Source organism: Plecotus auritus, assembly GCF_963455305.1.
Source record: "Plecotus auritus genome assembly, chromosome: 8".
NCBI classification, from domain to species: domain Eukaryota; kingdom Metazoa; phylum Chordata; class Mammalia; order Chiroptera; family Vespertilionidae; genus Plecotus; species Plecotus auritus.
The window spans coordinates 74,552,433-74,624,521 of NC_137782.1; the positions used below are offsets into that span (position 1 = coordinate 74,552,433).

General features: G+C 40.7%; 1 pseudogene across 1 annotated transcript; it reads left to right on the plus strand.

Annotated features, from left to right (window-relative positions):
* Positions 1-27,222: 27,222 nt before the first annotated feature.
* On the plus strand, positions 27,223-33,748 carry LOC308256595 (etoposide-induced protein 2.4 homolog; annotated as a pseudogene). The gene is made up of 2 exons: positions 27,223-27,295; positions 32,750-33,748. The product of its transcript is annotated as an etoposide-induced protein 2.4 homolog (transcript).
* The last annotated feature ends 38,341 nt before the right edge of the window (positions 33,749-72,089 follow it).

Sequence of the window (72,089 nt, forward strand, 5' to 3'; positions counted from 1 at the left end):
AAGCAAACTTAATTACACATACTACATGTACACACCCCATGTGGAAATAATAAATGTACTTATGATGGAAATGTTTGCTTGATTTATTGTGCTAGGAGTTTTTACAAGAAATGGAAACAATTCTTAGAAGTGAGATTAAATGTTTAGCTTAGTTTCTTTTTCTTCTTCTTTTTAGTATTTATTATTAACACATATTTTAAAATGTAACTACCACACAATAAGGCATGTGGTCCTTGACTTGTGGAAGTATTTCATGAGTTTGAAAGGGGGAAATTAGTCCCAAGAAAACATGTGCAATATCTGAATATGACACAGGTGAAAGCTGAGATTGGAAACCCTTCTTTAAAAATGTTGAGATCTGTAAGAAATAGCCTTCAACTTCTCCACTATGAGATAGGATTTCTTTTCAAGTTAGAACTTTGAATAGAAGTTGGCGACGGTATGGCTGGTTGTTTTCTGAAATGGGTAGTCAAATGGTCTCAAATTTTTGTAATGAAATAAGTAAAAGTCCAAACATTGATGTACACAATGTTAAACAAGAAGAATTGAAACTATAAATACATTTGTGAAGAACTTGCTCACCCATGAATTTTGTGAATTCTATTTTAAATTACCACAAAATCCTGTTAAGGTATGAATGTTGTATCAGTTACCTAGTCCTGCATCACAAACCATCACAGAATTTTGTGGTTAAAAACCATAAATGTTTAGCATTGCTCTTGAATGGGTAAGAGTTTGGGCTGCCCTCACCTGGGCTTTTTTATGCCTGCACAGTCAGCTATGTGTTGGGAAGGCAATTCTTTGGCTGGGCTTTCTTACTGTGGGATGGTGGACTAGAGCCTGGGTGGTCATGGATAGACTTAGCTTTGCTTTACAATGTCTCATCCTTCATTTGGCTAGCCCATGCTTGTTCATATGGTGGTTTATGGTTCCAAGAGAGTGAGCAACTCTTCCTTCTTCTGCTATGCTGCCTCCCTCAAACACACACACACACACACACAAACTCACATATGGTGACTGAAAATTAAGGAACCTCGAATAAGCAAATTTTTACCAAAAAATGGGATAAATGGATAATTTAGAATTAAAACTCATCTTTAGGCAATTTTAACAAATTTCTAACAAAATTTTCTTAGAAAAATCAGAAAAAAATTTAATAAAATTAAGAGAGATTTGAACAATTTGTTTAACAAACATGACCATTTCATAACTATGTGTGGAAAACAGCACCCAACAATTATAAAATACACATTCCTTTCAAACTACATGGGAAATGTACAAAGATTGGTCTTATACAGGGCCATTAAGAAAGTTTCAATAATTTCAGAAAGTTGGGGTTAGGTTTATGGTTAGATTTAGGGTTAAGGTAAGGGTTAAGTTTAGACTGGAAGTTAGAAATAGGTCTCTGCTTATCTTTAATTTGAGGGTTAACTTTAGATGTAGGGTTAATATTTGTGTTAGCTTTCATTTGGATTAGTGTTGGATTTAAGATCAGGGTTATTATTTTGCTAGCTTTATGGTTAGTAATAGCTTTAGTGTTAGAATTAGGACTAGAACTAATAATAGGTTTATGTGAGAATTAGTGTTGGGATTAGGATTAGATTTAAATTAGGACTAGTTTAGTGTTTGGCTTAGAGTTGGGGTTATAGTAGAGTTAAAGGTAGTATTTATGTTAAGATTAGGATAGATAAATAAACCAATGATACAAAACTGAAAATACATTTGATTTACAAAAAGTGACACTATAGAATAGTAAGAAAGTAATTCTCTTTTTAATAGAAGATATTTGGGAAAGGAAGGAAGGAAAGGGGGGAGATATGGAGGTTGGAAAGTAGTACTAATGAAGGTTTAGAAGATTAGATGGATTGAATCATAGAGAGTATAGTAGAGGTTACTTAGTGATAGGGTTCTCCATTCCTTTTTGACAACTTCTGATGCCTTTGAAAATTCAGTTTTCAAATTTAAAAACAGTATGGAGATAGGCTACATTGTTATGAAGGGCAAGCAAACCAGGCTTTGGAATCAGACAGTCCTAATTCTATCAGTCTTTAGCTATATGCTATTGCCTTAATCTCTGAACTACTTATCTATAATAATCTATAATAATAAAAGCATAAGATGCTAATTAGACTGGATGACCTTCTGGACAAAGCCAGGGCTGCGAGGGAAGCCGGGATCCCGGGTACCGGAGAGAAGCCGGTGCCAGCAGCCGGGGAAGGAAGGTTTACACTTGCATGAATTTTGTGCATCAGGCCTCTAGTATAAAATAGAGCTGGTGCTCGGCCAGCATTGCTCAGTGATTGAGCATCAACCTATGAATCAGGAGGTCACGGTTCAATCCCTGGTCAGTGCACATGCCTAGGTTGCGGATTCAATCCCCAGTGTGGGGCATACAGGAGGCAGCTGATCAGTGATTCTCTCATCATTGATGTTTCTATCTCTCTCTCCCTCTGAAATTAATAAAAATATATTTAAAAATATTTCTAGCCAAAACCGGTTTGGCTCAGTGGATAGAGCGTCGGCCTGCTGACTGAAAGGTCCCAGGTTCGATTCCGGTCAAGGGCATGTGACTTGGTTGTGGGCACATCCCCAGTAGGAGGTGTGCAGGAGGCAGCTGATCGACGTTTCTCTCTCATCGATGTTTCTGACTATCTATCCCTCTTCCTTCTGCTCTGTAAAAAAAAAATCAATAAAATATATTTAAAAAAATATATATTTCTATACCTTCCAGTGCCAAGCATGGGACCCTCATACATGTTCTGAGTTTGATTATCTCTGGAAGTAATGTGTTCCCATGAGGCAATTTTTAAGATGCTATGAACATTTGGAGGGCTAAGAGTATCCCTCTGAGCAGTTTCATTTTCATGTGTGACCAATAATGTCTCTTTGGAGTTAACTGTATTCAGTCCCTTATCACATACAATTTCAACTGTGCTTACATGTCTGTGAAAATAAAACTTTGGTATTATTTTATTAGAAAAAGTAATGTATTTATGTAGTAAAAATACAAGTAGTTTGCAGAAGCTGTACAGTAAAACAACTGTCCTTCTCATCTCTAAGCTCTTATTTCTTAGTTCTGCTTGAAGGCTGCCACTCTTACAGATTTCTTAGTGACAATGATAATTTGACTCTGGATGTAAATTTTCTGTTCAGTTGCAAACTTATGTTTTATTTCTCTATTTATTCATATGATCAAGGAAGACCTTAAAATATCCTTCCCATCCATAAGGATTTCTGGCATCCCAGAAAAAAATACTCCCCTCCAAGGCATCGGCCCAGTTTTAGACATTTGAAAATGAGTCTTTTTAGCCCTTTAATTAGACTCAATCTCCTTCTGTTGCTCAGTTCTGCCCCACTACTCCCCAAACCCCCAGAAGAGAGCTTTTGCGATTGATGAGAGCAAACCCCATTAAAATGAGCTCATTCATGAAAAAAAGTTCCTTATACCATATGTATAAACAAAGAAATATGAACAGATTAGCTTGACCTGCTTATATATAATTTAGAAGGTCTAGGTAAAAACAAACAAACAGCCGAAACCGGTTTGGCTCAGTGGATAGAGCGTCGGCCTGTGGACTGAAAGGTCCCAGGTTCGATTCCGGTCAAGGGCACGTACCTTGGTTGTGGGCACATCCCCAGTAGGAGGTGTGCAGGAGGCAGCTGATCGATGTTTCTCTCTCATCGATGTTTCTAGCTCTCTATCCCTCTCCTCTCTCTTCCTCTCTGTAAAAAATTAATAAAACATATATATAAAAAAACAAAACAAACAAACAAACAAAAAAAGACTGAGGAACTAGGGACAAGTGTAAAACTAAGTCTAGATCAGGGTTACTTTAAAGTAACCCGTGATGGAAAATTTTTACTGAATTGGGATCTCTGGACCAGGTTCAAGAAAAACACAATAAAACACCCTATGGCTTGTATGGATGCACATACCTCTTCCTACACATACTACTCAGAGAGATTCCATGACCAAATTCTGAAAGAACTGCCATCCCAGGCCACATACACTCTCTGCTTGGTATATAAGTGAAAATGATGAATTTATAAACATCTGTTTTCTGAATCTATAGGAAGGTGGGCTCTAATCACAAACTGGTCCAAATTATTCTGCTCTGGTTTTTAAACAATTCAGTTGGCCAGGAATGGATGAGTTGAATAACCATCAATTTTATTGAGCCAGAAAATTTATTTCTCCAATAAATTTGAGCAAGTCATACTTTCTCATTTGTAACATGAAGAGGTTGAATGAGACAATCCTTAAGGTCCTTTCAAGCTCTAAAATACTGTTATTAACATTACATCAAGTAACTGGACAACATCCATATCCCTTAATGGGTATACTGAATTTATAACCAAATATAACTCAAATTAAGAAGTTAAGAAGAATTCACTTCTGATATATGTGGAGGACACCTACCAGATTATTTTTAAATATGTTTTATTGATTTCAGAGAGAGAAAAAACATTGGTTTGCTGCCTTCTGCATGCACCCCGACCGGGATTAGGGATCAAGCCTGAAACCTGAGTGTGTACCCTGACCAGGAACCAAACCAGTGACCTTGTGGTACACAGGATGATGCTCAACCAACTGAGCCATGCTGGCCAGGGTCACCTATCAGATTACTGAATGTGCATTTGCTAAAACAGTTCATCTTAAAGGGTGATCTACAGATCAGCATTGTCAAAACACTGGGTAGCAAATATTTACTTCACACTCACTAAAACAGAAACTTTGGGATTGAGACCCAGGAATATGTATTCTAACAAGTTATCAAGTGACTTTTATGCACACTAAGACTTGAAAAGGAATGTCCTAAAATGTAGTAAAAACATCAACTTTGTACTGAATCCTGGATTTGATCACCAGCTCTGCCTCCTACTAGCCAGAATCCCTGATACGTTTTTTAACCCCTCTTAGTTTCTATTTCTTCACCTACTAAGAGAAATATTAATAAATTATCTCTCAGGGTTTTGGGGGGATAAAATAAAATAACATGTGTTAAACAACTTATAATCAAGAAAACTTAGCTCCCTTCCCCTGCTAAGAAGCATTTAAAAATATAAATTGGTGCAACCAGTATGGAAAACAGTATGGAGATTCCTCAAAAAATTAAAATTAGAACTACCATATGACCCAGCAATCTTGATTCTTCATATATATAAAAAGAAAATTGAAATCAGTATCTTGAAGATATCAATATTCATGTTCAATGCAGCATTATTTATAATAGCCAAGATAAGGACACAACCTAAGTGTCCACCAACAGATAAATGGATAAAGAAAATAACACACACACACACACACACACACACACACACACAATGGCTTATTATGCAGCCATAAAAAAAGAGTGAAATCTTGTCATTTGTGACAACATGGATGGACCTTGAGGGCATTATGCTAAGTTAAATAAACCAGACAAAGAGAAATTACTGTATGATGTCACTTACATGTGGAAACTAAAAAATAAACAAGTGAAAAAAAGCGCTCATAGAAATAGAACAAATTGGTGGTTGCCAGAGGTAAAGGGTGAGGATGGGTGAAATTGGTGAAGGGGGCAAAAGCTAGAAATTCCTGTTATAAAATAAGTCATGGGGATGTAATGTACAGCATGGTAACTATCACTGGTAATACTGTATTGCATATTTGAAAGAGCCTTGGAGACTAGCTCTTAAAAGTTCTCATCACAAGAAAACAAATTATAACTATGTGTGATGATGGATGTTAATTAGACTGACTTATTGTGGTGATCATTTTGCAATATAAACAAATATCTAATCATTACGTTGTACACCTGAAACTAATATAATGTTATCTTTCAATTACACCCCAATAAAAAAAGAAACAATTTCACTGAGTAGTAATTGTAACGAGGAATTCACAAGTATTCTTCTTGGAATGTGGATTTTACAAATTTTAGGGATACAAAGATCAAGAGCTTTTGGAGGGTAAAAACCACCCACCCAATGAGAATATGCATTCTAGGTGGCTTCACCACGTAGGCCTTGTGGGCATGCCCTTTAAAGGCATCTCTGAGACTGTTGTCTCCTGCGGAGTGGTTTAGAGACCATGTTCTAAAGTGGGATATATATTAGCACACTGCATTTGACAGAAAAGTTGCAATGGACAATAGGAAGCATATGTAAATCACTGCTCATTATGCTGGCTGCCAGTTTCTGTCAGCAGAAAGTAGGCATGAGAGAGTACTTTCAGCAACTGAAGAGTCAACAAAATATGCAGGAAAATGGCCCAGGAAGAAGAGAAGAGATTTTTAGGGGACTTTCTCATTTCAGAAAAACATGTGAGAATGTGCTGAAGATTTGTGGATGATTTGGAAGCATTTCAATGTAATGGATCACTTGGGAATAACAATTCTAATAGGTAGATGCTTGCCAACAGAGAAAATAAAAATTCACCCCATAGATGAAAGGGGAGGATGAGAGAATTTTTGTAATGCAGCTTAGAACACATCTAGAAAAAATCATGTTAGCTATCAATATGCTAAGATATGAATAATATCTTAGAATTGATAGAACAAAAATACTATAGCCTAAGAGACCTTCCTGGCAGAATAGGAGAAATATAGACTGCATCCACATCCTCGTTTCAAGTATATGTTAGACCTCCTACTAAATTTATGTTCACTCTCCCACTGATGGAATAGAAACATGGCATATACTTGATGGGATCCAATAGTAGGAGGGATGAATTTGTAGTGGTTACATTGATTGCAAGTCTACTAAACTGTAGGCATTTTAAATATATTCTTCAATTTCTCACATGTCTGCAATGTAAGGTTATAGTCCTGATTTTACAGAAGAAAACAATTATATTTCACTTGATGCCAGTCAAAGGTCGATTAAAGAAGAGCCTTGTCTATGAGACTGCTTGGTCTGCTGTTACCCAAGCTCCTTGCATTTTTCAGTAAGTAGCTTGCACAAGCCACCTTCTGGCAAGAGGCTTTATTCTCATCCAGTTGAACCCTGGAGACTGGAAGGATTGTAGATGCTGGTAGTGTTCTGAGTATGGAAAATTAAACAACAACAACAAAAAAGAGCTGAGCCATTTGATTTGTCTTCCAAATAGATTTCTGCTTGCTGAGGCCTGAAAGGAAATTTCTTTTTCATCATCATTGAATGCAGCTATTTGTTAAGATGTGTTTATTAGACTTACATAAGATCTCTTGCCCAAGTAACTCAACTCAAGTGAAGGGGAAACAATCTTTATGATCTTTGGCTCTACCAACTTAACATCACGGTGAAAGGGCTCATCAACATGTCTTTTAATTTCCACAGATGAGGAGGAAGTGGAATTAAAATGGATTTTAAAATCAGATACCTTATTTTCCCCCAATTACAGGTCTGCCTATGTCAAAGTATAATTTTCACAAACTTAAGAACACTGATCTGAAACAAAAATATAGTGAGCATGAGTCAAAATGTATTTAATTCACTAATGAAGGAACCAGCACAATTTTTTTGAAAGACAGATAAAGAATGAATGCTGAAATAATATTGCTAGGTTAGATGCAAAACTGATTAGTGTCCGACAGGTAAAAAGACTGAAATTTGGGGGTATTTATTTAGTTATTTATTTTAATGACACAAACCATTTACATTTCTATCAAACAAAGCTCTGAGTAAACAAATAACTTAAAGTCTAGTCCCTAATTTGTAGGAAACAGTAATTCAAATAAAGGCCAACAAACTTTTCTGTAAAGTGTCAGACAGAAACTATGTGAGACTTTGTGGGCCAAACGGGTGTCTGTTGCATCTACTCAGCACTATTATTGTAGTATAAGAGCAATCATAAATAATACATAAGCAAAAAGCAGGACCGTGTTCCAATAAAACTTTCTTTATAAAAACATTCCACAAGCCAGGTTTGGCTGACAGGCCATAGTTTGCCAACCCCTGCCTTAGAGAACAACCTTGGGTGGACCCATTAGACAAGGCTCCGGCAGGACTTTGAAAGTATAAGCAGTGGTCCTTTGTATTATCTCCAAAGATACTGGAACCTTATTCAAGTTATGGATTTTCTTGGCTCTCATTTCTTGGCTCTTTCATTTCCTCATTCATTGAATGGGAATAGTTTTCAGGAATACTTGGTGAATATTGTAAGTACTCAGTGGGCTAGTAGTCAAAAGATATTTATTCCTTCCAAACTCCATTGCATTTTTATTGTCCCTCACAAAAGCTATTTCAGAACACAAAGTTGTTTGCTAAAGTTGAAGGCAGAGACTAACTGACTTAAACAGCAAGAGGCTCAGGGAGTAAAGAACAACTTGTCCACAACTATTTTTCTTTCTTAGCCCAAAATAAGCCCTCCCTCTACTGTTCAATTTGGTGGGGTCTTCTTTGGTCTAGCTAGCTAGCCAGTACAAACATGGAGTCAGTTATGGCTTGACCTCCTCTTCTAATATAACTAGAACTATAAGAACAGCTCAGAGGATGATCCGTGGGGGCCATCTTAGATGCTGCCAACCATATGGGGGATTAAAAACTTTTAAAAAAGAAATACATGGGACTATCCCCAAACACAATCAATTAGATATATCTTTAAAATTTTTAAAAATAAAGTCACTGTAGAACACACTGCGCTTGTACTAGAATGACATCCATCTTGTATATGTTCACTGACATAAAAAAGAAAGCATAACTACTACTGGTCTGCATGAGGTGAGTAGAGAAATTGAAAGCCAGCCTTAGGAATATGATATTGCTTGACATCCAAGTGAATGATCACTGGACTTATCTCATTAACTGGATATAGAACAAAAATATTAAATAAATACATTTAGAATAAAAATAATTAAACCAAAATAAAAAGTCATATTCATGAGGCTTTTTTGGAATAAGCTGGACCTTCAGTACAGAATTTGAGGAGCCTTCTGTAGTGAATGATTAAGTAACTGCCTTGCCAGATGAACCACTTCCAGGGCAAATGAGTAGGTTAGTTGTGGGGAGGATGAGACAGGAAGTCAGGGACTTTGGTCTTAGTTCTACCTCTGATATTTCCTAAGAGAAACTGGAGATCACTCAACCTGCCTAGATTTGTTTCCTAATATACAAAAAAAAAAAAAAAAATGCAACTGGAAGGTTCCTTTGAAGTCAAAGGGCATTACTTTGTGAAGCGATTCATTCTATTTTTAGACAAACTAAACCATGAGTAATTTTTCCCCATGATTTCTACACTTCTATGAAGAACCTACCATCAGCAGCTACAATAGTATCCATCACTAACATATAAAAACAGTATCTCCACTTGGGTTATTTGAGAAAGTGCTCAGATCCCTCATTTGGGACACATATTTCAAGGTTGTCCTCTTATAGACCTTTTCTATCTTGTGGAGCTTCTTAAGTGACTCCAGACAATGTGGTATGGTCTTTACTGACCAACAGAAGAAATAGAGTGATGGCCATCTTCATAGTAATACTTTTCCCCTCAAAAATAGGGTTCTAATAAAATGAAAACAGCTTTTTTAAGTGCTTTGTTAAAAAATATTTCTATGCTTAATATTGCTCCACAAATTTATTATTCCAGTTTTTCAGATACTATGATCACTAAACTTCAGGAATAAATTAAGTTTGATTTGGTGGAGGGAGCTAGAGATCTTTGTCCTCACACTATGAATAAAAATTACTTTGAGAAGCACAATAAACTTACATAGAACTGTATGCTCTGAACTTCAACTTAAACACTATCATTTACATTTGGTTCAAGTGGATTATGTAGAATAGTCTGTTGTTTCTATGGTATTAGCTCTAAAGACCGTAAAATATCACACATAGCCTAAACATCTGCCAGCAAAGACTCCTGAATGGTTGATACAGAATCATCCTATAGAAAGGTAGCCCTAGATGTGAATTTTTTTTGAGGCCAACACAGACTCCTCAATGGTCAATACATGCAGAATAACCTATGAATGCATAATAGTAATTATTGAAATAATAATAGCAGTTACCATCCATTGATAACTTTTTTTGTGCCCAGTACTGTGCTAAGTACTTTCTGTGTATCATCTCATTTACTCATCATGAAAATTCATTTGCTATCTCTTAAGTAGGTTGTGGTATCCCCATTTTACAGATAAGAGAGTTGAGGCTTTGAAAGATAAATCAGCTTTGCCAAGGTGAGGCAATTAAGTAATGGCTGGAGCTCGGATTTAAATCCACTGTGGCTGAGCTCAGCAGGGAGTCCTAGCTTGAATCTTAGTGATACCTACCATAGAATTCAGGACTCCTAGCCATATCTGAGGGGGCATCCATGATGAATGGATGTGCATGAAATATTCAGAAGGAAAATATGGTCACATGAAGTTTTATGCAAGCACAAGAAGCCAGCATCAGAGTTTTTAGACAACTGTCTGCCATCCATGAACTGTTTTCAATTATCTTCAAACCTGAGTAACTATGTTGTGTAGGAAGCTATAATCCCCAAGGCACTAGAGCATGAGGTAATCTTGTTCCTAGTCTATGTAGCCAAGGAGATGTAGTGTTTTCTTCATGTGAAGAAAACACATGAAGCAAAGCACTAGAGTTATGCTGGAGCTGAGCTCTAGAGAGCTACATTTCCAGAAGAGAGAGAACAGAAGAGGGCTTCAACACACTATCATTATGCCACTGGTGGGATATAGGATGGACTCTCCAGAAAATATGGAATGGTGAACAACAGAAAAATGCTGGACTCTCCTCACTGCTGTGAATGCCTGTGAGATACTCTCTGAGGAACTCCTGTAGTACTTGTATGGAACTTGAAGGACTTGGGAAGAGCTAAAGAAATGCATCTTCAATTATCATCTAGAACCTGGTTCTCATATCTATTGATGACGTTTAAGATTACATTAGATTTTCTTTTTAACCACTGTATTTTGATTCTTATTAAATAATATTGACTCTGACATCTTTTGATAAGTACTTTTACTAAATGTTTATATTATTTTTAATATAAACAGTAAGATGCCTCATCTTAGAGCCAAATTTAGTCAAGCTCAACCAATAATAGCCAAACCTCATAGAAAAAAAAAAAGACCCCCACAGATTAGACAGTAAGAAAAGTAAATTTTTTTCTCACCAAAAATTCTAATAGGCAAAGATCAATGTCAGAGACCTGAAGTATTCTTAGGAATTTTTATTTAGGTTGACACTGAGCCATTTAACACTATATACAGTTCAACTCACTATGTTCATGCAAAGAAAATATCACTTGTTCCAGTTTTCACTAAATATCCCAAAAGTACATGCACAACCTTGTCAAATGCCTTTAAATAAATCAAGATACTTTGTTTTAAAAAGAAGCCCCCTCCACAAAAAAATAATAAAAGTGTTTAAAATGACTCATTCTTTCTTCACTGGATTTCAATAGCAGCATGGGAAGAATTTATATTTCATCAAGAATTACCTCCTGCTGGACAAAATGGCGGCAGAATAGATGGATGTGTCCTGAGCCTTGTCCTGGAGCAGATAGAATGAGCAGCTGAAACAAATAACATCCACCCCAAATTGGAGAAGGAGACTCAGCTGGTGAGACAATTTGCAGCCGGAAAGGGCAGAGGGCCCCTGGAGAAAGCCCAGGGAACTGCGACCACGCAAGCAAAAGACACGTGAGCAGCCCACTCCTGTCCAAGAAGCAGCAGCCCCATGATCAGCCCACCCCAGGCCGAAGAGCAGCAGTCTCACGTGGCCTGCCCCTGTCCAAGGAGCAGCAGCTGTGTGAGTGGCACACTCCCTCATCGGTGGAATAGCAACCATGCGAGCAGCCCACCCCCTGTCTGTGGAGCAGCAGCTGCACGAACAACCTGCCCCCATCCAAGGAACAGCAGCCACAAGAGCAGCCTGCCCTTATCTGAGGAGCAGCAGCTGTCTGAGCAGCCCGGCCCAGTCTGAGGAGCAGCAGCCACACAAGCAGACCACCCATGTCTGAGGAGCGGCAGCCATGTGCAGCCCATACCGGTCCAAGGAGCAGTAGCCACACGCAGCCCACACCCATCTGATGAGCAGCAGCTAGGTGAGCAGCCTGCCCCCGTCTGAGGAGCAGCAGCCACACAAGCAGCCCATCTCCCGTCCAAGGATGAGCAGCTGCACGAGCAGCCTGCCTTTGTATGAGGAGCAGCAGCCCTGTGAGCAACCTGCCCCAGTCCAAGGAGCAGCAGCCTCATGAGCAGCTTGCCCCATCCGAGGAGCAGCAGCCATGCACAACCTGCCCCCATCCGAGGAGCAGCAGCTGCACGCAGCCCACCCCCATCTGAGGAGCAGCAGCCTCGTGATCAGCCAACCCCCATCCAAAGATCAACAGCTGTGCGAGTAGCCTCCCCCTACCAGCTAGAAGAACCACCACTGCTGCGAACAGCACCCACAAGAGGAGCCGTTGTCAACTGAGGAGCAGCTGCTGCCATGACCACCTAAGGAGCAACTGCAGCCCGAGGAGCCACTGCCACCCAAGGAGCAGCCCCTGCACGACTCAACACCTAGATCCATTGGTGAGAGCAAAAATGGGTAGACAAAGAAACCCCCAAAGGAAAGAAAAGGCAGAATCACCAGAAAAGCAGCTTAGTGAAACAGAGGCATGCAATAGTCAGAAAAAGAATTCAGAATAAAGGTCATACAGTTCATAAACCGGATGGATGAAAAAATCAACAACTTATGTGATACTCAAAAAGAAATGAAGAGTGATATAGCTGCAATAAAAAACACCATGAAAAGTTTCAACAGTAGACTAGGAGAAGCAGAGGACCAAATTAGCAAATTAGAAGACAGGGAAGCAAAACACACCCAAACTGAACTGTAATTGGAGAAAAAAAAGTTAAAAGACAGGAGTAGAGCCTAAGGGAGCTATGGGACAACATGAAATGAAGCAACATATGAATAATAGGGGTGCCAGAACAACAGGAAGAGGAACAAGGGTTAGAAAACCTATTTGAAGATATAATGTCAGAAAACTTCCCTGATGTGGGGAAGGAAAAAGTCACACAAGCACAGATAGTTCCAAAGAAGATGAACCTGAAAAGACCCACACCAAGACACATCATAATTACGATGGCAAATATTCAGGACAAAGAGAATCTTAAAAGCTGCAAGAGAGAGACAGAAAGTTATGTAAAAGGGATCTCCCATTAGATTATCAAATGATTTCTCAACAGAAACACATCAGGCCAGAAAAGAATGGAAGGAACTTTACAAAGTAATGCAAAGCAAGGGACTGAATCCAAGAATACTCGATCCAGCAAGGCTATCATTCAAAATTGAAGGGGAAATAAGGAGCTTCACAGACAAAACAAACAAACAAACAGAAACAAAACAAACAAACAACAACTAAGGAAGTTTATCACTACCAAGCCAGCAATGTAAGAAATGCTACAGGGAATGCTGTAAAAAGAAGAAATAAAAAGGTAAGAAGAAACACAAGCACAAAAAATAAAAATAGCTACAAACAAGTTCCTATCAATAATAACTTTAAATGTAAACGGACTAAAGCCTCCAAACAAAAGACATTGAGTGGCTGAATGGATAAAAAAAAAAACATGACCCATATATATGCTGTCTACAGAACAAGAGACCTCAGAACAAGCGACTCACAGAGACTGAAAGTGAAGGGTTAGAAAAATATCTTTCAGGCAAATGGAAATGAAAAAGAAAGCTGGTGTAGCAATACTTATATCTAACAAAATAGCCCACAAAGTGAAGGCCATAACAAGAGATAAGGAAGGCCACTTCATAATACTAAAGGGATTGATACAACAAGAGGATATAACCCTGATAAACATATATGCACCCAATGCAGGAGCATCCAAATACATAAAAAACAAAACAAAACAAAACACACACACACACACACACACACACACACATCAAAAAAAAAAAAAAAAAAAACCTCCTGGAAGATATTAAGAGAGAGATCAACAACAACACAATTATAGTAGGGGTCTTTAATACACCACTGAAATCACTGGATAAATCCTCTAGACAAAAATCAGCAAAGAAATAGCAATCCTAAATGACTCACTAGAGCAGATGGACTTAATTGACATCTTCAGAACATTTCACCCCAAAGCCATGGAATATACATTCTTCTCAAGTGCACATGGGACATATTCAAAAATAGACCACACATTGGGCCACAGGCAAAGTCTCCCAAATTCCAGAAGATGGAAATCATATCAAGCATCTTCTCAGACCACAATGGCATAATATTAGAAATAAACTACAATAAAAACAATCCAAAAAATTCAAACACTTGGAAGCTGAATAGCATGCTATTAAACAATGATTGGGTTGCCAAAGAGATCAAAGAAGAAATTAAAAATGTTCTGGAAACTAATGACAATAAAAACACAACAATCCAAAATCTATGGGACACAATGAAAGCAGTCCTGAGAGGGAAGTTTATAGCTCTACAGGCCTACCTCAAAAAACAAGAAAAAATGGTAGTAAATCATCTAACTCTACAACTTAAAGAATTAGAAAGAGAGCAACAAGAAAAGCCCAGAGTGAGCAGAAAGAAGGAGATAATAAAGATCAGGGCAGAAATAAATGACATAGAGACCAAAAAAAATAAATAAATAAAAAAGATCAATGAAACCAAGAGCTGGCTCTTTGAAAGGATAAACAAGATTGATGAACCTCTAGCCAGGATCACCAAGAAGCAAAGAGAGAGGACCCAAATAAACAAAATCAGAAATTAAAGAGATGAAATAACAACAGACCCCACAGAAATACAAAGGATTGTTAAAAAAATACTATGAACAACTCTACTCCAACAAACTAGACAACAAGGAGGAAATGGACATACTCTTAGAAAAACACAACCTTCCAAAACTCAATCAGGAAGAATCTAAAAATCTCAATAGGCCGATAATAGGAAGAAATTGCAGCAGTCATCAAAAAGCTTTGCACGAACAAAAGCCCGGGGCCAGAAGGCTTCACAGGGGAGTTTTACCAAACATTCAAGGAAGAATTAAAACCTATCCTCCTAAGAATATTCCAGAAAATTCAAGAGGAAGGAATACTTCCAAGCTCATTCTACGAAGCCAGCATCACCCTAATACCAAAACCAGATAAAGATAACACAATGAAAGAGAATTACATGCCAATATCCCTTATGAACATAGATGCCAAAATCCTCAACAAAATTCTAGCAAATTGGATCCAGCAGTACATCAGAAAGATCATACACCATGACCAAGTAGGACTTATCCCAGGGATGCAAGGATGGCACAATATCCGCAAATCAATAAACGTGATACATCACATAAACAAATTGAGAGATAAAAATCACATAGTTATATCAATTGATGCAGAAAAAGCATTTGACAAAATTCAACACCCTTTCTTGATAAAAACTCTCAGCAAGGTGGGAATAGAAGGATCATACCTCAACATAATAAAAGCTATATATGACAAACCCACAGCCAACATCATACTCAATGGGCAAAAACTAAAACCATTTCCCCTAAGAGCAGGAACAAGACAGGGATGCCCACTCTCACCACTCCTGTTCGACATAGTACTGGAAGTACTAGCCATTGTGATCAGACAAGAAGAAGAAATAAAAGGCATCCAAATTGGAAAAGAAGAAGTAAAACTGTCCTTATTCACAGATGACATGATACTGTACATAGAAAACCCTAAAGACTCCATCAAAAAATTATTAGACTTAATAAATGAATTTGGCAATGTAGCAGAATACAAAATTTATGCCAAGAAATCTATGACATTTCTATACAATGAACTTATAGAAAGAGATATTACAAAAGCAATCCCATTTACCATCGCACCAAAAAAATTAAGATACCTAGGAATAAACTTAACTAAGGAGGTAAAAGACCTATGTATATGCAGAAAACTACAGGACACTGAAAAAAGAGATAGAGGAAGACATAAACAGATGGAAGAACATACCATGTTCATGGATTGGTAGAATCAACATCATTAAAATGTCCATGCTATCCAAAGCAATCTACAGATTCAATGCACTCCCCATTAAAATACCAACGGCATATTTCACAGACCTAGAACGAACTCTCCAAAAAATTCATCTGGAATAAAAAAAGACCCCGAATAGCTGCAGCAATCCTGAGAAAGAAGAACAAAGTAGGTAGGATCTCAACACCAGATATCAAGCTGTATTACAAAGCCACTGTTCTTAAAACAGCCTGGTACTGGCATAAGAACAGACATATAGACCAATGGAATAGAATAGACAACCCAGAAATCGACCCAAACCACTATCCTCAATTAATATTTGACAAAGAAGGCATGAACATACAATGGAGTCAAGACAGTCTCTTCAATAAATGATGTTGGGAAAATTGGACAGATACATGCAAAAAAATGAAACTAGACCACCAAATTACATCATACACAAAAATAAACTCAAAATGGATAAAGGACTTAAACATAAGATGAGAAACCATAAAAATATTAAAGGAATCCACAAGCAGCAAAATCTCAGACATATGCCAAAGCAATTTCTTCACCAATACTGCTGCTAGGGCAATGGAAATTAAAGAGAAAATAAACAAATGGTATTACACCAAAATAAAAAGCTTTTGCACAGCAAAAGAAACCATCAACAAAACAATAAGAAAGCCTACTGCATGGGAGAACATATTTGCTAATGCTATCACTGATAAAGGTTTAATCTCCAACATTTACAGGGAACTCATACAACTTAACAAAAGGAAGATAAACAACCCAATCAAAAAATGGGCAATGGACCCAAATAGATGCTTTTCAAAAGAAGATATAAGGAAGGCCAAGAGACATATGAAAACATGCTCAAAGTCACTAATTATCCGAGAGATGCAAATCAAAACAACAATGAGGTACCATCTCACACCTGTCAGAATGGCTATCATCAACCAATCAACAAATGACAAGTGCTGGCAAGGATGTGGAGAAAAAGGAACCTTCGTACAGTGCTGGTGGGAATGCAGACTGTTGCAGCCACTGTGGAGAACAGTATGGAGTTTCCTCAAAAAACTAAAAATGGAACACCCATTTGACCCAGTGATCCCACTTCTAGGAATATGTCCCAAGTAACTAGAAATACCAATCAGAAAGGATATATACACCCCTATGTTCATAGCAGCACAATTCACCTTAGCTAAGATTTGGAAACAGCCTAGGTGCTCATCAGCAGATGAGTGGATTAAAATTTGTGGTACATCTACACAATGGAATACTACGCTGCTATAAAAAAGACACAATTCTTACCATTTGCAACAGCATGGACGGAACTGGAGAGCATTATGCTAAGTGAAATAAGCCAGTCAGAGAAAGATAAATATCACATGATCTCACTCATTTATGGAATATAATGAACAACATAAACTGATGAACAAAAACAGATCCAGAGACAGAGAAGCATCGATCAGACCAGGGGTGGGCAAACTTTTTGACTCGAGGGCCACTATGGGTTCTTAAACTGGACCGGAGGGCCGGAACAAAAGCATGGAGGAGTGTTTGTGTGAACTAATATAAATTCAAAGTAAAGGAGCGGAGGGGAGAGCGAGAGAACCAGATAGAACAGCCGGATCCGGCCCGTGGGCTGTAGTTTGCCCAAGGCTGGATCAGACCATCAAACCTCAGAAGGAAGGTAGGGGATGGTGGGGGTGAGAGGGAGAGATCAACCAAAGGACTTGTATGCATGCATATAAACCTAACCAATGGACACAGACATCAGGGAGGTGAGGGCATTAGTGGGGGTGTGGGAGGGCAATGGAGGGGGGGATAAGGACACACACGTAATACCTTAATCAATAAGTAAATTTTAAAAAAAGAATTATTTCCTCTCTCTCTCTCTCTCTCTCTCTCTCTCTCTCTCTCTCTCTCTTCCTCTCTCTGAAAAAAATCAGATGAAAATATGATTTTTTTTAAAAAAAAGACTGTAAGTTCCAAGTAGTGTGTAAGTTCCTTTAGGAACTTACAGTCTTTTTTTTAAAAAAAATATATTTTATTGATTTTTTACAGAGAGGAAGGGAGAGGGATAGAGAGCCAGAAACATCGATGAGAGAGAAACATGGATCAGCTGCCTCCTGTACGCCCCCTACTGGGGATGTGCCCGCAACCAAGGTACATGCCCTTGACCGGAATCGAACCCGGGACCCTTCAGTCCGCAGGCTGACGCTCTATCCACTGAGCCAAACCAGTCAGGGCAGGAACTTACAGTCTTATAGAGAAGTTGGTATGGACAAAACTGCATAAAACATTAGGTAGAAAAGTGGAGACCCTGTGCTCTGAGGATTAAGATGGTAAAGAGAATTTTTTCTGCATGAGTCATCAGAGAAAGTTTCCTCTCTGAGGTTATAATTAAATTGTGAACATGAATGAAAGTGTGTGTTAATTTGGGTTTCCCCAGAAGTAGCCCCTGAATTTATATATCTGGGGTCAAGTGCAAGTAGCCTATTTGGGAGATAAAAGAAGAGAGGGAAATCTATAAAGTTTAGATAATAAGAATGTTTGCACAGTGCATAACATATCCCAATGGGAAGCCCTGAGAAGCACTGTTGAGCAAGCAGCTTAGACCAATTCTCTCTGAAGGATAAGGAAGCTGTGTTGTTCGTTTGTTTTTGTTTTTAATATTTTTTTATTGATTTCAGAGAGGAAGGGAGAGAGAGATAGAAATATCAATGATGGGAGAGAATCATTGATTGGCTGCCTCCTGAAACTTCAGCATATGCCCATGACTGGGAAATCAAACCACGACCTCCTGTTTCATAGATCTATGCCAGGGGTGGGCAAACTTTTTGACTCGAGGGCCACAATGGGTTCTTAAACTGGACCGGAGGGCCGGAACAAAAGCATGGATGGAGTGTTGGGTGAACTAATATAAATTCAAAGTAAACATCATTACATAAAAGGGTATGGTCTTTTTTTTTATTTCAATAGTTTTATTCATTTCAAACATTTTAACAAGAAGAATGTAAACACTAATTATTATAATTTGAAACTTCAAAAAATGGAGGAATCATAGCACAATAACATACCTTATATTGAAGATGGCAAAGGCAAAATAAAATTGCCTAACAAAGAAAAGGTACAAAAGCCTTTCAAATTAAACTTAAATATAACAAAATAATTTAAAACTAAAACAAATAGAAAAGAACAAAATGTGTAAACAGTAAATGCAGTTAGTGGCCATGGTAGCGTTACTGATACCACATCCGTATCAGCAAAAAAATGCAGCCGCAGCATGGCTAGTGTGACATGTCCTCTGTGTGTCTTTTTCCCTGCTGCACGCGTCCGCAGTGGGGAAAAAAACTGCAGTGGATACAAGCCCTAAAAGCTGAAAGTCTTTGTTGTTTTATTAACAAGTCATTGTGATGTACAAAATGTGGGAACAGGAAAAAATTGTGTTTGAGTAGAGCTCTTAATCTTACCTCAGAAAGGCTCTGATATTGTGCTCTCCAGGGGCGTGTCTCCCTACATCACCACGATATGTCGGGGGACGAGTCCCCGGGCATTACAAGGAGCCTCTGGAAGATTGAGAGGTTGTTCCTTCTGCTGAATGGGCGGATATAAATCCGCCCACTCAGAAGAAGGAGCTGCGGCCGTGTTTCCCGACGTTGCCATGTTAACACTGCTGCTGGTGAAGGAGCGGAGGGGAGAGCAAGAGAACCCTCCGCTCTTTCGGCTCTGCGGGCCGGATAGAACAGCCGAACGGGCCGGATCCGGCCCGCGGGCCATAGTTTGCCCACAGCTGGTCTATGCTCAACCATGGAGCCACTGGGCAGGAAACTGGTTTTTGTGCGCCATTCCCGACATCCATAGGTTAAGGTAGCTTCAGAAGGAGGTATTAATTCTTTGAAAGTTTCTGCCTGCCTGTGCTTGGCCAGAGAAAGCCCTCAGGTAAAGAGAGGCAAGTGCTAACAGTTGGAAGATGAGCCACTGAGCATAAAATGGCAAGGATTATGAGGTGGATCTCCATAGTATGTGTGATTGTGGTGTGTATGTGTGTGAGCGTGCACACTGAAATAACAATATACAAATGGAAAAGAACTTCCAAGCTGAGAGAAAAATAGTTTACCAGGAGCAAAGTATGCATGAAAGGATATAAGAGAAATTAGGTGATGAGGGTGCATTAAAAGAACATTTCCAACGAGTAAAATTTGTCTAACAGTTTCCTATTTCTACAATGAGATTAAGAATTACAGATCTCATAGCAGTACTGGCAAAATGCTGGCTATTCCTGCTTAAAATGAAACAATTAAGCTAGAACTGGTAAGCCACATCTCCCATCCATACTCCCCATCCTGTACAGAATTCCGGCTGTGAAAGGGACAAGAAAAAATGTCCAGTTCACTGGCTGGCTGGCATTTTGCTTCTCTCTTGGAACTCATCTGAAAAGGTCAGAATACAGTAGGTAAAGAGGCAATATGATTATGTCCAATTACATATGGATTCCTAATGCCCTCTGCTACTCATATCTTTTTTTCACTTAAGCCACAGTATGGTTAAAATTTAGAGTTTAGTATAGAGTCTAGATCTCATAAGCCATTTGCTATGTGATAGCAATTAGAAAGTGTTACTCTTCTAAAACATTAAATCCATATTACAAGCCTTTTACTACTTGAAGAATACTTAGTCTAATGTACTCAAATAAGTTCTGCAATTAAAAATCTTTTATATTTATGTGTGTGCTTTCAAAAGATCTTCAAAACTAAATTGTCCATATATGACAGACATAATTTGTAATACACTGATGGAAATAGACTCTGAGAGTATTCAAATCCCCTTACAGTGCTTTCATAGTAAGCTTTTAGTTTAGAACAACCCATCTACACTAATAAAAGAGAAACATGCAAATTAACCATCACTCCACTACACCCACCAGTCAATCAGGAGCGAGTATGAAAATTAACCCAACAAAGATGGTGGTGGCCACGGAGCTGGAGTGAGCAGGAGGCTTGGGTTGCCCCTGGTGATGGAAGAAGCCAAGCTTCCCGCCTGCCCTGGCCAGCCATGGCCTCTGCTCAAGGCTACAAAATTTCAATTATAGAAGATAAATAAATCCCAGATACCTGCTTCAAGCCAGCCCTGGCCTCCACTCAAGGAGGCGCTGAAAAAAGAAAAAGAAAAAAAGGAGGGACTGGGAACTTGGGTCACTGGGGGGTGTGGCCAGCCTGAAAATGGCCATCAGCCCCTCACCCAGGCTGGCCAGGCACCCTAGTGGGGACTCCCACCCTGAAGGGGCTGTGGCCAGCCTGCAAACAGCCCTCAGCCCCTCACCCAGGCTGGCCAGGCACCCTAGCAGGACCCCCACCCTGATCTGGGACACCCTTCAGGGCAAACCAGCTGGCCCCCACCCATTCACCAAGCCTCTATCTATACTAATAAAAGTTTAATATGCTAATTAGACTGGGAGACCTTCCAGGAGACCTTCCAGATGTTCTTCTGGACAATGCCATGGTGGCAGGGTCGAGGTAGAGGCAGTTAGAGGCCAAGAGGGGAGGGCAGTTGTGGGTGATCAGGCCAGGATGGGACAGCAGTTGTGGGTGATCAGGCTGATGGGGGGTGGGGCCATTGGGGGTAAGCAGACCAGCAGGGGGGCAGTTGGGGGTGAGCAGGCCGGCGGGGGGGGGGGGGCAGTTGGAGGCAAGCACACTGGTACAGGAGGGCAGTTGGGGGTGATCAGGCTGGTGAGGGGGGCATTTGGGGGTGAGCAGGCCAGTGGCAGGGGGCAGTTGGGGTCGAGCAGGCCAGCAGGCAGAGTGGTTAGGGGCAATCAGGCAGGCAGGCAGGCAGGTGAGCATTTAGGAGCCAGCAATCCTGGATTGTGAGAGGGAGGTCTGACTGCCGGTTTAGGCCCGATCCCTGTAAACCGTCAGTAGGATATCCTTCGAGGGGTCTCTGATAAGAGAGGGAGCAGGCTGGGCTGAGGGACACCCTCCTGCCCCGGGCCACTAGTCTATATATATAAAAGTCTAAGCAACCATTACAACTGGATAACCTGCCAACCAGCCAACCAGCTGGTAGCTATGACGCGCACTGACCACCAGGGGCAGACGATCAATGCAGGAGCTTCCCCCTGGTGGTCAGTGGACTCCCACAGCCAACCTCCCACGGCCGGCCAACCTCTTGCAGTCCCTCCCCCTGGCCAGCCCAGCCCCATCAGGACTTGGTGAGACGGCCCCGATGGGCCCTGATAGCCGGGCAGGCCAAGGGGCCCCACCCATGCACGAATTCGTGCATGGGGCCTCTAGTAATGTATATAGCAATTAGTCAGCTCTTTGCGAGGATTGGAGCTCAGGATGACAGAAGGCCCTACTGATGCAGTGACTCAGAAGTGTGTACAGTGGAGGAAGCATGTGGTACTAGCACCTAGGAACACAGCAACTAGCAATTTTTAAAATTCCATCATCTTCTAGAAATAATAGTGTTTTTTTTTTTTTAAAAAATCATCCTTAAGATGATAGCACTGATAGACTTAAAGCTGATTCTTGGCAGTGAATCACATTTTATCTCCCTACATACAACATTTGTTTTATCCATGCTCTTCTGAGACTTCTCATCATTGACATTGTCATTTCTCATTGGCATCTGCAACTTACCTTCAGTGGGCAGTTGATTGGTCTTTCTAAAAATATAAATCTAACCATGGTACAGCCATCTCCTACCTCAAGCCCCTCAGTGCCCTCCTTTTAGCAAAGTTATCTATATTTTAACAAAAATATTTGTCTTAAATTATTATTTTTAAACTACAATCCCAATGCATGAAGATTTGTGCAAGAATAGGCCTTCCTTCCCCTGACTGCCGGCATGCGGCGGGCTTGCTCTGAGTGCTGCTTCCTCCTCGCCCTTCTTCTCTGGAGAGTTCCTCTGTGCAGCGCTGGCGCTCCCAGGGAGGTGCAGAGGGGAAGAGGTGTGGGGAGCGAGGCAGGTGGGGAGGACTGGAAAGGTTGGGTGCGCTCATGCATTTCAGTTTCCCATTGTGAAAGTGGGATGCAACTGGCCATTTTCCTCATCCTCTTCCTTCTCCACCTTCCGCCTCCTGCCTGCCCGCCCTCCCTCCACATCCATCACCTCTCCCCTCTTGATTTGGCGAGATAGGGAAGAGGGAGATCTGATAATTTGGGTTATTGTGTAGGTGGCCTCTTTAATCTATTCAAAACAAAGTTGAGTTGCCTGCCACTGCCACCACGGCCGTCACCATCGCCCCTTGGCTGGCCCAGGGCTCCCAGGGCATGCTAACTGTGCACCTAATGAGCTCCCATGCACGACTGTGCCTGTGGGGCTGCTCTAACACTAGGGTTTTGTTTACCAGAGCAGCGGGGCAGGGGTGGGGTAGAGGGAGACACCAGACACAGGGAGCCACATCCTTAGGCACCAGAGGGTTGCCTCTGAGGCTGAGGGCAAGGATGGTTGACAGTTGTGGAGCGCAGCAGGGAGGTCCTGAGGAGGCACGCTGCCCAGAGGCCCAAAGCGGCTGGGGGGGCGGGGCCGACACCATCTTTGTTGGGTCAATTTGCATGCTCACTCCTGATTGGCTGTAGGTGTTGCAAAGTGACAGTCAATTTACATATTTCTCTTTTATTAGTACTAGAGGTACAGTGCACGAAATTTGTGCATGAGGGGGGTGTCCCTCAGCCCAGCCTGCACCCTTTCCAATCTGGGACCCCTTGAGGGATGTCCGACTGCCCGTTTAGGCCTGATCCCATTGTGGGATCAGGCCTAAACGGGCAGTCGGACATCCCTCTCACAATCCAGGACTACTGCTCCCAACCGCTCACCTGCCTGCCTGCCTGATTGTCCTAACCACTTCTGCCTGCCAGCCTGATCATGCCCTAACCACTCCCCTGCCAGCCTGATCGATGCCTAACTGCTCCCCTGCCAGCCCAATTGCCCCTAACTTCCTTCCCCTGCTAGCCTGGTCACCCCTAACTGCCCAGCCCTGCCAGCCTGGTCACCCCTAACTGCCCTCCCCAGTTGACCTGGTCGCTTCCAACTGCCCTCCCCTGCAGGCCTGGTCCCCCCCAACTGCCTTCCCCTGCTGGCCTGGTCTCCCCCAACTGCCCTTCTCTGCTGGCCCAGTCATCTCTAACTGCCCTCCCCTGCTGGCCTGGCCGCCCCCAACTGCCCTCCCCTGCAGGCCTGGTCCCCCCCAACTGCCCTCCCCTGTAGGTCTGCCCCCCCCCCCCAACTGCCCTCCTCTGCTGGCCTGATCACCCACAACTGCCCTCCCCTGCAGGCCTGGTGCCCCCCAACTGCCTTCCCCTGCTGGCCTGGTCTCCCCCAACTGCCCTCCTCTGCTGGCCCAGTCATCCCTAACTGCCCTCCCCTGCTGACCTGGTTCCTCCCAACTGTCCCCTGCAGGCCTGGTCACCCCTAACTGCCCTCCCCTGCAGGCCATCTTGTGGTGGCCATATTGTGTCCACATTGGGGCAGCCATCTTTGACCAGATGGGGGTGGCCATCTTGTGTGTTGGAGTGACAATTTGCATTTAATATTTTATTAGATAGGATAGATATAAAGCAGAATGAGTAATATATCAAACACAGGAACTTCTTTATTATACTATACTTCTTGAATTTTATTTATTTTCAGAATTAAATTTTTATTTACTTATTTTCCCTTTATTTTATTCTTATTTTTCCACTTCATCATTTATCTCCATATACCCTCTTCCATCTCCACCTACCCACCCTTCTCCCCATAGTCACCACATTGTTGTATACTTATTCACTTTTAAAGATTACACATTATTTTGGGATCATTTTCTTTCTGCTTTTAAATTTTGCAAGTATATTCTTTTTTTAAAAATGATTGTGTATTAGACAGAATAGGTTTGTTCAACTACAGTAACAAACAAACCCTTATATCTCAGAGGCTTAATACAAAAGTTGATCTCTGGCCCTACCTGGTTTGGCTCACTGGATAGTGTCAGGCTGCGGACTGAAGGGTCCTGGGTTCAATTCCAGTCAAGGGCACATGGCCGAGTTGTGGGCTCAATCCCCAGTATGGGGTGTACAGGAGTCAGCTGATCAATGATTCTCTTTCATCATTGATGTTTCTATATCTCTTTCCTTCTCCCTTCCTCTCTGAAATCAATATAAATATATATATATATTTAAAATAAGTTGACCGTTGACTCATACAAAGTTCTCTGCTGATCTAGTGGCATTTTCCAAGTGCTGATGAAGGATTTCAGAATACTGGCTGACACATTATAGCAATGCCACCTACACATGTGGCCCTTCAGAGTCACTGTGGAGAGATTTGAAAGATGAACTAGAGCTATTCTCTGTCTCAGCCCTAAAGTGACTCATATCCCAGACTATTGGTTAGAATAAGTCCCTTCATCTATAGTAAAGGAGCCAAGGAAGTGTTGCTTTAGGTGTTTCTAGAAAGGCAAAAACAAGATATGAAATATTTTTCAGTAGGAATTTCTGTTACAGATTATGGTAGTAGATGGTAAATTAATTTCTTAGTGCCATGCAATAGCAAAAGAAAAATATAACAACTTATGTGAGCACCCCACTTAATCTGGGAAAATTTATCAGTGCATAAATGACAAAGTATGGAAAATGCATTCTTATGAAACCCAAACATCATAGCTTGGAATACATAGTTCTTCAAGGTCTGACCTTCCCAACATCTCCAGGATTATCTACAGACATCCCTTGATATGAATCTTGCTTCTTAGCTTGTATCATTGCAATTCATGATCATGTATCCTGTGCCAGTTATTCTCTATGCTTTGTTCTATCTTCCCTTTAAGTCTCCTCTTAAGCATTACCCATTCTATGATACTCCCAGACACAGCCAGTGCACTCATATCCCTCCATTAACATTTATCCCACTATGGGCCATTATTTGTAGACATCCTTGATTTCTCAGTAGAGCATGAGTTTTTTGAGGAAAGTGTCCAAGTGTTTTTCATCCCTATAATGCCAGAATCCACTAGATTTCAAGATTTATTTCTTAATAAGTACTGAAGGAAAGCTTGGTTCTGTTGGTCAAGACTTATCCTTACTTATATTTTAATAAATTTTTTGAAAGGGTCTCAAAGAATGGCTTAACTCTACTAAGTATACTGTCCTTTGGCTTAAGTAACTTTGAAAAGCCACCAATCTATCAGCTCTTATCTTAGTTCCTCCCTAATGCCATCCTGGTCCTTGTGACTGTTCCAGCTCCATGCCCACCTAGCACACAGCCCTGTCCCAACTTGCTCTGCACTGTGGGGCTTGTGCTGATCCTATGATGTTCCAGTGAAAATGTTAATGGGGTCCTTATTTTTCAAAATGTTGTCCAGAGCTATGGTGAATTTGCTTTGATTATGACCTAATGGCATGATCCAGCATTTCTTAAACTTATTGGCTGCACAGTGAGAAATCAAACAATATGAGCACAGCAACCACATTTGTTTCCTTCCAAGAGTCTCTGCAGATGTGTAGGAGAGCAAGGAAAGACTAAAAGCAATGAGGACAATTCTCTTGAGAAATATTCACAGAACTCAATTCACTGCATTGCATACCAACTCTTTACAAGGCTATACCTTGGATAAAGCAAGATTGTTCCCTCTGGACTCACAATCAGAGTATGTGCTGGTGACACAAAGGAGTGAACAGACCAGTATACCGAAGGAAGCCACAGGACAAACTCTCCTCCAAGAGAGACACCAATACTGAGGTGTGAGCATGCAAAGGAAAAAACAAAATTTACTGACTCACCCTCTCATGTTCTATAATAGCTACTGACGAGTTGGTTTTTAAGTGAACCCCAACTTAAAAAAATAGTCAAGTACTGAGCAAGACACAATTCGTGATTCTTGGCATAGTTTGTATTATTGACTCCCTGGGTATGGGACAGTATTGAAAAGGGAAGTATCTATAAACAGAATGAATAATGTGTAATAATATATTCTATGTTTATTTTTACATCAGATGTTTGGAATGTTGGCACTAGTAAGAAACTAATTTAATTTTTATTTCCTTTGAACCCGTGATGTTGTAACCCCTCCAACCCCCACCCTCACCCCCGCCAAATGAGCCATATTCTGAGTCATGAAGATTAGCTGGTGCCATAGTTATACCAAGGTTGTGTTTTTAAATACATCTCTCTTAATTAACAGAATCTTTGATGTTTACTGGCATTTTCAATTTATTTTATGGAAAGGCCAATAATAATGATAATAATAATAAGGTACCCATTTGAAATTGACCACCTAATCTACTTCTAAAAGTTTTTATCTTTGGATTGATTTGCACTTCTCAACCAATTATGGAGGTGGGCAGATATTATACCCATTTTGCAGATGAGGACATTGAAACTGGGACCTTGGAGCCTTGCCCAAGTAGGTAAAAATGACTCCCAGACCAAGTCTCTGAAGATGCCTCCAATCATCAGTAACCATAATGGTTCAGTTCCTATAACACAGGCTTTCTCAAGTTGGGCACTATTGACACGGGGCCAGATAATTCTTGGTTGTGGGACCTGTCCTGTGCCTTGTAGGATGTTTAGCATCATTCCTGGCCACTACCCCTAGGTGCCAATTTCAGCCCCCCTCCCCTGCTTTGTGATAAGCAAAAAAGTATCCCCTGGAGGACAAAATCACCTGTGGTTGAGAAACACTACAGTAAGAGAATCAGGCTTCATGACAAATGGATTCTTCTGTTTATGTGGTTTCCTTTCTCCTGGCTTTGTGCTACAGAGGCCTTCATTCTTTGAATCATTGTAAAAGGCTATGGTAAATTGGCCTTTCACTATGACTTGATGGCATGATCAAGTAGCAGTTTTCAGCTATGGACCTCACAGTCAGAATGCAAGCTACATGAGGGCAGGGACCACATCTGTTTCCTTCAATATGTTTTTTGTTTTTGTCTTTTTCAGTAAATAGAAAATGGACCACTGGTGTCACCATGGACCAAACAAATTATACACTTTACACTCATTATATGACTTAATTTTCTAACCATGTATTATTATGTATTAACAGGCCCATTTTACAGATTAGGCAAAGTTTAGAGAAACAACGATTCTAAGTGGGTCAGCCTGCATTTAGGACCCAGGTCAATCTGAGTGGAGAGTTATCTATATGTGATCTTTTGTGCCAGTGTTGTTTAAATTGTATTTTCACGCCCTTATTAGATCATGAAATAAAGTTTGTGTTTGTGTTAAAACTAGCATCTTTCTTTCTGATGATATAGAATAAAATGAAATTGAAAGGAATAGAAAATATCAAATAGTTGAATGTTAACTGTAATTGAAAAGTTTCAAAAATAAAAAAATATATAAATTAAACAATACTTAGAAAAGAAAACATCAAAGTGAATTACATGTGTTAAGGTTAAGATATTGTTTGATAAAACTTTTGTTTCACTGTGTATGTGTGTGTGTTTTAGTAGTTCATAATGCAAAACATACTTTTTCCATTTTCCCTGTGGGTCAGAAACATTTTAAAAACACTGCCATACTATCTATTATTTGTCTTCTAGTGGCTAGAAAATGTTAGCTTGGCATTTTCAAATTAACTCATTTTCTAAAATTGGAAGTTTATTCTCCCACTAGCCCAGCCAATTTATCATTTTGTCTATCTGGAATACCTGTGCTGATATGGAATCTGGGGAAAGTTAAGAAAGAACCTTAAAAAGTGGATGCCAGGGATACTTACTGTGCAGGAACTGGAAAGACTGGTGTTGCACACACACCCATTTGGACTTTCCACTGGGGGATTCTAGGTTTCCAGCATTCTGAACTTTCACTGATGTGACATGTTTTGAAAGATACATTTCCCTTATATCCCAGGCTCCAGTCTTATATCTTAAAAAAAAAAAAAAAACATGATCAGTGATCCTATCACTAGAATTTAACAGGGAGTCAAATGGTAAAGGAGAAAACATGGTTTGTAGAGTGTGGAAGGATGGGTTTTGAGCTGAATGATAATCACTTAATAACCAACATAATTTCTTATACATTCTTCTAGAATACATGGGTATTTTCTTTTCTTTTTAATATGGTTTTTAACACTGTTACCATTTTACCTTTTTCTATTATTTTGGAAATTTTTCTATATCAACATACCCAACTACTTCCTTTCTTCAACTATTGAATATCATTCCACTATACAGTTTAACAATCTAAAAATAAACATTTAGCAGTAGCTGCTACTGCTTCTTCCTCTTCTCCTTCATCTCCTTTCCTTCTTCTTTCTCCTCTTCCTCCTTCTTCTCTTCTTTACTGTCTCTCACCATTATCATGTTTTTGTATTTATGGAAGTATATCTAAAAGTTTTTAGAGAATTTTTGTGGGAATAAGTGAACCTGTTTTAATTTTCATAGATGTTGCTAAATTACCCTTCAAGATCACAGCAATTCATTTTACACTTCATATTGGAACACATATTTTTTTTTAAATATATTTTATTGATATTTTACAGAGAGGAAGGGAGAGGGATAGAGAGCTAGAAACATCGATGAGAGAGAAACATCGATCAGCTGCCTCCTGCACACCCCCCACTGGGGATGTGCCCGCAACCAAGGTACATGCCCTTGACCGGAATCGAACCCGGGACCCTTCAGTCCGCAGGCCGACGCTCTATCCACTGAGCCAAACCGGTTTCGGCTGGAACACATATTTTTGCAATAGACAATCAACATTGTAGAATAAATACCTTCACATTTTTTGCCATTTTTAATGTAGAAAATTATATCTTAATATATTTTGCATCTTTCAATTATGTATAATTATTTCATTTGTTGTAAAACCTTTATATTTCTTTTCCATTTTAAGCCTTCGCTTCACTTTTTTTATTCTTTTGGTATTTTTCATATTGATTAATAAAACCTCCTTATACATTGAGGGCATTACCTCTCTGTAACATGCATTAAAAATATTTTTCCTGTTTATTAACTCTCTTGTGACTTAGTTCTTTAGATTTTAAAATATTAATTAGAAAATTATATAAATTTCCCACTACAAATTATATTACCAGTTACCAATGTTCTCTTTCTAGAACCTTATTTTTAATTACATTCGAGTTGTGTGAAAATTGATTGGAATAAAGAGAAAGAGAAACACATTCATTTTTAAAAAGACAAACCAGTTTTTCTGGTGCTTTTTATTAAACACTCCAATACTTTTTTTGCTGATCTCAAATGATTTCTTGACACATATTCAATTCCCATGTGCCTTTTTTGCATAATTTCTAGACTTTATCATTTTCTATTTATCAAAACATTATTTCCAGAATGTCATTAAAAAAAAAAATAGTTGGCTATTCCTTTCACAATTATTTAAATTTGTTCATGCCAATTTGAATCCACAAATGGAAGTTGATTAGGTGCTGGGGAGAATTTTTTCTGAAGGTCTTATTCCAAGCAATCTTTTGAAAATTTAACTACTATAGAAAGTTACTGATTTTTCTTTGAAGTTTTTCACTTCTTTGTAGTTTTCTCTTTATGTATAATGCAAGGGTGTGCAAAATATGTTTATGATTGTAATACAAGGAAATAATATGGTAATCAATAAATAATGATACAAGAATAAATTGTTTTGTGTACCCACACTTGTAAACCTATTTGCCCACCCCTGTATTGTATTTGAACTGGAAGGTTGTTGGGTGGTTTACATCATTGTCATTCAGTTCTTTAATACATAATTTTTAAGATACTACTCTATATGGGCACTATTTTAAATGCTGGCCATATAGCAATGAACAATTCATATGGATCTTCACAGTAATATTGAAGTGGGTTGAGATAGACCCCATTTTTCAAAATAACAGAATTCAGATGTTATGATGAAAATAACCAGGGCCAGAGGATAGAGAACAATTGAGGAGCAATTGAGAACAATTGACTGTCCGAGGGTAAATGGAGTCACCGTGTTCCTGTTCTTCTGCACTGTCCAGGGCTGAATTGCCACATACCATGTCTTGACAGATATTTACTGAAGGAATGAATCCGTCGAAGATGGCCAGAGATTCTGGCCTTGGCCCTGGGAAACAGTTTATGTTGCCTTTCAAGTTCTATTATGAGGAGCTGTCTAGACAAGTTCTATGGTAGATTTTTACTTTGAGGAGGAAAGAGATTTTCCTTCAGTTTTTATTCATTACTTAATGCACAAGCGATTTTGCAATGACTGATTTCAACATTTCTCCCTGAGCTTCTAAACCACTCTGGTCCTGAGCAAGCCTGAGCAAGTTTCCAGAAACAGGGTTTTTCCTTCCAGCCCTACCTCCCAATCTGCCAGAGGAAGCTTTGCATATCCACACCTGTGTGGGGAACAGAATGGAAGTGAGAAGTGAAAACTAGCCCAGAGGACGCAGATGATGTAGATTCTGAATAGTCAAAAGATTTCCTGCAGAGAGATTGCAAAAGCTCACACTGAAAAAAAAAAAAAAAGCTCACATTTTGATATTGTCTCTGAGGCTGGATTTGCTGTGGATTATACATGAGCCCCATCTTGTGCTTCCTCCAAAATATTCCCACTGTATAATTTCAAACACACTTATGAAACTTCCTTTTTATTGATTAGTTGAGTAACAAAATACACAGCAAAAAAAAAAATCAGAATAAATTAAGTGATGACTGAGTCTTTGACCAGTTTCTTCTTTTTCTATTCTTATGTATTTGCTTTAAATGCTATTGGCTTTTTTTTTTTTTTTTTGCTATAGTTTCTTATACTTATTGACCTCGAATAGCATTATAATCATTAATACTTGATATGAATTTTTCTCTTTGATCTGCTCTACTTGTCAATCAACAGTCTTTTAAACTCTATATTCTTTCTTTTCACTCTTGACATGTGCTATTGTTCTCCACTCTGAATGCCTCCCCTGCTGTTCTCAAAAGCTGCTCAGAATCACTAAGAGGGTATATTGCAGTATCAAGTACCATGGCTTCAGGCTCTGCCACAGCTGCCCACTTTCTAAAAGCTCCCTTTATTCTTTGCAACTGCACTCTCCAATTCAGACTGACAAATATCAGTTCCTTCCCCCTTACCTTTCATGTAAAAAACAAAACTAAACAAAACACAAAAACCTGAAAGTGTAATAAATCCCTCCCTCTGCAGAGTGTACATTAATACACCTTGTAATTGCCTTTCCCTGTTGGTTTTAGTTCTTTACTCTTTATTCTTTTCTTCAGTACTCCAGCTTCCTCCGAATTATTCGCAGCCTTGAAATCCAAGTTGCAAATGCAGAAAACATGCCCACCCATTTAGGACAAACCTGCTCCCATAACGAGGCCAGAGTGTAGCATCTGCTGGTACTGCTCACTAAAAGCACTCATCACTTGATTCATGAGAAAGAAGCAGGTCTTAGATTCAAGTCTAATGAGCTATGAGCTTGAGAGGACATTAGGGGGTTGGGGGAAGTGCGCTGTATAGTAGTAGATTATATATGTGGTATATTGTTCTACCAGCCACTGTGTTTACCCACATGGAGAAATATTGAAAGACTCTGCCAACCATTGCCTCTGGGCAGCTCTCACTTGGTGTGTAACTCTGTGCTGTTTCTCTACTGCTCTGTTTGCCAATTATAAATAAGAATAGCTATATTACACTGTATACAATGAACACTTGAGAAGAGTGGCCGTGGGTAGGTCATTCAAAGCAAATGTAAAGATTACCCCATCTCGAGAGCAGAGTTTTGTGGATGATGTGCTGCTCTCCCATACTGCCGGCAGTAATGGAATAAAGGCTCATATGTGATTCAACCATCTCTGCTTAACTGGCTCAAGTAGTGACAGGCAGCATGGACCCATTGATTGTCCAGTTACATATTCTGGCGACCACAAAAGGACGTAAGCAAGAGATTCCTCTGGGGGAATTAAAGACTCCACCTGAGAAATTTGTACCATCTCAAAGCTCGATGCTCTAATTCAGCGAAAGAAAGAGGAGCAGCATCGAAGAAGGGCAAGTAGTGTCCTGGCGCAAAGGAGAGCCCAGAGCATAGAGAGGAAGCAAGAGAGTGCGCCACGTATCGTTAGTAGAATTTTCCAGTGCTGCGCTTGGAATGGTGGAGTATTCTGGTTCAGTCTCCTCTTGTTTTATCGAGTATTTATTCCTGTACTTCAGTCAGTAACTGCCCAAATTACTGGTGATCCACTTCTACATGGAGATGTTGGGTCGTGGCTGGAATTCTTCCTCACGTCAATTTTCAGTGCTCTTTGGGTGCTCCCCCTGTTTGTGCTTAGCAAAGTTGTGAATGCCATTTGGTTCCAAGATATAGCTGACCTGGCATTCGAGGTATTAGCGAGGAAGCCTCACCCATTCCCTAGTGTTAGCAAAATCATTGCTGAAATGCTCTTCAACCTTCTGCTTCAGGCTCTTTTCTTCATCCAGGGGATGTTTGTGAGTCTCTTTCCCATCCACCTTGTTGGTCAGCTGGTTAGTCTCCTGCATATGTCCCTTCTCTACTCACTATACTGCTTTGAATATGGTTGGTTCAATAAAGGCATTTAAATGCACCAGCGATTGTCAAACATTGAGAAGAATTGGCCTTACTACTTTGGATTTGGTTTACCTCTGGCCTTCCTCACAGCAATGCAGTCCTCATACATTATCAGTGGCTGCCTCTTCTCTATCCTCTTTCCTTTTATTCATTATTAGCGTCAATGAAGTAAAGACCCCTGGCAAAGCTTACCTTTTCCAGTTGCGCCTCTTCTCCTTGGTGGTTTTCTCAAGCAACAGACTCTTCCACAAGATGGTCTACCTGCAGTCTGCCCTGAGTAGCTCAACCTCTGCAGAGAAGTTCCTTTCACCACATTCGTCTCCTGCCAAACTGAAGGCTGCTGCAGGCCACTGAGTCACCTGCCATCCAGGGGGAATGAGTGGGATTGGAAGGAGGCTGTGCAGTTCTTCCCTTGTTCACCACCCCTACCGGGGAAGGCAGGACCCACTCTGCCAGGGGCCCTCTGCATGTTCCCTTCTGCAGAATTGGGATTTTTGTCTCTGGTGCACATAAGGCACAATCTCCCTGACACCAGTATGTGGACTTTTAACACCTGTGAGTCTGAAAGGCCCACAGGTTTTTCTACAGCTCTTTTCTAGCATTTGCCAGGCCCCCGTGCCTGGACTGATTTGAATACTTTTTCTCCCTGTGCCATGTACCTCCCCTTTCTGCCTCCTATCACCCTTGGATGAATGGATTTTGTAATTCTAGTCATTGTATTTTGTGGACCTATTATTTTTGTTTTTCTGTGAAGCATATACATTGGATGTGAGGGTAAAGGAGTATCTGTTACTACTGGTCACTCCCTTTATAGCCATCACTGTATTGTTTCTTGTAACTCAGGTTAGTTTTTGGTCTTTCTGGTTCCACTGCAAAAAGTAAGCCTGAAGAGATGGTACAGGAGGAAAGACCTCACAGCCAGAGCTGCTGGGTTTTAAGGAGTGATTTTTCTTCTCCTTGAAGGAGAAAAAGCTTTTTTCACTGGTATATTCAATGTTCTCCCAACTACAGGGAGGTAGCAGTTTTGGACAAGTGCCACTGCAACACAGAATACTCAGAGAACCTGAACTTTTAAACTCTGCAGGTCTGAAATTTACTGTCGGCCATTGTTGGGTCTGTCTGGTGTTTCAAAGGGGATATTGGGTGCTGCAAATCAGAACTGAAAGGGTAAACTTATTAAACCCATTAAACCTGTGATTGGTGTTTATCTGTCATTTTAAAGAGACAGTATTGGGGGAGAGGGCAGATGTCAAAACACTTGTACAATTTTAAAATGTCACAATTAAGCATGAGCTGATTCCCCCCCCCACACACACACACCCTACCACACACACACACACACACACACACACACACACACACACACACACACAAAATATCACCCCGTCTCTACTAAGTGGAATATGTGAACTATAAGTGCTCTTTATTTCACATAGGTCATTGGACAAGAATCAAGCCTTTCCTTATAAGGAAACTGTGTTGTTGTTTTATAGAACAATTCAAGTGAGCATTAAATTACAGTGCCCCTTTATGGATGTGAATGGACCTTTTTCTAGAATTCAGGGATTCTAGACGGATGGGACCTTAAGGACAGAATTAGAATAAAGAATTTGTAAGGATTCTTTCGGAGGCAATATCCAATGATTCTATGACCCACTAGTTCTTTGTTACTCACAGAACAGTCCAAGGACCAGGAGCATCAGATCACTGGCATCACATGAGAGCTGAGTAGAAAAGCAGGCCTCACTCACCTGCTCTATCTGAATTTACATTGTGACAAGATCTTCAGGTGATTCATGTGCATATGCAAGTTTGAGGAGCCCTGATCTAACCTAACCCCTTTATTTTCCTCAAGAACAAAACTAATATTCAAAGAAACACAATATGTTGCCCAAGGTAACTGAGTGAATTTGTAGTCAGGGGAACTTGGGCCAAATTACATGGGTCATGATGTTCATTCTGGACAACCATGGCTTTTTCTCACAGGTGTCTGCTTTTTTCATTAATACCCCAGGGTGGCCAATGCCCCACTTGCACCAGCCCTCTCCACATAGTAATTTCAAACCCCTTTCTCCTCCATCAGGACTTTCTGCAGTACAGAGGTGTTCTGTGTCTGTGCTCTCCACTGCCACTTGTGCTTATCGAGCACTGGAAATGGGGCTGGTGCAACTAGAGAGCTGGAGGAGAGCCACTGGGGAAGAGTGATGTCTTCATCTCTAGGGCATAGTAACCACTCAACTTTAACATGGAAAGAGGAGCTTCGGGGCTTTTGTTTGAATAGCTAGCATAGTGGCAGTTTTTTCAGCTCATGTTCTTGTAAAGTTATTTGCATTTGTTGCAGTTTTCAGAAAGACTGCACTAGAAAAAAACTCTGGATTGTCATTCATTAACTGGGAGGAAAAGCAGTGAGCCTTTAGCATCATCTGGGAATCTACCAGTTCTTTTTGAAAGGATATAAACAAGCCAGTAACCTGATATCCCTTACCCAAATACCATGTCCCTGTTTTCGTGTTTGTTCTTAGGATTTTCCAGAAAAGGATGAACAATCTGCTACTACTTGTGATACCCTTGGCTATGAGTGAGTGAAACTTTAAATTGGCTGATTTTAAAAATATACATTGCAGCCCAGCTAAACTGGTTCAGTTGGTTGAGCATCATGCTGTGCACCAAAAGGTTGCCAGTTCGATTCCTGATCAGGGTGCAACCCAGGTTTGGTGCCTGGTTGGAGTACATATGGAAGGCAACCGATTGACATTTCTTTCTCACATGGATGTTTCTCTCTCCCTTCCTCTCTCTAAGCATATCCTCAGGTGAGTATTATTATATGTATATTATATGTATATAATAATACTCACCTGAGGATATGCTTAGAGAGAGGCCAGATTATTATGACCACCTGACATTTGTAGGCAAATTAGCTATAATTTTGCGCTGAAGTTGCTAGAGGGCCAGACTATTATAAATAAGGAAACAGGTTGTTTACTATGACAGTAGAAGTGATTTTTTTTCTGAAGATATGGGTAAACAACACGATTTAACAGCCTTTGAATGTGGGATGATTGTTGGTGCTTGGAGCCATGAAGCAAGTATCAGCAAAACAGCTGAATTTGTTAAATGTTCAAGAGCAGCTATTAAAGTGTTTAAAGACTGGACTGTCAGCCGAAAATCTGGGTCTGAACGTGCGAATTGTGGCTGTCAGTGACTAGTCAAAGTTAGGGCAGAACGGAGAGTGGCAAGACTGGTACAAGACAACAGAAGGGCAACAGTGCATCAAATTACTGCAGATCTTAATCAGGGATCTTCTCAAATGATCTCTGAACGCACTGTTCGCCGTACACTGCATTGTATGGGATATGGAAGCCGAAAGCCTGTTCGAACACCTTTGTTGTCTGCAGTTACCAAGATAAAACGTCTCCAATTCGCACAGGAACACAAGGATTGGACAGTTGAGCAGTGGAAAAAAAGCCATGTGGTCTGATGAATCATGTTTCCAGTTGCATCACGCAGATGGCAGAGTGAGAATTTCATGGAAATAGCATGAAAGCATGCACCCCACATGCATGAGTACAACCCTTCAAGCTGGTGGGGGCAGTGTTATGGTTTGGGGAATGTTTTCCTGGCATGGTTTGGGCCCTTTAATTCGTGTGGAACAATGATGAATAGCACAACATACCTAAGTATCGTTGCTGATCAAGTTCATCCTATCATGTTGATGGCATATCCCAATGGATATGGCTTCTTCCAACAAGACAATGTGCCATGCCATGGTGCTCGTATTGTGCAGGAGTGGTTTCAAGAACATGAGGGAGACTTTACCTTGCTTAGGTGGCCCCCACAATCACCAGATCTCAATCCAATTGAGCATTTGTGGGACGAAGTTAAAAGAGCCATCAGGCAGCTGGTTCCACAACCATCAAATCTCACAGAACTGGACAGTGCTATTCATCAGGCATGGTGTCAGATTCCTCCCATCACCTTTCAACATCTCGTGGAGTCAATGCTAAGAAGAATTGCCTCAGTATTGAAGGCAAAAGGTGGCCCAACGAAGTACTGATGGGGTGGTCATAATAATATGGCCACTCAGTGTGTATATATATACCAAAGTGTTTTAGAAAACATATCTAGCTACCATTTAATTGTGCTGATCATGGCCAAAATTTCCCCAATCCTTCATCACTGTTGTCCCATGAACTTATGCAATATGCTTTTTTTTTTTAGCTCATCCTAAAAAAAGTGGAGTTTACTTTCTTACCTGTAAATCTGGTTTGATTTTATGATTTTCTTTGGTCAGAACAATGCAGTGGAAGAGATGAAGTGCCAGCTCTGAGCCTAGGCTCAAAAGGTCTTTGGGTCTTCCATTCCCGTTCATGAAACCTGACAATGACAAACCTGAAAAAGTCCAGTGGAGGCTGCTGGAAGATGAGAGACCCCAGTCATTGGTGAGAGGACCAGGGCATTCTACCTGTTCCAGTTGTGAAACAAACCAGCCAACTCCAGTTCCACACCAGTTGACTACAACACGTGAATGAGCCCCATCAAGATCAACCAAGCTCAGGCTACATCAGCCAACTTGTCCAGTACACTTATAGACTTGTAAAAATAATAAATGATGGTTGTTTTAAGCAACCAAATTTTGGGGGATGATTTGTTACAATATTGTCATGACTAGAAAACTACTATACCAATGTTATCATATTTAACATGTTTAATGTTGCTTAACATTTCTGAAGGGAGCAAAAAAAGGTTTCTAAGGCTCTGATCTGATTAAGTTCCTTGAAATCAGAGTCTATTAGAGATAGAAAAGATATCAGCACTAGTCCTTAGCTACAGACAGTTTTACAGCTGAGCAAATAGAAGCCTAGAGAAGGGAAATAAATAGCCTTGCTTTGGACAGCCAGATAGAAGCAGCACAGGATGCTAGTCTTCTGTCTCCAAGGTCTTTGCTAGCCCTCAGTATGTTCTTTCATGAATATGCTCTGAGTTTTGCTTATCTGCCAACCAGCAAGTCTTCAAAAAAACCCCAAAACACAGCTTTTTAAAAGGGGATTACATTTACAGAGACCAATGCTTCCGAATTTACAATCTGATTCTCTGATTTCTAAAGGCCCTCTCAATTCTTTGTTAAAAGAAATCCCAATTTTGTCATTTGTCTTTTATGAAAAGATTAGTGGATTGTCTTTACCATCACCATAGCACTGCTTACTTAATCATCTATTATTTCTATTTGTCATTTGTCAAAAATTTTGCATGTTATAAAAAGCCTTCTTGAATGTGGCATGTTTTTTTACTCACCATTGAGTGAATTTCTTCACTGGTTTTTATTCACTTCCTTGGCAAGTTAGTACCTCAGCTTGCTTGCTTCTATTCTTTTTAAAGCACTGGTAGTCATTCTTTGCATCTCAGAGTTTATAACATATTTTCATGTAAATTATCTGATTTGCATTTCCCAATAATCCATTTTTGTCCACAGCAAGGAAACTGTGATTTGTACCAAGTCATGTGGATTGGAAAGAGAAGGGCTAGGTCGTGCTTCTAGATTTTTATTCAACAGTTTAATTTATACCAATGATATCACTTTGCCAATTTATAATCTGCACCTGTTTGGTCTATCTCGGTGCCAGTCATGCCCAATTTACCCATTCTTACTGAAATACCCTGGGCCAAACTGCTTCCTAAAGAAATAACCCCAGCTTTTTCCTGGCAGCGGGGTCTTCCATGAGGAGTGAGTGATCTCAAGTCCAGGGCCATTCCCTTCAGCTCCAAACAGGCCAAGATTTAAATTAAGAAATATAGGAAAAAGAGGAATCTTCCAGTCTAAAGAGAGAGGTAAACCTAGGCAGAGAGATAATAGCCAACTCCTAGTTCTACTCCATTTCCTTGGGACTTTCTGTTTCCAGTTCTAATCCATTTGTGTCCTTACATTAAACTATTGTCCTTAACAGGACTTGATTCCAACTCACACAATCATCTTACCTTTGTATGACATTTCAAATTTTTCAAAATAGTGATGTAATTTAATAAGCACAATTAATCTATCAAGTGAACTGCTATTAAGTACTACTATCTCTATTTCCAAAGGATGAAAATTACAGCTTTGAAAACAGATTAAGTGACTTGCTCAAGGTCATACAAAAAGGTAACAAAATTTAAACTCATGCCTCCTGCTTCTTGGTCCTAGGATCTTTTGTGTTTTATTTTTAATTGAAATTGGACATCTTTAGTGTGCTACACTGATGTCTCTTTTGATCTCCATTATTGGAAAATGTACAAAAAGAGCATGTCAGAGGACAGTTTAAGGCAAGGAAACCTCAGAGAACTGCTAAAAAAATCCTTACTGCCAGCAAGTGTGTTTCAAGGCAAGATACATGCCACTTTTCCCTTTCTACACCACACTGGCCTCTTACCATCTAGAAGACTATCCAATGACATTCAACAGTTTAGTCAAGAATCATGATTCTATTGTCCAAGATTTACATAACAATGCCAAAATATTATTAATTATCCAAAGAGAACATAGAACTATAATGCAAACACCCAGTTGACAATTTGCTCTGATAATGTGGAATGCAGATTGGCTGCATTTCATATTTATATAACATTCCAGGAGATGCCAAATAGATTAGATTATGGTTCTTTAAATACTAGGCACCACTGAATGTTTAGGATTAGAAGGATGAGGAGGAAAGTTAAGGTTTTGAAAATGTGCCTTGCAGACCTCCATCTACAAGGAGAGATGTTGACTGAGGGTCCCAACTGCTTCAGAAATTCATCTCAGGCAGGCCCATTTCTGGAAGACATCTCTGACAGCCTACTTTTGTTCAGGGACTCACTGATCTTGGGTGCTTCTTCACAACCTTCCTTCCTTCCCTCCCTCCTCCGCAGAAGCTGACCTTTATCATGGTCTGACAGTTCTCCCAGCCTTCCTTCCCATTTTTTCCCCAAGGCAGTTCTCCTAAAAACATTTTTGAATGGTTAATCACATCTTAATATCTGCTTCTTGGAAACTTTGGACTAGGAGGCAGATGAATTTTATATGTATCTTTAAGTGTATCTATTGGCCATCTGTATGCCTTCATTGGAGAAATGTCTATTCAAATCGTTGGCCCACTTTTTAATTAGGATTTTTTTTGTTGTTGTTATTGAGTTGTGTGAGTTCTTTTTCTAATCCTCCCCTGAGGTACTGATTTTAGAGAGACAGGAAGGGAGAAAGAGAAAAATATTGATGTGAGAGAGAAAACTCTATCGATTGCCTCCCATAGGTGCCCCAACTGGGAATCAAACCTATAACCTAGGTATGTGCCCTGGTCAGAATCAAACCCATGACCTTTTGGTGTATGGGATGATGTTCCAACCAACTGAGCCACCTGGCCAGGGCTGTATGAGTTCTTTTTATTTTTTTATATTAGTCCCTTATCAAATATATGACTTGCAAATATGTTCTACCATTAATAGGTTGCTTTTTCATTTTTTGATGGTTTTATTTGCTATGTAGAGCTTTTTAATTTGAAGATGTCCAACTTGTTTATTTTTTCTTTTGATTTTAGACTTTAAAAATAATCACCAAGACTTATGTCAATTAATTTACCACCTATGTTTGTTGTTTTTTTCCCCTAGGAGTTTTATGGTTTCAGGTTTTATGTTCAACTCTTTAATCCATTTTAACTTAATTTTTTGTGTGTGGTGTAAGACAGTCATTCTTTCATTCTTTTAGTTGTGGCTATCCAATTTTCCCAGCACTTACTGAAGTGCCAAATTAACAATTTCAGCTTTTCACTGTTGAGTATGATGTTAGCTGAGGCTTGTCATATATGGCCTTACTATGTTGAGGTATATTCCCTCTATATGCACTTTGGTGAGAGTTTTTATCATAAGTAGATGTTGAATTCTGTTAAATGCTTTTTATGCATATATTGAGATGATCATGAGATGTTTACCCTTCATTTTGTTAATGTGTTGTATCATACTAGAGGCTCGGTGCACAACATTTGTACATGGGGGCGGGGGGGGGGTGTCCCTCAGCCCGGCCTGCACCCTCTCTAATCTGGGACCCCTCAGGGGATGTCTGACTGCCTTTTAGGCCCGATCCCTATGGGTAAACCAGCAGTCAGACATCCCTCTCACAATCTGGGATTGCTGGTTCCTAACCGCTCGCCTGCCTGACTGCCTGATTGCCCCTAAATGCTTCTGTCTGCCAGCCTGATCGCCCTCTAACTGCTACCCTGCCAGCCCAATTGCCCCAAACTGCCCTCCCCTGCTGGCCCAATGGCCCCCAACTGCCCTCCCCTGCTGGCCCGATGGCCCCCAACTGCCCTCTCCTGCCGGTCTGATGGCCCCCAACTGCCCTCCCCTGCCAGCCCAATCACCCCCAACTGCCCTCCCCTGCTGGCTTATTTGCCCCCAACTGCCCTCCCTTGCCAGCCATCTTGTGGCAGCCATCTTGTGATGACATTGCGCATGACACTACCTAGGCTTTTATTATATAGGTTTGACCAATTTGGAAATGTTGGGCCATCCTTTCATCCCTGGAATAAATCCCACTTGATCGTAGTGTATGATGCCTTTAATGTATTGTTGAATCAATTGCTAATACTGTGTTGAGGATTTTTGCACTTATGTTAATCAGGGATATTGGTCTATATTTTCATTTTCTTATGTCACCCTTGTCTGGTTTTGGTATCAGGTAATGGTAGCCTTATAGAATGAATTTGAAAGAGTTCTATCCTATTTTTTTGGAAGAGTTTGAGAAAGATTGGCATTAAGTATTCTTTGAATGTTTGGTAGAATTTACCAGCAAAGCTGTCTGGTCCTGGACTTTTGTTTGTTAGGAAGTTTTGATTACTGACTCACTGTCCTTACTAGCAATTGGTTTGTTCGGGTTTTCTATTTAATCATGATTCCGTTTTGGTAGGTTGTGTGTTTCTAGGAATTTAATCTTCTAGGTTATCCAATTTGTTGGCATGTAATTATTTATAGAATAAATTTAAAAATTATTACATGATAATGATTCCAGTAGCAGAGTTTGAACACATCCCAAGAGTTTATTTTCCCCATATTTATCTCCAAATCATTTAAAAAATCCAAAACAAGCTTAGGCATGGCTACTGATCTGGACTGATGGGCTATTCCTGTGCAGCACAAGTAGCGGGCAAGGTTGATATGTCCCACTGAAGTATTTTTTTCAGAAGGCGTTTTTTTTAAAAAATCATAGAAGTATCTTTCTATACCTAGGACCTCAAGCAAATCAAGATTGGCAAAAATAGTCAGTTTTAAATTCAGGGCCCTGAGTAAAAATGTGTGCTATAAAGCATCACCCACACCAAAGAAGAAAACTTTATCCCCTTTCTGCTGGCCTCTGATCCAAATGGAAGAGGGAGGGAACAAAGAAACCAGACATTTTTTCCCATTGTTGTTGCTAAGATGGGGATTATTTCTAATTGTCTTCCAGCAAGAACACTGTAACTCACTTAACTTAAAACCACTACTGTACATCCCAAATGTTGGTTAAGCAGCTGTGTAAATGGCAGAACATTAATACCTGAAGCTTCCATTAATTCTTTACTTCAAATGCAATGCAATGACAGTGGCAATGCAATGCAATGATTTTCTATTTTTTCAATAATTTATTTGTAGCCCATCTGTTTCTGAAACTCATCTAAATTTGTCCCCCAGAGGGTAGATTGGTCCAAAGAAATGCTCTAGCATTGAGCATTATTTCCCATACTTTAATGAGCACATTTATATTCTCAGGATCTTGTTAAAGACAGAATCTAGTTCAGTAATTTGTTCGTAAAAGTCTGATATCCTACATTTCTAACAAAGAAAAGGTTACTATTTGATGCTGTTGGTCCGAGGTCCAAAAGCACACTTTTCTTTCTTTCTTTCTCTTTTATATATATATTTTATTGATTTTTTTACAGAGAGGAAGGGAGAGGGATAGAGAGTTAGAAACATCGATGAGAGAGAAACATCAATGAGCTGCCTCCTGCACACCCCCTACTGGGGATGTGCCCGCAACCAAGGTACATGCCCTTGACCAGAATTGAACCTGGGACCCTTTAGTCCGCAGGCCAACGCTCTATCCACTGAGCCAAACCGGTTAGGGCAAGCACACTTTTCAAACTTCAGCATGCCTCAGAATCACTTGGAGAGGTTGTTAAAACACAGATCCAGGGCCTGTCCCAGGGATCTTTATTCAGTAGGTCTGATGAGGCACCTGAGAGTCTGCATTTGTAATAAACACACAAATGATGTCAATGCTGTTTGTCCCTGGATCATACTTTGAGTGGCAAGAGTTAAATGAACATATCCAAAGGATAAGTTCTGCAAAATCTGATTCTTTTAGCTGTCCAATTACTTGATTTGCATGAAAAAATATATTTGGAAAACTGCTGAGAACTTTTACTTGTAGCAGATTTCATTCTGATTTTAACTTAACCTTATAATATAAGGGGAAATGTCTAGGACTAACAGATACATAGGTCTGTGATGTGGATGAGAGTCATGAAAGAGAGGAAATAGCATAGGTTTTTAATCAGGAGAACCAGACTCACCATAACCTTTCTATGATTCCCTACTTTTAATCTTTCTCATCATAAATAAGACTCCCTCCACAATACCTAAATTCCATAACTTGCATTTTACCTCTGCTTTCCTGCTTCCAATGCTGCCAGGACATAAAGATGGGACTCAGAAAACATCAAAAGCTGCCTGATACTGAGCCCTTAGAAATCCTGATAAGAATTAAGACCCATTCCTAGGGAGAGAGACCGAATGCTAAATATTGAGCAACTCTATATCTCTGCATAATGCAATAACTCTATATCCTCTCCATGGCCTGTGCTTGGGCTGTGATTATTCCTTTACACACACAGTCTAACAGAAATCTCTCAGCAATCCAACTAGCAGATGAGAAAGTGGAGGCTCTATGTATTGGGTCATAGGTCTATTGTTCTAAAACCTATGACGCTTGCTGCAAGTGTGGCCTAGGGACCAGCAGCATCAATAACACTTAGGGGCTATTTAAAAAAGCTGAATCTTAGGCCCGTGGTTGGCAAACTGTGGCTCGCAAGCCACATGCGGCTCTTTGGCCCCTTGAGTGTGGCTCTTCCACAAAATACCACGGCCTGGGTGAGTCTATTTTGAAGAAGTGGCATTAGAAGAAGTTTAAGTTTTAAAAATTTGGCTCTCAAAAGAAATTTCAATCGTTGTACTGTTGATATTTGGCTCTGTTAACTAATGAGTTTGCCGACCACTGTCTTAGGCCATATCCCTGACCTACTTGTCTTAATTTTAACAATTTGCCAGGTGATTCCTATGTGTTTTAGGCTTGGGCCTACTCTGCCACAGTGCCTCTCTACCAAGGAAGGATTTTGCAGAGTCATTTTCTTTATTGGAAATGTTTTAGCACAGAGCTGGTGAGACATCAAAGGCAGTCATTTTCATCACCGGCAAAGGGATGGTTTGATTGCTTTGGGAGGAGGACTATTTGGCAGCACATCAGAGTTCAGGGGAGCTACATGTGCTGACACAGGTAATTTCTGGATTTTTAGGGCTGCACTTGAAAACTGATGTGCAATCATTTTCCAGAAAGAAGTAAATTAGATTATGCAGCAGGGCTTTCCCTCTTAGAGTCTGCATTTACCAGGGGATTGCTCCAAAAACCTTCTACAAGGGTCGTAGAAATGGTAGAGTCAAACTAAAGAAGAGAAGAATCATATGGGGAACACTACAGATTCAAGAGTAGTTTCTTTCCTTGAACGAGGAGATAATATTGGGCAGAGAAATTCAGTGTCAGACTGAAGCAGGGAGCCATTTTGGGGTAATATATAAAACAGAACATTTTGCCAATCTCCTTATATTTAGTGGATTGAAACAACAGATATGCATATGGTTGACCAGGCACCTGATCTGGGCTTAGTTGATCTCAATGAAACTCACTCATGCATCTCCTTTCAGACCACCAGGATGGTTTTAGCTGAGATTACTATACTCCAGTTCATTTGTCTCTCATCCTCTTGCAAGCTAGCATGGGCTATTCACTTGGTGGCTCAGAAGAATTCCAACAAACAAACAAACACAAGTGGAACACTCAAGACATCTTGTGGCCTAAGCCAAACTGACATACTGTTACTTCTGCTGCATTTTACTGACCAAAAGAGAATTGAAAGTCAAGTCCATATTTAAAGGCTGGGAAAACACACTCTGCCTCTTGATTGGAGGACCAGCAAGGTCATATTGTCAAAAGGGTGTGGACACAGGGTGGAGAATCAGGGCTTATTTTGTAATCTGTTGCACTCCTACTAACTGTCTCTCATCTGTTCTTTTTTGAAACAATTATTAAGATACTGGTTCTCGCCAAAACCGGTTTGGCTCAGTGGATAGAGCGTCAGCCTGTGGACTGAAAGGTCCCAGGTTCGATTCCGGTCAAGGGCACGTAACTTGGTTGCGGGCACATCCCCAGTAGGGGGTGTGCAGGAGGCAGCTGATTGATGTTTCTCATCGATGTTTCTAACTCTCTATCCCTCTTCCTTCCTCTCTGTAAAAAATCAATAAAATATATTAAAAAAAAAGATACTGGTTCTCACTTAAAGTTTCCACTGTCTTGTTCATAGGCTTATTGCCTCTCCTGGCTACATAGTTGGGGGCCATGCATGCCCTTAGTAGTTCTGGTTTGTTACCTCAAAAAGTGCAAACCATCAAATAGAATAGAGACAGGAGGAATAAGAAAGTTAAGAGAGAACAGAATTTTAATACCAATACTTCTAAAATGTCCTGAATGAAAAAGACAATTACAAGTGTAGACAAGGATGAAGAATAACTGAATTGTCACATACCACTGATATAAAGGCATATTGGCACAGGCACATTGGATATCTGTCTGGTAGTATTCAATAAAGCTTATATTATGCATATTTCATGACCCAATGATTATACTCTAGATTTAGACCCAGCAGATGTTAAATAAGTTCACCAAGAATGTTCATAGCAGGATTGTTTGTAATACCACCAAACAGGAAATACCTCAGATGTTTACTCACCATAGAATGGATAAATATATTATTTTGTATTTTTAAAACAGCATTGAGAATCAATGGTTTTCAGCTACTTATAACAATATGATAAATTTCAGAAACCTAAGGTAGGGCAAAAGAAGTCAAAAGTGAACTTGCTATATGATTACATTTATGTAAGTTAAAAAAACACACACAGGCAAAACTAATCTATGGTATTGGAAGCAAGCACAGTGTTTTGCTATGTGAGGATGAATGCTGGGGAGGGAATACAGGAGGTTTCTGGGGTGTTGGTAATGCTTGGTTTCTTAAATTGGGAACTGCTTAAATGAAATATTTGCTAGGTAAAAATTTTTAGCATTTTAAAGTATATTTTCTGGCATGAATATTATGCTTCAATTAAAAGGTTTTAAGAAAAGAAGATACAGAAGAGCTCTGAAATGAGATAAACCTGAGTTCAAATCCAGTTCTACTCTGTGGGCTTGAACAATGTTCTTGAATTCTCTGAGCCCCAATTCTTTCAAATGTACCATAGTGATTATTTAATACTAGAGGCCCAATGCACAAAATTCATGCAAGAGTAGGCCTTCCTTCCCCTGGCTATCAGTACCGGCTTCCCTTCGGTACCTGGGACCAAGGCTTCCCTCCTCCAGCCTCCAGCAGGTACCCGGGACCCAGGCTGGCTTCCCTCCGGCCCCAACTTCCTCAGGAAGGACGTCTGGTCTAATTAGCATATTACCCTTTTATTATAATAGATCATCGTGTTCTTTATGAGTATTAAATTTTCAGTTGTGTATAAAGCTCTTGGTGCCCAATAAATGTTAGTTCCTCCTCCTGCTTTCTGTGGAAAATGACTAAAATTACATTTACTGTCCCAGTTGTGCAAAGTACAATGTTTCCATTATACTATTGTACAAAATCATGTTCTCCATTTTGCTTCCAAAGGTGGGGGTTACGGAGAGGCATAGAGAAAGAAAGAAAATATTTCTGGACTCTTTCTGTTTCATTACTTATGGGTGTGAATATTCTGAGTTTGGGGTGTTATATCTTAAATGGGTTATAACTTCATATGTCAGCCTATCATCATTTACAGTGCTTATTCTTCCATTTTGGTTTTTCAGTTTTGCTATTACAGCATATCTAAATTTTAAGTAATTATTAACAGCATTTGGAATAATGAGTACCTCAAGGAATTTTATAGCAGTGAAGTTATTACTTTAATGAATGAACACTGAAAAACTTTACTCTGTCCAATCTAAGGACTTAGAGCCATTTAGCCTTCAGCCTCAAGCTTCAAAATGATCCTGAGGCATAAATGAGTGAATTGCTCAAGAACAGCCTATTCTGGCTTCTGTCTGTTTGGTCCAGAAGAGAGGCAATAGTGCCTGTGGGTGGCATGAGGCAGTAGGAAATCCTGACTCCCACTTCTTCTGTTTTTATTCTCAAGCTCATTGGTTTTACATCATTAGAAAGTAGAGGAGAGAGAAAGAAGGTTGTAGGAGATTTCAAAGATGCTGTAAAATCTGGCTGCTCTCCAAAGCTGCTCTCCATAGTGATATATGTGGGTACACACACACACACACACACACACACACACACACACCATGTCTAAATTCCTATGTTGCTAAGACCAGATGTCAGTCAGCAAATATTGAGTCCTTTTGAAACCAAGGCTTTAATGGGATAAAAAAATACTCAAAGGGCTCAATGAGATGGGGAAGCTGACTTCATCTATTTCACAATTTTACTTAGACCTAATCTTGATCTTTCATATCCTTATCTAAAAGAGAATAAAAAAATTATTGTGGGAAGGGCTAGGATAGATAATAATAACTATAACCTTAAAGTGCAATATTAAGCCTGTATTCTTCACAACAACCTTATAAAGTAAGCAGTTTTCTTTTAAAAATATTTATTTTTATTGGTTTCTGAGAGGAAGGGAGAGAGAGAGGGAGAAGGAGAAATAGAAATATCTATGATGAGAAAGAAACATTGATTGGCTGCCTCCTGCACTGGGGATTGAGCCTGCAATCCTGGGCATGTGCCCCAAATGGGAATTAAACCACAACTCCTGGTTCAACCACTGAGCCATGCTGGCTGAGAGAAAGTAAGCAGTTTTCAAACCATAATTTTACAGGCAAGGAAATTGAGACCCTGAGAGGTAACCATATGAGAACTTAAGTCTCCAGATCCTGATCTGGGGGAGGATGGGGAGGGTTCTTCTATATTTTATTTAACACCATTAAAAAAAACAGTGTTATCATTACTATACATTTGATCTTTTTATGGGTATAATGGAACTTGGGCAAGAACAGAAGGCTACCTCCCAATCAGGGAGAAGGTGTTGTTACAGCATGAGTTCACCCTTCTCCACTTTTTTTTTTTTTTATCAAAGAATGAAGTTTCTGCTTTGCTTTATGGAACTCACTCTCCTTCTCTTAGCTCAAGTGTCACTGGGCAAGAGGACCCAGATGGGTCAGTGACAATTCCTTTCCAGGTGCAGGATCATCTTTGGGACAGATATGTAGTCTGATTGTCTCTCTGCCAGTCTCCCAGATAGTAATGACTTGGAAGGCTTTTGAGAAACATCATGGGAGAGGGAGACTCAGCCATAGAAAAGTTAGTAGGGAATACCTGCCTTTCCTAGCAGAGGGTTCCTGCTCCATAAGAAACCTTCTGGCTGTGTACTCTCCTACCTGTTAGTCCCAGGAGGCCCTTGAGGGGAAACCTTATAGAAGTTTATAGCCTGGAGATTCTGTAACCCAAGACAAGCAGATGAGGGTCAAGAATGAGCTGGGGACAGCTAGTGGACTAAGTTGAAAAACTAGGAATCCACAAGGACAGATCTGAGGAGACTCATGGAGTGAGTCTACTGTCATTCCAAAGCCATAGTCCCTGAAGTGGTGCAGCAAAAGTTAGGGGGCTGAGAGAACAAGACAGAACATCATTTGTGCACCATGACAACTGTTTTCCTAGGAGCCCAGAGAGCCTTTCATCTGAAAGCAAGACTTTTGCCTCTCTAAAGTGCATATTAGTAGAAATGCGTTTTCCTAATACACTGAGAAAGCCACTTCACTTTTAGCCATTAGTTTATTTATGAAAGGAGAAGAAGGCATGAAACCACATGATCTCTAAACATATTTTTGGCTTAAATTTTCACCCATCAGGGTAAAGAAACAGGGGAACATATCTGATCAGTTAGAGTGTCTGAGGCTGTTTGCCATGCTTCTGTGAGCAATTCAAAGGAAAATTAATAAAATATTGACTTTAGGTTAATGGCATGTCCAGAGGACACTTAATTATAGGATTATTTTATCTATAAGCAAGTTGAATATGTTCTTTATGAAGTCTGCCTTAAGATAATCCTGGCTAATCATTTTTTAAATCCTGAATAGAAGGAATACTTCATTCGAAACAGTATTGATTTTCCAAAATAGACTACTCTGGGTAGAGATGATAAAACTGTAGCTGAATACTGAAAAGAAAAATGAGATTTTGAAAAGAGGAATGAACTTACAAGTCAACAAATATTGACGTTCATAGCAAAGGGCCATGTCAGCATTCAGAGAGATTATCACATTGTTACACATTATTGATTTCCAAGGAAGGTTAGACCTGGAACTGATGAGTTCTCAGAAGGTTAGTTCGTGTGCATGGGGGACATGCATGCAAGGGATGGTCCAGACCACAGATGGAGTCTAGAAGAGGTGCCAAGACTGTAGAACCCAGATTCTCAAACTTGGTTGCTCATTGCACTTATGTAGGGAGTTCAGAAAACCTACTGATGCTTTATTCTTGCCCCCAGACAGTCTGATTTAATTGCCCTGGGGTGTAGCCTGGGCATCAGGGTTTTGCAAAGCTCCCAGGTGACTCTAATTTGCAATGGGATCATTTCCAGATGGAGAATTTGGCTTTCTGGATGGGGCCAGATTCCTGCCCTTGAGGAACTCCCTAATTGGTTTACTATTTCCCTTCTCCTGACTCTTAGCATCTGTTCTACATAGAAATGTTTGTCTTTCTTCCTTGAAACTGAACTAACCACAACAAACAAAAGAAAACAAGCAATTATTACATCCAGGAAGCAAACAACCACTACCAATGATAGATATCTTAGTTTATGTAAGTATCTCCATAAGCAAATGCTATATTAAAAGTAGAAGGAATGCCCTCCCACCCCATTACAACAAAGTTCATCCTTATGCTGGCCTGTGGCTTGATGTGTGAGTCAACTTCATTCCTCCAACAGTTTGCTAGTGTCTGATGGAAGCCACTAGAGGACGTGTTACATTCTAGCCTATTTGCTGCAAAGGTAATACAGTTTTGTAGTAAAATTGTCTCACTCTAGGAAAATAGACAAGGCCAAATCAAGTTACTACCTGTTTTGTTCATGAAGTTTTAATGGAACATAACTATGCCTATTTATTTGCTTATTGTCTGTGGCTGCTTTTGCTTTACAACAGAGTTGAGTAGTTGTCACAGAAACTATATGACCTGAAAAGCCAAACATGTTTACTAGCTGATCCTTTAAAAGTAGTGTTTGCCAACTCCAGTGATATAGGCATCTCTAGGCTGCACTGCTAGCATTCACCTATTTAGGTAGATTGATTTTAAAATATATGGCCAGTTTCCTAAATCCATCTCCTTTTCAATGTGACTGCAGCTTTCTCCACCAAGACTGGGACCCATTTCACTAATGAATCTGGGCTGGTCTTGTGAGTTGTTTTGACTCTATGCTGAGGAAGTGACTTTGCAGCTAACCTGAGCGTTGGCTTCAAGAGCCTTTGCCTACTTCTGCTTGCTCTCTTAGACTCCTACCTCCACGAATAAGATGGCTCAAGACACAGATAGTCCAGTTTACCGAATTGCCTCAGTGAGCAGCTAGCCAACCCCTAGAAACAGAGCTGTCCTGTTAAACTGTGACTGATCATAGAGGTATGCATGCTCCTGATCAAGACCAAAAGAATAAGGTTTTATTCAATGTCATTTCCTTATAACATTGATAATATGCTTTTGGAACTTAACTCTTATTTATATCAATTAGCCTATGGGAAAACTGTGTTCATTACACATCATTGCACTTAACGTCACAGAACCTGTAGATGACATGGAGTGAAGATTTACTGTATTTGGCTCTTAGTTAAGTGTCACTCTTCATTTTAGTCCTCCCTGATGAACCAATTTACAATAGACCCCTAAGATCTAGCTATCATATTACCATGTTTTATTTTCTTTGTTGTATTTTTGCATATAACATTCTTATTTGTTTACTTCTTGGTAGTCTGTCTCTTCCCATATGAATATGAGAGATTAGGAATCTCACCTCCTTTTCACTGTTGTATCCCCAGTACTTAGAACAGTGCCTAGCACATGGTAAATCTTGATTAGTATTTCTTAAATAAATGGTATATTCTTGACTCTCATAGGGATAAAATATTTTTATCTACAAATTAATTTTTATCTCCTGTCAGTGACTGAATTTGGAGCCATTGATTTTTGAGCAAGTGAAAAAAGCAAAAGTATAAGATTTTTAGTGACCTAATACTGTCAATAAACAAATTATACAAAAGTCCCTGACTATTTTTCATCTTTATATATGTTCATATATTACTATTACATTAAGAGAACATGTCTCACTGTCACTAACATGGCTACATTTTCACAAGTAAGTAAAGCAGGACACTGATTTTGTTTGGGAAATTGAAGCAGATGGAGTTTTCCATTTCATAGGACCCACAACAAACCACAGACCAATATGTCAGCAGAACTCAAAGATTTGGAAGATCTAAAATCCACAAGCTCAGGAAGACACCCAATTAACAGAGATTAAAGTCCAAATATGACTCAATCACCTATTGGAAATGCCAGGCAATGTCAAACAGTATCCAATCTTGTTTTGCAACCAGGATAATGTTCTGTGCATTGTGGGGGCTGAGGTTGGAATTATGCTTTAAAAAGAAACATATAAAATACTCTTCTTCCCATCATGAAGTGTAATGACTAGGTTTCACCTCTGCTCTCCAGACCCAAATGATTGAACTGGCATTAGTGCCAAAAAATTGGAAATGTCTTAACATGCATTAATTGCTTAATGGTTGTGTTGTCTGCTTGAGAAGGGCGGGGTGGTATTTAAGTTGCTTAATGACTTTACATTTTCCCATGGCAAAATACTTGTGATTTGGTTATGCTATAATTAAAGTTACATAAACAAGGCCTTTGGAAACGAATGAACTGGCTTCCTTGCTTCCGTGCAAGAGGGATTTTGGGCAGCTCCAGCTGGTATGTTCAGGACGTTCGAGAGAAGAAAACTACCACTTCAACTGCCCCGCCTTATACCTTTTAAAAGTCGATCTTATTTTCATCCCTGCCTTCTTATGTGCTTCGCTGAGTATAGGTTATGAGGTTAGGGAAGTGGGTAGAGAAGATTAAGAAAATAAACAACAGTTCATTGTTTGGAAACAATTTCAAAACAAGCTGGAATATAAGTAAGAAGGACTAAGGACAAGCAGGGTAAACTTAGAAAAGCCTGCTTACCTTGAAGCCAGATAGCCTAGTGATGAGAAACCCTGAGGGCAGAGTGGGATCTGTCTTGTAAAACCAGTTGATCAAATGTTTATTGCTGTATAAGGACAGGCCTTTGAACCCACATGGGTTGCTCTCATGTCTCCCAGAAACGATGTCTTCCAGGAGCATATCTTACCCAGAGGTCTCTTGCAGTGGTGAAAAGAACTCTTGGCGGTCAAGGAAGGTCTCAAACAGGGAAGATGGCATTCTGCCTCCCAAAGAAAACATACTGGTCAGAATAATTGAGAAAGAAATCCAGGGTTTGGCCTCAGGTTTACATGGAATCAGTATCTTGGGGAGTGAGGGGCTCCTTTTTCAGATGCCTTTCTGCAATCCCCTCTGGCTTATATACATTAATAGGGAAGGTAGGGACCAAGGAGAATAAGGGTCAGCTTATTAAACTAAAGGTGACCTTTAGAGTATACTTTATTTTGATTTTCTAGATTGTAGTCTTTTGTATGTTGGAACCTCTGCTATTTGGTGATGAGTAATTTGTCATATTCATTGATCTAAGTTCCCCAATGAGAATCCATAACTTATTCTTAAAAATAAATATCAACTAAAAATTTATATCTCTTATATATGTGTATCTCTTTAGCTTTAAAACATTTGAAATTAAATCCTATAAGATTTTCCTTTACTTAATTGCTAGAGCCAACAAACTGAATGAGCCAAAATCAGCTCACTTTTTAATTAGACTTATTGGCAATTCTTCTAAGGTTGAAAGGTGAGGAGATGACCTGGGTGCCTTTGCCTTAGATGCTCTGGTGGATCAATGTCATTTCTGGTCCTATTCATGACTTCCTTGCATCCAAGCCCTTTGCACTAAGACCTTGAAACTCCTCACCAAGAGGAGGAGACTATTTTCTCTCCTCTTAAATCTGGACTGCTTGGTGATTTGTTTCTGTCAATACAATATAGCAGAAGGACGCCTTGTATACTTCCCTTCTCTCAATTCGAAGCTTTGGCAACCTTTATGTGAACTAGTCCAGGCTAGCCTTTTGGAGTATGAGAGGCATGTGGATAAGATTTCAGTACTTAACCAAGACCAACATAGACCAGCCTAGAGTCAGCTGACCTTCTAACATCTGAGAGAGTCCAGCACAGATCTGCAAATTGAATATAAGTAATAAGGACTAAGGACAAGCAGAATAAACTTAGAAGAGCTGCCTCCAAACCCCAGTTGACCACAGATGTATGAGCAAGCTCATCCAAGGCCAGTAGAACCACCTGCTGGCATGCTGTGATTTATAATTAGAAATATATATTTTGTCTTCCTCTCTCTTTTTGGCATAGAACTCCTTAAACCTTTGGAACTTTCTAAGTGATGAGAGCAAAAAAAGTGTCTTTTTATGTTAATGAAGTAACTTTTGGATCTCACCTAAGGAGAAAGGGTGGTTGCCAGGAGAATCAAGGAGGTTTGGAAATTTCAGCCCTACACATCAAGGGGGTCATGGGAATCTCTGATTTATAGTCAATCAGTCAGAAGCATAGGTAAAAACTTTGATTTGCTATTGGAATCTGAAGTAGAGGGCAGTCTTGTGGGACTGAGCCTTTAATCTAAGGAATCTGATACTATCTTTCAGTGTCAGAATTGACTTGAATTGTAGGACACATGAAATTGTAGGTGCATGAAAACTGCTTGGTGGTGTGGACAAAATCCTACCCACTGGAATTGGTGACCAGAATCTTTACCTGTAAATTCATGAGCAATATAAGATGCTTATTATTCTGAGCACTTTAGTTTTGAGGTGGTTTGTACTTAACTGATAAAAATATTAAAAAAGATATTTTTTTGAATCATGTTTCATCCATGGAGATAAGAAAGTGAAGACAGTGGCATCGATAGGTCCACCCTGAGAAAGAAAATATCTACCAAGAAAGGCTATTGGGCCCTAACTGGTTTGGTTCAGTGGATAGAGCGTCGACCTGCGGACTGAAAGGTCCCTGGTTCAATTCTGGTCAAGGGCATATACCTTGGTTGTGGCCACATCCCCAGTAGGAGGTGTGCAGGAGGCAGCTGATCGATGTTTCTCCCTCATCGATGTTTCTAACTCTATATCCCTCTCCCTTCCTCTCTGTAAAAAAATCAATAAAATATACATTTTTTTTATAAAAAGGCTATTGGTGGCTAACTGGGCTCAAATTTTAAAAACAGAGCTTAGCAGCATTTCTAAACAAGGGACTCTCATGCAAGCAGCACTTAAGGGAGAAGCTGCACTGAGCTGCTGGCCTACATTGTGTTCCTTCTGGCTTCAATAGAACTGAGACTTTCCTCACCCAATCAGAGCTGCACAGCTATATCCTCATTCGCATATTCATTGACCAATCAGAGCAGCTTCATTCCAACCAATCAGGCAGTGCTTTTTGAATCAATCAAACTGTGGGTATTAATAGTCCTCATTTGTATGAGGACATACTAATCAGGGTCCAAGAGTGGGAACTTCTCTTTATATAAGTAAGCTATGCTATGGCTTGGAGAGTGCACTTTCCAGACTGAAGATTGCATTTCACTGGCTGGAGCAGAAACACTGAGATATCTTGTAGGACCAGAGAGGAGTAGACAGAAGCAGAGCAGGCAGATCAGAGGGGACCAGAGGAAACCAGAGAGGAACAGAGTGGAGCAGAGCTATCTAGCTCAAAAGGTGTTTATAATTATCTAGAGATTTCTTCACTCTCATGTCTGTAACCTTGGCTGAGATGACTTCAAGGCTGGGCTCAGCTGGGCTTTGGTTACACTTGCATATAAAACGACATAGTTTTGTTGTTTGAAAGCAAAGAGATCTGACACTCTCTTGACATGTCTACACATGGTTTCTTCATTTGGGTTGTCTTCTGACAGCATGCAAAGTGGAGCCAACAACAAGTATTCTAAGAAGCATCCAGAGAGCAAGTATTTCAAGAAAACAAAAGGAAGGTGCAGGGCCTTTTACAAGTTATCTTCAGAAATAACATAAACATCTTGATTGGCTGAAGCAGTAATGAGCCCACCCAGATGCAGGGTCAAAGATATACCTTGTTGTGGGGAGGTATGTCAAAAAAGTTGGGGGTTATGTTTGATCACCACTACTCACTTTGACTCCGCAATAATGAGTAGGTGTCCTCCTGTTTCTCTTGCTCGATAGTCTCCCCTACTCTGTTCATTTTATAGGTACCCAGTGCCTTTTAATTTTATAAATTTTCTGTAAAATTTTGCCCCTCAATCAAATTTTCATCCATCCTAATCACCACTACTTTTAATAGAAATCCTGTTCTCTCAGTTGGATTGTGTCTGGTAATAGTGTAATTTAAAGAAATAACCCCCTAAACTGTTAATGAATGGCCAATTTAAATCTTCCAAGAGGGTCTTCACATATCAGATAGGGAATAAACTAATCAAAATGAACCATAATTAGCAGAAGGTGTGAGTGACTACACTTTCCTGCTTTCCATGTATTCTTCCCCAGCCCCCACATTGTCACGAAGTAAAAGAATAGCAAAGAGCACTCTGTCATTTTAATTCAGAGAAAGAGGCCACCAGTTAGCTATGCCTTTCAATGTTCCCTCCTGGTGTAGTTATTACAATTTTATTACTATTTTTATAGTATCTAAGATGCCTTCATAAAATTCACTATTATTTTATATACTGCTAAGAAAAACATGTTGCTAATTAATCATTAAACATAATGATTGGGAGGTAGGGTGGCGAACAGGGACAAGTGGGGTGGAAGAGGCTGATCAGGGCCTACAGGAGGTTGGCTGGCAATCCCCCACCCCCTTTTGGGCCAGTTCGCTGGCTGCAGTGGGCATCATTCTGGTTGCTGGCTTTTTATATATATAAATAATATTTTAACTGATTATTTCTGGCATATAAAATGTAATTTGGCCTTGATATTGATTTAATAACCAATATTCTAAAGATGTGCCCTTAAGCAGACTTTATAGAAAGATTAGGTAAAAGAGGAATTGCTAACATTTCTTAGAGCAGGGTCAGTGTTTGCATAGTAACATGTTACAAATCTAACATTTTATTAAGAATTTAACTTTTGCTAGCCAATGACTACAACACTGTCTTTTTGTTGTTGTATTTTTTGTTGATCCTCACCCAATGAAATTTTTCCATTGATTTTTTATTTTTTTATTTGTTTAGGTAGAGTAGAAGAGAGAGGGAAAGACAGAGAGAAACATCCATGTGAGAGAAACACATCCATTGGTTGCCTATTGCACAAGCCCTGACCAGGGCCCATTCCAGGGAGAAGCCTGCAAACAAGGTACATGCCCATGACCAGAATCGAACCTGGGACCCTTTGGTCCACAGGCTGTCACTCTACCTGAGAAGGCTAACCCCTATTTTGTAAAACTACTGTTTGGAATTCTCTGCTGTTTTTCTTAGACAGCCTCTTATTCTAAAAAAAATAACTTTGCTTTCTAGCCTGCTTGAATAATGAGGAAGATAAACTTAGCTGTCTGACCTTGTAGGCCAGAGACTAGATATGCCCATATTCTCAATGCCATGCCAGGTGCATTTTTTTAATTGGATAGAACTGTGTTGTTTTCAAGGCCAGCAGCGAGGCACATAGGGCTGGCTCTTTAATAAAAAGGGAAGTTCTGCTTGTAGCCTTGCTTAGAATTTGAATTCATTTTCTCTAAGCCCACCGGTGAATAAAGTGTGACTCCAAACTCTCCAGCATTGTTTGATTATTCCAGTTCTCTGTAACATTATTGGTTCCCTGAGATTCTGGGAAAACCAACCCATGCTTGGCTTTTTAGCCTCTGGTGAGTGGACCGGGTTTGGGGCCCGGGAGCATTGGACAGGCCTCCGGGAGGTGCCGCTCTGCTGAATTAGCAGAATTAAACCAGGGGACTCTGGGCGCTCCCGGACCTCAGCCCAGGACCCGGCCGGCATCTGGAGAGAGCGGACGGACACTTCTGGACCTGTCGACAGAATCGGTAAGGTAGGGGCCCCGTCAGTTCAGCCCACTCCAAGTGAGTGGAAGGGGGAGCTTGATCACCTCCCCGGAAGCCATACGTGTTCCTCAGGCAAATTAATCAGGAATCAGGAATTGGGTGGATTGTTGTGTAAACTCTGAGTGAATGTCTGGTGCAAGTGTGTGAGTGTGGAGGAAGGGGGCCTGCCCTCTCCTCTCCTTTGTGTGGCTCCACAACTTCGGTTACGGAGTTCAAGTGGGCCCCAACCTGCGGTTCCGCGATTCATCATATGGCATAACAGTGATTCACTCCCACGTGGAGGTGACCAGGCCCGGGGTTTATATGGGTGCACCTTAGCTAAGAGGAATCTAAGCTCCCAAGGGACATGGCCAGGCGGGCATCTGAGTGAGGATCTGTGAAAACAGGTCACCCCCTCCCTTGTCTGTCTCGCGCCACCGATCATCATGGGGTTGGGACAGAGTAAATCCACTGTTCTCAATTGCATGTTGAAAAATTTTAAAAAGGGATTTGATGGGGATTATAGAATTAAAATGAATTCTGAAACACTGAGGAAATTCTGTGAAGTGGAATGGCCAGCCTTCGGGGTTGGCTGGCCCTCGGAAGGCTCTTTAGATGAAGGATTGGTCAGGGCAGTCTGGAATGTAGTCACAGGAGACCCTGGACACCTGGATCAGTTTCCCTACATAGATAGCTGGTTAGAAATTGCTCAAACCTTGCTGCCTTAGGTCCAGTTCTACGTGTGTAAGAAGGGACAGAGTAAGGTTTTAGTAGCAGGAGTGAAGAGGCAGGCAGGAGAGGAGAAGCAGGTCCCTCAGAAGGAAGTTCAACCCCCTATTCTATAGGACCCCCCAGAGGAAGTCCCACCAGTGTTACCACCTCCATATGAGCCACAGGTAGCACCAAGTGCCCCCCCTGCTAGCCTGGAAGGTCCAGAAAATCTGGAAACACTGCCTCCCTCCATCTTCCCTCCACCAGGCTTTCCAGAGCCGGTTGGGCAGCACTTGCGTTCAGCCCATCAAGGGCCCAAACAACAGCCGGCATGTCAGATGCCTCTCAGGGAGATTCGGGGTGCCCAAGGGCTTGGTGAAGATGGGACCTTACAGTAAGGAAGGCCGGTCTATTATTATCAGCCCTTTACCACAAGTGGCATTCTGAATTGGAAGCAACACACCCCAGCTTATTCTGAAAAACCTCAGGCCGTGGTAGATCTCCTAGAAATGATCTTCCAGACCCAGAAGCCCACCTGAGTGGACTGCAAGCAGCTCCTATTTGCATTCTTTAACACTGAGGAGCGCATGAGAGTAATGACAGAGGCTTGGAAGTGGCTCCAGACCCAGGCCCCAGCAGGGGCATTAGTTACAGACAGATGGGCAAGGGAGGCCCTCCCCGATGAGGAACCTAATTGGTCCCTGAACTCAGAAGATGGAAAGACCAGGCTAGAAAGATATCGGCTGGCTTTCCTCCAGGGGGTCAGGGTCGGAGCCAAGAAGCCCACCAATATGGCTAAAATCTCTGGGGTTTTCCAGAAGCCTGATGGAAGTCCAGGAGCTTTCTATGAGAGACTGTGTGAGGCATACCAGATCTACACTCCCTTTAACCCTGAGGCCCCAGACACTCAAACCATAGTAAATGCTGCTTTTGTAGGCCAAGCCCAGACTGATACCAGGAGAAAATTATAGAAGCTGGAAGGGTTTGCAGGAAAAAAATGCTAGTAAACTGCTAGAGATAGCCAACAAGGTTTTCATCAGCTGAGACAGGGCAACAAAAAAGGAGGAAGAAAAGAGAATACAAAGAAGGGCCAATGTGATATCAGCAGCTTTCAGAGGTTCGGGCCCCCAGACAGCCCAAAAAGGGAAACAAGAAGACAGATCAGGAGGGAAATGAAGAGCAAGCCTGAGACGGGACCAGTGTGCCTATTGTAAGGAAACAGGGCACTAGAAAAATGAATGTCCCAAATGGCAGAGCAAGAAAATAGGGTCCCCTTTTCCACCCAGTCACTATCAATCAGGACCACCTGAAGCAGACCTTATTGGGCTGGCAGCATCTGACTCTGACTAGGACAGACCGGGCTCTTTTCAGCTGGGCCCCCATGAGCCCATGGTCGGAATGAAAATTGGGGGCCAGACTGTGGACTTTATGGTTGATACGGGAGCGGAGCACACAGTAGTCACACAGAAAGTAACGCTTCTCTCAGGAAAGGAGGTCACCATTATTGGAGCTACTGGGGACCAGACCTGTAGACCATTCTGCCAGCCTCGTTGATGCCAACTTGGTGGCCACCGAGTAATTCATGAATTCCTGTACTTGCAGGACTGTCCAATACCTCTGATGGTTAGAGACCTTTTAGCCAAAATGGGGGCAGAAATCACTTTTGCTCCAAATGGCTCAGCACAGCTTCGCCTAAATGAGGAGACTTCTCCAATGATCCTGTCCTTAGCAGTGCCCTGGGAGGAAGAATGGAGACTTTATGCCCCTCAGTCAAAGGCCTCACCTTTAGAGCCTGAATTAGAGGAAGAATTCCCGCTGGTCTGGGCAGAAGAAAATCCCCCTGGCCTGGCCAAAGACCATGCCCCAATACTAATTGACTTAAAGCCTGGGGCACAGCCTGTCAAAATCCGCCAATATCCAATTCCACGGGAGGCACGCCTAGGAATTCAGGTCCACTTAGACCAGCTACTTCAGTGGGGACTCCTTAAAAGATGCCAGTCACCATGGAATACTCCCCTCTTGCCTGTCAAAAAGTCTGGGACTAATGACTACCGCCTGGTACAGGATTTATGGGCTGTTAATGAGGCTGTTCAAAGAAGCAGATAAGCCCCTAAAGAATCCGGACTTAGTATTGTTCACAGATGGCAGTAGCTTCTTAGATGAAGGAAAAAGACGAGCCAGGTATGCAGTGGTATCAGACTTTGAGACAATTCAAGCACAGGCCCTGCCTGAAGGATGGTCAGCGCAGAGGGCAGAACTTTGGGCCCTCGCCAGAGCCTTAGAACTTAGTAAGGATAAGCGTGCCAACATCTACACTGATTCACGCTATGCCTTTGCTACCCTGCATATTCATGTGGCTATATACAAGGAAAGGGGGCTTCTGACAGCGGGAGGAAAAGGAATCAAAAATCAAAATGAGATTTTAAAGTTACTAGAAGCAGTTTGGGAACCTAAAGAAATAGCTGTCATGCATTGCAAAGGTCACCAGAAAGGGAAAGACTCAGTGTCAGAAGGAAACCAGCATGCTGACGCCGCAGCAAAGCAGGCTGCCAAAGAACAAGCAGCACCGGCACAGATCATGTTGGCCCCCAAATTACCTGAACCTCCAAAGTACACTCCGCAGGAGGAGGAATGGGTTCAGCAAGAAGGGGGCAAAAGAACAAAAGAAGGTTGGTGGATACTCCCAGATCATAGGGTCTATGTTCCAGAACAGTTAGCCCACAAGGTAGTCCTCCAGCAGCATGAACTTACTCGTTTAGGAAAGACTGCCCTAGAAGCTTTGTTAGGCAGATACTACCTAATTGCCTGTCTTCCCTCCTTGTGTGCCTCAGTTTCTCAGCGTTGCCTCTTCTGTCCGCATAACAATGCCAAACAGGGTCCTGTGGGACTGATAGGAGTTCAGCGCTGCGGGCAAACACCCTTTGAGGACTTAGAAGTAGACTTTACAGAAGTAGGGCCTAGCAGAGGAAATAAATACCTACTAGTCTTTGTTTGCACTTTTTCAGGCTGGGTTGAGGCATATCCCACTCGCACAGAAAAGGCGAGAGAAGTCACTAAGGCATTGCTAAAGGACATAATTCCACGGTATGGAATGCCCCTGACCATAGGGTCTGATAATGGCCCAGCCTTTGTAGAAGAAATAGTACAACAGGTAACTAAGGCTTTAGGAATTAGATGGAACCTACATATAGCTTACAGGCCTCAGAGTTCAGGGAAAGTAGAGCGCATGAACCGGACTCTAAAGCAGACTATGGCTAAGCTATGCCAAGAGACAACCCTACCCTGGACAGATATCTTGCCTCTTGTACTCCTGCGGGCATGCTGTGCCCCGAGGGCAAGGGTAGGTTTCTCTCCCTTTGAAATTCTATATGGTAGACCCCCTCCCTTAATTCGGCCAAAGGGAGATTTGGGGGAAATAGGAAACTTAGAAATCCAGAAGCAACTACAAGGACTTGGAAAAACTGTCTTTGAGGTCCACAGATGGGTTACTGACCAACTACCCATCTCTCTAGGAACAGCTGTACATCCTTATAAACCTGGAGACCAGGTCTGGGTAAAAGACTGGAAAAAAGAGCCCCTTAAGCCAATTTGGAAGGGACCCTATCCAGTCATACTAACCACTCCCACAGCTCTCAAGGTTGCAGGAGTGAACAACTGGATTCACCGCTCCCGGGTGAAGGCAGCCCACCAGCCGAGCGACGCCCAGCCTGAGTGGAAGGTGACCTCGGACCAGAAACACCCGCTACGGATCACCCTCAAGAAGACAACGGACCTGGCTGATCAACCTGCTCCAAGGAATTCAGAAATGCCCTGCTGAATTCTTCCTTACACTAATCTTTCTTATCTTCTCTTAAAGGCAAAATGCTCTGGTATTTCTGGATAATCATTGTTTTTATCTTTCTAATAATTCTCACTTTGTCTTTTTATGAGTGCTGCCGGAACCCGAGGCTAGTCCCAGGAGGAGAACTCTTCTGCCCTTACTGGAACACAGAAGCACCATAAAATTACTGCTTCCTACACAGCAAAGGAACAAGATAAAGCTAAGGCTAATTCTTTTACTATTACTGAACTCTCTTAATCTCGACCACTCTCAGGTCTGCACTCTGCCTTTTGAGAGCTTCCTAAGTCCTCACTATCTCTACTGAACGCTTAACCTTACTCTTTCCCTCTTAAATCAGACCAACCCAGCCTTAGCCAGGGAGTACTGACTCTGCCTTTCCCTCTCTTCTTCAGCATATGTCGCCGTCCCTACACCCATCGAGGGATAGAACCAGGCAAAAATCACTCTGGCTTATAAGAAAGAGAAGGGGAATATATTTTCTGAAAGAGCTGACACCCTCTTAGGTAATTATCCTACTGCCCAGGCAAACCAAGCCTCCCTTCTCTTTCGTACCTATGTTCAATCTCTTGCTAAAGTAGCTTCGTCCTCTCTCCCAGTCACAGGCCCTATCACGCTACACACCCCACTGCTAACCCAGGCCCCTTTTTGCTTTACAAGATCACAGGGCAATATACCAATGGGTGACCTCCCATCCTCTGCTTGCAACACCACGGTCAAATTGGAACTGCCAAATACCTGTTGGTACCAAGGGATCGACTATCAGGTCTCCTGGAAGCCAATGGTCATTTCCTACGACCAGTCAGTTTTACTTCTTATCCAACAGTCCAGGCCCGAGACTTCAATTGTTCTTTTCCTTCCCTCTCACTTTTTCTTTGGATAACACCTCATACTAGTATTCCTACCCATTTTCACTGTAAAAGAGTCTCAACCTCTCACCTGTCACCCCTTATCGGAAGTGCCATAGCAGCCACCCTCTCGGTATGGAGTGCAGAATCAGGACAGAGACCCCCATACACTACAACTCACCTTTTTTCTCTACATCTTTCAGCTTGTCTCCATAATCAGGGCATCTTCTTCCTCTGTGGGCAAAACATGTATGTTTGTCTCCCCACAAACTGGACAGGGACTTACACTCTCATCTATCTCTCACCCAACATAGACATAGCCCCCAACAATCAGTCCTTGCCTGTCCCGGTAACACATCATATCCAATACAAAAGAGCAGTCCAGCTAATCCCTCTCCTTATAACACTTGGCATTTCAGCAGGGGTTAGCACTGGAATAGGGGGACTGGCAACTTCCCTCTCCTACTATCTGAGCCTATCCAAAGACCTTACTGACAGTTTAGAAAAAATAGCTCAAAGTATTGTTGCAGTACAGGATCAGATTAACTCACTGGCAGCCGTTACTCTCCAGAATCGAAGAGGACTAGACCTTCTCACAGCAGAGAAAGGGGGGCTGTGCCTGTTCCTTGAGGAAAAATACTGTTTTTATGCTAACCTGTCTGGTATTGTAAGGGATGGGGCCAAGAAACTAGCTTATCGAGCTTCAAAAATAAGACAGGAGTTATCTGAGACCTGGGCTGCATGGGCGGGGTGGCGGGGGAGAGTCTGGAAATGGCTCCTTCCATTGACAGGACCACAGTTAATGTTACTCATAGTCATAACCCTAAGACCATGTCTTCTAACTCTGTTAACTCGCTTTATCTCATTCCGTCTAGATGCCTTTAAACTTCAAATGGTCCTACAAGCCAGAAGAATTCCTTACAAACCTCTCCAAGAGGAAGAAAGGGATGTTAACCCCTTGGACGTCACCCCTTTTCAGCAGGAAGTAGTAAAAGAGTTTTGTCACCCCTGTTCACTGTAACATCCCATGGTTATTGTACCACAAGGCTGAAAAGCTTATGGGACAAGCCAGGGGGATGAGAAGGCTAACCCCTATTTTGTAAAACTACTGTTTGGAATTCTCTGCTGTTTTTCTTAGATGGCCTCTTATTCTAAAAAAATAACTTTGCTTTCTAGCCTGCTTTAGCCTGCTTGAATAATGAGGAAGATAAACTTAGCTGTCTGACCTTGTAGGCCAGAGACTAGGTATGCTCATACTCTAAATGCCATGCCAGGTGCACTTTTTAATTCGATAGAACCGTGTTGTTTTCAAGGCCAGCAGCAAGGCATATAGGGCTGGCTCTTTAATAAAAAGGAAAGTTCTGCTTGTAGCCTTGCTTAGAATTTGAATTCATTTTCTCTAAGCCCACCAGTGAATAAAGTGTGACTCCAAACTCTCTGGCATTATTTGGTTATTCCGGTTCTCTGTAACATACCCTCTGAGCCAAACCTGCTAGGGTAATACCGTCTTATTAAACAGCAGCTTCTTTCCTCAGCAAAATACAATAAGAATACACAAAGCTAAGTGCGTGTGCGGAAAGTGCCTTTCTGTCTGAAGAGGGAAATCTCTGTGTGCTTATCATTAGTGCTAAGTGAAAACTAAAGAGTAGAAATAGTCATTGTTTATTTAAAAATAAAGTGTTTATTTCTATCATTTAGAAGTGAGTGCAGACTAATAAGGGGAGACCCTCCTCTTATTCTGCCAGCAGAATTAATGGAGGGCATCTAAAAAGAAAATGCAGCTTAATTTCTTTAAACATGCTACCTAACATTTCAACCTGACTGATCTTTTTTTTCAACTATGCAAAACAATGCAGTTTCTGTCTTCTCTACCAGTTATACTAGTATGTTCTTCTTCTTTGTGAATTTTGCATTTCTACTTCAGGCTGGTTTCATTCTCTTTTGTTACATTTTGTAACACTTTTTAGTGTAACACCTCTGCTATGACCAATCAGCACTTCAACATTCTCTGAGAGTAGCTTATGTTCTCTGATAGAAAAGCTTTTTAACTGTCCATATAGTTATTAACAATAATTATCATTGTGAGATGTTTGTTAAATATAACCTGTACATTTTCCTAATAGCAACTTTATTTTATGACTAAAATGTGTATTTAAAAAACTTCTGCAACTGCTGATTGGAATTGGCTTCCATTTATCTTTTTAATGATTTTCATAATTTGTTTTAACCAATAGATGTTTAGTTGGTATATAGGGGCGTTATAGCTTAAAAATATATTGTATGACAAAAACTAGATACAAAAAGTGTACATGTTGTATGATTCTATTTATATGAAATTCTAAAATACACAAACTACTATATTGTGACAGAAAGAAGACAGTGGTGTCCTGGAGCCAGGACTTGAGGGAGAGAGGCATCGCAAGGGCTGAGGAAACTTCTGGATTAATGGAATTGTTCTGAATGTTGATTGTGGTTAGTATAGGGTGTATACATTTGTCAAAACATCAGATAGCATCATCTGACCAGGTATAGTTTGTGTTTAATTATTTCTTAACAAAATTTATAAAAATGTACTATAGCATACTATAATAATGATAGGCTTAAATAATGTTTCCTTAACAGCAAGGAGCACACTTGGAAAATAATCTCTTCAATATATTGCAAGAGATGAAACTAAGCCTTCATCTCAGATTAAAAGCATTTTTTAATGCTTTCATTTTAAAGCCCAATCATCACGCTGGAGATACCCTGGGCTAACAGGCTTGCTGGCAGCCAGCCATTCTGTTCTACTTGGGAAAGACTCAAATGAGCAAATAAAAACTGTTTTTTTTTTCAGATGATAATTGTGAAGGAACACAAGCTAGCCAACCCCTGTGATCACCTGCAGCAGTCCTGTTTGAGGCTTAATCGCATTAGATCAATGCTCATCCCCTTCTTGCCCTATATGAGCAGTTTCTCCACGTCAACTGTTCAATGGATCATTCTAAGTCAGGGTGAAAAAACTTGTCAAGGGTCAGATATTTACAGTGGGAATAGAACCCTTGACCTTATAAAACAAAGGGCTTAACAATGAAACACACACACACACACACACACACACATAACACCAAAACACTGCCTGCACACATATACCACTCCCAAACAAATGTATATGATGATCCGCTTCCCCAAACTAATGCTCACTTATAAATACAGCAAGTGGCCTACATATTTAGAGATAAGCCGTGCTCTTATTAAAACACATTTATGTTTTAAATATTTGCTTATAGTTCAATTTTTAGTTAACATATACATAAAGCAAATGCCAAAATATAGGTGTACAATTTACTGATATTTGAAAAACAGAACTGTCCATGTAAGTTATACCCCTATAGATATGAATCCATCTTATATGGTATGATATTTTAAATTACATTTTAACTGATTATTTCTGGCATATAAAATGTAATTTGCTCTTGATATTGATTTAATAACTAATATTCTAAAAATATGCCCTCAAGTTTTTGAATTTTCTAGGGAGGCATTTATACTATCTTCAAATAAAGACTCCTGTTTTGTTTCATTTTAAGTCTTAATTCCATTTTCTTTTCTTTTACTGGTATTACTACATCATAAAGGACATCTAGTACAATGGTCAACAGATGTAGTTAAAAGCCTTCATCTTTTTTCAGAAATTGATCTTTTAACTTTTCATTTTTAGTACATTATTTCCTGTAGGTTATTTTTTTAAAGATATTATTTGTCTGGCTAAATAAATTTTTTTTTGCTATTATTCGTTATTAACAATACATTTTTAACCACAAATGGATATTAAATTTTATTCAATACTAGAGGCCCGGTGCACAGATTCATGCATCGTAGGGGTCCCTCAGCGTGGCCTTTGGGGATCAGGCTGAAACTGGCAGTCCAACATCCCCCGAGGGATGTAGCAGTGCGCAAAGTGGCACGTGGCTGGGGAGGAGCCCTAGCCCGGGCCAGGGGACATGCTGCTCTCGCTCATCCCGGCCCCGCTGTACCTGCCGCCACTGCCACTGGGTAGGCTCGCTGCCGCTCTGCTGCAGTCTCCACATGCCCTTCCTAGGGCGATACCGATGCACCCATGACTGAGAAGTGGCTGCAGGCTCGTGCCCAGTCAGTCCTGATGCTGGTCTCGATCCCAATCCTGGTCCAGATTGGGGAGGGACACACAGCGGGAGTGTCCTCTGGAGAGGCTCATGCCACCGCAGCTGCACTCGCCAGCTGAGAACCCGGCTTCTGGTGCCCGTCGGTCAGCTGAGCTGCACTCCCTCTGTGAGAGTGCACTGACCATCAGGGGGCAGCTCCTGCATTGAGCATCTGCCCCTGGTGGTCAGTGCATGTCATAGCGACCAGTCGAACGGTCAAACAGTTGAATGGTTGCTTAGTCTTATATATATATAAATTTTTGTCTGTATCTATTTAGATAATCATAGTTTTTCTCCGTTAATATGTTCATGAAGTAAATAATATAATCTTACTTCCAATCTTAAATCAAATGAATTCTTGAGATAAATCTAATTTGATCAATATTTATTTACTTTCTAATGCATTATGGAATTTGGTTTGATAAGGTATTATTTAATATTTTTATATCTAAGTTACTGAATGATATTGGATTGTATTTTTCTTCTTTTTAGTAATATTCCTCTCTGGTTTCAGTATCATGATTATGCTAACATCAAAAAATAAATTGGAGGTTGTTTCCTCTTTGTATGCTGAAAGAGTTTTTATGAGATTGGAATTATCAGTTTATGAAATTTGTGGTAGGACTTGTTCTTTAGTATTTGGTAAAACCTGTTACATTTTTACATTGTGTTTTTTTTTTAATAAATCTTTATTGCTCAGATTATTACAATTGTTCCTCTTTTTTCCCCCCATAGCTCCCCTCCACCCGGTTCCCACCTCACCCTCTCCCCTCCACCCGGTTCCCACCCCACCCCCACTGTCCTCATCCATAGGACGATTTTTGTCCAGTCTCTTCCCGCACCCCTAACACCCCTTTCTCCCTGAGAATTGTCAGTCCACTCCCTTTCTATGCCCCTGATTCTATTATATTCACCAGTTTATTCTGTTCATCAGATTTTTTATTCACTTGATTTTTAGATTCACTTGTTGACAGATATGTATTTGTTGTTCATAATTTTTATCTTTACCTTTTCCTTCTTCTTCCTCCTCTTAAAGAATACCTTTCAGCATTTCATATAATACTGGTTTGGTGGTGATGAACTCCTTTAGCTTTTTCTTATCTGTGAAGCTCTTTATCTGCCCTTCAATTCTGAATGATAGCTTTGCTGGGTAGAGTAATCTTGATTGTAGGTTCTTGCTATTCATCACTTTGAGTATTTCTTGCCACTCCCATCTGGCCTGCATAGTTTTTGTTGAGAAATCAGCTGACAGTCGTATGGGTGCTTGCTTGTAGGTAACTGTTTTTCTCTTGCTGCTTTTAAGATTCTCTCTTTGTCTTTTGCTCTTGGCATTTTAATCATGATGTGTCTTGGTGTGGTCCTCTTTGGATTCCTTTTGTTTGGGGTTCTCTGTTCTTCTTGGACTTGTAAGTCTATTTTTTTTCACCAGGTGGGGGAAGTTTTCTGTCATTATTTTTTCAAATAGGTTTTCAGTATCTTGCTCTGTCTCTTCTTCTGGCACCCCCATAATTTGGATGTTGGTACACTTTAAGTTGTCCCAGAGGCTCCTTACACTATCTTCATATTTTTGGATTCTTTTTTCTTTTTGCTTTTCTGGTTGGGTGTTTTTTACTTCTTTGTCTTCAAATCTTTGACTTGATTCTTGCAATCGTCTAGTCTGCTGTTGGATCTCTGAATATTATTTTTTCAGTCAGTGTATGCTTAATTTCTAGTTGGTCCTTTTTCATATTCTTGAGGGTCTCACTAAATTTATCGGCCTTTTCTAGAAAATTCTTGAAAAACCTTATAACCGTGGTTTTGAACTCTATATCCAGTTGTTTGCTTTCCTCCATTTCTTTCATTTGTGACCTGTATCTTGTCTCCACATTTTGGCTGCTTCCCTGAGTTGATAGAGTGGCTTTGTGTGCTAGGTGTCCTATAGGGCCCAGTGGCTCAGCCTCCCCAGTTACCTGAGGTGGACACTCTTGGTGCACCCCTTTGTGGGCTGTGTGCACAGTCTTGTTGTAGTTAAGCCTTGATTGTTGTTGGTATCACTGGGAGGAATTGACCTCCAGGCCAACTGGCTGTGAGGATCAGCTGTGTCTACGCTGGGAGAGCTGTGCTAGAGACACCCTTATGAGACAAGACTTGCAAAAGCCTCTGTGCTCAGCTTGGATGGGGTGGAGCCTCAGGGCGGAGCAGACAGCAATGGCTTCCCATCAGCCCTGCCCTATGAGGCCCCTGGATCTCAGTGTCCCACAGTAATCACTGCAAGCACCTCTGAGAGAAAGCCGCCCTTGAGTTTTGCCCGTTGCCAGACAGTCCAGTTTCTCCCCGAATGAGTCTGGGTCCCCAGAGTCTTGCCTGGAACTGGAGTTCAGACCCATCGGGAGCTTTTGTCTCCTTCCTGATTGAGAAAGCCAGCCACGTACTCAGTTGCCAGCCTACTCCGCGTGCGCATGCGTCTCAGTACCTCTGCCTTCCGCAATTCCTCTGAGTCTCAGTGTGCTTTTCTCTTTCCTGACAGTCCAGTTTCTCCCTGAATGAGTCTGGGTCCCCAGAGTCTCGCCCGGAACTGGAGTTCAGAGCTGTCGGGAGCTTTTATCTCCCTCTCGGTTGAGAAAGCCAGCCCTATACTCAGTTGCCAGCCCTCTCCGCGCCTTGGTACCTCTGCCTTCTGCAGCTCCTCTGAGTCTCAGTGTGCTTTTCTCTTTCCTTCTAGTTGTAGAATTTCCACTCAGCCAGCCTTCCTGTGGTTTTGGATGACATTCGTTTTGTCTTTTATAGTTGTAGTTTTGAAATTGTTGTGTGAGGCAGCAGTTTAGGTGTTTACCTATGCCGCCATCTTGGTTTCTCTCTACATTGTGTTTTTTTTAGTAAATAAACTTTATTTCTTAAGAAGAGTTTAGATTTATAAAAAAATATTGAAAACAGTACAGAATTGTTTCAGATTCAGATTGCCCTATCTTACAATATTAGACACAGTTGCTACAACTAATGAATTGGTATTGATATTCTATTGTTAATTAAGGTCCACAGTTTATTCATTTTTTCTTAGTTTTCACAGAATGTCCTTTTTCTACCCCAGGATCCCATCCATCATGCCAGTTAGTCACCATGTCTCCTTTGACTGTGGCAACTTCTCAGACTTTCCTTGTGACATTGTCAGTTTGATAAGTACTACTCAGGCTTTCTGCAGAATGTATCTCATTGGAAGTTGTGTGATTTTTTTTCATGATTACCTGGGTTATGGGTTTTGGGGGAGGAAGACCACAGAAGTACAATGCTGTTCTCATATCACATCAAGGGTATGTGCTGTCAACATGATTTATTCATTGTTGTTGATACTTATCTTGACCACCTAGCTGAGGGAGTCTTTGTCAGCCATGTCAGCCCTTTATCTCCTTATATTCAAAGTGGAGGACCATGGATCAGCAGTATCCACATTTTCTGGGAGTTTGTTAGAAATGCAGGATCTCAAACTCCATCCTAGAATGACTAATTGGAATCTGCAAGTTAACAGAATTCTTGGGTGATTCATGTTCTCATTAACATTTTAGAGCGCAAGCAGAATCTTGCACAGATTCCAGTAATTTTTTTTTCTCTAAAGGGCCCAACTGTAAATATTTTCAGCTTTGTGGGCTATCTGATCTCTGTTATAACTACTCACTTCTGCCTTTTTAGAAGAAAGCAGTCATGGACAATACATAAACAAATAAGTATTAGCATATTTCAAAAAATTTGTTTGTCTTATAGGCACTGAAATGTTTGAAATGTTATTATGCTTAATTGTTTCTGCCTTTCATTATCTTTCCTCTAGTTCCCACTAGACAATTCCACTTGAGGAGTTAGTGAGGTGATGGGTTAAAAAGTTTGAATTCCTTTGATTTCTTCAGTCCCTAGAACAAGTTCACACCCATTCAAATACTACCTTATTTATGGTTAAAAACAAACAAATAAAAATCCTTAGCATACTTTGGTCTTTATCTGCTTACCCTACCTGATCACATTTAAATGATTTGTTTTGTTAAACTTTCATAATTATGATCTCTACTTTTCACATTAGAAGCATATTGACTCCCTAATTAGTACATTGTTCTATTTCCAATTATCAACATCTATAAATAAGCTGCTGTGACCTAGGAACCTTGAGTAATAACTTGAATTGCCTACCTCCAAAGAGGACTTGGAAATGATAATGAGACATATAGAAAGGATCCCAAGAGCTCGCTCTCTCTCTCTCTTTCTCTCTCTCTCTCTCTCTCTTTCCCTTCCTCACTACCCTCTTTATCCTCATCTATGCCTACTACCTCCATACACAGTTTTCTAGGCATTGATATTGCCCCAAACCTAGGGATTCTCAAACGTTACCATGTATAAAATCAGCTAAAATACTCATTAAAACACAAATTCAGAGACTCGACCAGCATTTCTGATTAAGTATTCAGTGGACCTGAGATTCTGTTATTTCCAACAAGCTCCCAGGTGACTAAGATGCTTCTGGCTGAGAACCATACTTTGAGTAATAAGGGACCATTTAGTAGAAAGATCAATGTATGCTAAGGTATGAAATTTAAAATAATAAATAAGACAAGATTTTAAAGACTCAAAAATCTACTAGGTGAAGTAAATATGAAATAAATGATAGCTCAACAAATT